Source organism: Glycine soja, chromosome 16 (assembly GCF_004193775.1).
Source record: "Glycine soja cultivar W05 chromosome 16, ASM419377v2, whole genome shotgun sequence".
NCBI classification, from domain to species: Eukaryota; Viridiplantae; Streptophyta; class Magnoliopsida; order Fabales; family Fabaceae; genus Glycine; species Glycine soja.
The window spans coordinates 25,191,416-25,263,504 of record NC_041017.1 but is presented as its reverse complement, the minus strand read 5'-3'; the positions used below and the strand labels follow the sequence as shown (position 1 = coordinate 25,263,504).

General features: G+C 33.0%; 2 protein-coding genes, 1 long non-coding RNA gene and 3 pseudogenes across 3 annotated transcripts; all 6 read right to left on the bottom strand.

The window, feature by feature from the left end:
• Window positions 1-26,975: 26,975 nt before the first annotated feature.
• On the bottom strand, window positions 26,976-27,637 carry LOC114389890 (annotated as a pseudogene).
• Window positions 27,638-36,600: 8,963 nt separating this feature from the next.
• Window positions 36,601-38,303, bottom strand: LOC114389498 (annotated as a pseudogene).
• A 2,252-nt stretch (window positions 38,304-40,555) lies between these two features.
• LOC114389889 lies at window positions 40,556-45,080 on the bottom strand (annotated as a pseudogene).
• Window positions 45,081-51,596: 6,516 nt separating this feature from the next.
• Window positions 51,597-53,901, bottom strand: LOC114390439. The gene is made up of 2 exons (XR_003661906.1): window positions 53,724-53,901; window positions 51,597-53,491 (listed from the first exon to the last, which is right to left on the bottom strand). It is a non-coding gene; the product is annotated as an uncharacterized LOC114390439 (long non-coding RNA).
• Window positions 53,902-56,484: 2,583 nt separating this feature from the next.
• Window positions 56,485-57,085, bottom strand: LOC114389888. Its single transcript, XM_028350600.1, has 2 exons — window positions 56,798-57,085; window positions 56,485-56,718 (listed from the first exon to the last, which is right to left on the bottom strand). The coding sequence occupies exons 1-2, from the start codon at window positions 57,083-57,085 to the stop codon at window positions 56,485-56,487; spliced, it is 522 nt and encodes a 173-aa protein (XP_028206401.1).
• A 298-nt stretch (window positions 57,086-57,383) lies between these two features.
• LOC114389887 lies at window positions 57,384-58,593 on the bottom strand. Its single transcript, XM_028350599.1, has 4 exons — window positions 58,264-58,593; window positions 57,961-58,186; window positions 57,831-57,875; window positions 57,384-57,505 (listed from the first exon to the last, which is right to left on the bottom strand). Exons 1-4 carry the CDS (start codon window positions 58,453-58,455, stop codon window positions 57,384-57,386), a joined length of 585 nt encoding a protein of 194 aa, XP_028206400.1. The 5' UTR covers window positions 58,456-58,593.
• Window positions 58,594-72,089: the final 13,496 nt, after the last annotated feature.

Here is a 72,089-nt window from a genome sequence, read left to right as displayed (position 1 = left end):
TTCGTTGTGGTGTACTTTGATGATATTCTTATCTATATCACTTCACTTGATTTGCATATTGATCATTTAAAATATGTCTTGACTGTGCTTAGAGAAGAAAAATTGTATGCCAATCTTGAAAAATGCATCTTTTGTACTAACCAGGTTGTGTTTCTTGGTTTCTTTGTGAGTTCAAAAGGAGTGCAAGTTGATGAGGAGAAGGTTAGGGCTATTCAAGAATGGCCTACACCTAAGTCCGTGACCAAGGTGAGGAGTTTTCATGGCTTAGCAAGTTTTTATAGACGATTTGTGAAGGATTTTAGCACATTGGAAGCACCTCTTAATGAAGTGCTCAAGAAAAATGTTGGTTTCAAATGGGGAGAGAAACAAGAAGAAGCTTTCAATGTTCTTAAGCAAAAGCTAACTAATGCCCCCATACTTGTGTTGCCAAACTTTCAAAAATCTTTTGAAATTGAGTGTGATGCTTCAAATGTTGGGATTGGGGCTGTGTTGATGCAAAAAGTCCATCCAATTGCTTATTTTAGTGAAAAGTTAAGTGGTCCTACCCTTAACTATTCAACTTATGATAAGGAGTTGTATGCCTTAGTACAGGCTTTGAAAACATGGCAACACTACCTTTATCCCAAGGAATTTGTCATTCATAGTGACCATGAGTCCCTCAAATATATCAAGGGGCAAGGCAAGCTTAACAAAAGGCATGCGAAGTGGGTGGAATTCCTAGAGCAATTCCCTTATGTTATCAAACATAAAAAGGGAAAAGGTAATATTGTAGCCGATGCTCTTTCTCGGCGTCATGCATTACTTTCTATGCTTGAAACAAAATTGATTGGTCTTGAATGTTTGAAAATAATGTATGAAAATGATGAAACTTTTGGAGAAATTTTTAAAAATTGTGAAATTTTTTCAGAAAATGGTTTCTTTAGACATGAAGGCTTTCTTTTCAAAGAAAACAAATTGTGTGTGCCTAAATGTTCTACTAGAAATTTGCTTGTTTGTGAAGCACATGAAGGAGGTTTAATGGGGCATTTTGGGGTCCAAAAGACTCTATAAACATTACAAGAACATTTTTATTGGTCTCATATGAAAAAAGATGTGCAGAAATTTTGTGAACATTGCATTGTATGTAAAAAGGAAAAGTCTAAGGTAAAGCCTCATGGATTGTATACTCCATTGCCAATTCCAAAGTATCCTTGGATTGATTTATCCATGGATTTTGTTTTGGGGCTGCCAAAAACAAGCAATGGTAGAGATTCCATTTTTGTGGTTGTTGATAGGTTTTCTAAAATGGCTCATTTTATTCCATGTAAAAAAGTTGATGATGCTTCCCATGTGGCTGATTTGTTTTTCAAGGAGATTGTGAGACTCCATGGTTTGCCAAGGAGCATTGTTAGTGATAGGGACTCTAAGTTCCTAAGTCATTTTTGGAGGACTTTGTGGAGCAAGTTGGGCACTAAATTGTTATTTTCAACCACTTGTCACCCACAAACCGATGGGCAAACGGAAGTTGTTAATAGGACTTTGGGAACTTTGCTTAGGACAGTTTTGAGGAAGAACTTAAAAACTTGGGAAGCTTGTTTACCCCATGTTGAATTTGCTTACAATAGAGCTGTTCATAGCACCACTTATTGTTCTCCTTTTGAAGTTGTTTATGATTTTAACCCACTAACTTCTCTTGATCTTTTGCCTATGCCTAATGTTTCTGTTTTTAAGCATAAAGAAGGTCAAGCAAAGGCGGACTATGTGAAGAAGCTTCATGAGAGAGTAAAAGATCAAATTGAGAAGAAAAATAAAAGCTATGCTAAACAAGCCAACAAAGGGAGAAAAAAGGTTGTCTTCGAACCCGGAGATTGGGTTTGGGTGCTCATAAGAAAAGAAAGGTTTCCGGAACAAAGGAAATCAAAGCTTCAACCAAGGGGAGATGGACCATTTCAAGTGCTCAAAAGAATCAATGACAATGCTTATAAAGTTGAGCTGCCCGGTGAGTATAATGTTAGTTCCACCTTCAATGTCTCTGATTTATCTCTTTTTGATGCAGATGGAGAATCCGATTTGAGGACAAATCCTTCTCAAGAGGGAGAGAATGATGAGGACATGACCAAGAGCAAGGGCAAGGATCCACTTGAAGGACTTGGAGGGCCTATGACAAGGGCTAGAGCAAGGAAAGCCAAGGAAGTTGTTCAACAAGTGTTGTCCATACTATTTGAATACAAGTCCAAGTTTCAAGGAGAAAAGTCCAAGGTTGTGAGTTGTATCATGGCCCAAATGGAGGAAGACTAAATGGCACCACTTTGTCTCAATTTTAGAGTGTTTAGTTTGTCTAAATAATGTCCCAATCCATGTAAAGTTGGATGACCAAAAATATATTTTGGGTTAATCAACTTAAAGGGCTTTAGTAGGTTTAGTTCAAGTTGTAATAAGGGCCCAATTGGCAACCTAGGCATCAGCCTTTTGGGAGACCAAATGGTGGCTGACTTGTTGGCTGTTGGGGGTGACTTTTGGTTGCCACAATTTCAGTTACACTCAGCCATTAAGTTTTTTTTAATTCCCTAGGTTAATGGCATTAAGTTATTTTAATTCTAGGTTAGTGGGTCATTACTAAAATCTGTTGTAAAGCTTCTATATAAGCTTAACCATTTTATCAATAAAGACAAATTGAGTTTTATTCAGAAAATTAGAGTTTATCTCTTTTATCATAGTAAGAGTGATTCTCCTAAATTCTTGAGTGATTCAAGAACACCCTGGCTGTATCAAAGGACTTTCACAACCTTTGTGTGTTGCCTTCGCCGGAAAGAGTGATTCTTTCCTTCCTTTCATCTTCAACCTTGTTCTTTCAAACCACAATTCCAGAAAATCCACTTCTTCCCAGAATTATCTCGTGGCCATAACTCCCATTTTACGCACTCAAATTAAGTGATTCTTGAGCCTAAATTGAATTTCAAGATGAGACCTTTCACCTCGTTTTGGAATCACCTCATTTGGAGTCCTGTAGCTTGAGTTATTGCCATTTCTATATTTCTGTCCAGCCACCACTTAACCTATGTTTTCTCATTTCATTATTCCATTTTATGCCAAGAACCACCTTATTAAGACCCACGAAATTAACCACCTTATTCGTCATCCTTTCCTTAATCAATTTCCGCATTTTCCATCAAGGTTTAATCCTAGACGATCCTAAGTCAGCCCTTGTGCCCTGAGGGTTCATATCACTTGAGGATTGAGTAACTATTTCATTGCTTTTGTATTGCGAGCCAAGTGCTAAAACACTTATTTTCTTAGGACTGAACGTTGAAGTAGTATCATCCAATGACTGATACTCTACCTATCATCTGGAGCCTTTCTATTCATGTTTATTGCTTGTATCTCATAGAGATATATGAACCTATAGGTTAAGGATGAGAGGTTAACACATAAAATTTATACTTTGTTAACATCAAAACCTAAGGGAATTAGTTGTTTGGTACAGTTCAATGTGACTTGGACATAATCAAACTTAACGAGAGGAGTTTATGATGTATAAAAGTCCTAGAAAAAGGGACCCAATGGCCCTTTTCCTTTTTTTGGTTGTGGCAGAAGGTCTATCAGACCTCATGACACAAGCCTTAGCTAAGGGCATGTATTTGGGGGTCAATGTGGGATGTAACAATGTTGAGATCTCTCTACTACGGTTTACAAATGACACTTTATTTTTTGCAATGCTGAATTTGCAAAACATAATGTGTATCAAGTATGTTGATGTGTTTTGAATTAGCATCTAGGCCTAAAGTCAATTTCCATAAGAACCGGTTTGTAGGGATTAGAGTAGCAGGAAGTGCATTAGGGATATTTGTGTCACTTCTCAATTATAGGACTATGGAGATTCCTTTTACTTATCTAGAAATCCCCATAGGGGCCAACCCATGGAAGGAAGCAACATGGATGCCAATGGTTCTAAAAATGCAAAGCAAACTAAGTGCATGGAAGCATAAACATTTGTACTTGGGTGAACAAATTTTTCTTATCAATTCAATTTTGTTTGCTCATCCTTTAGAGTGCCTAGGTATGTCCTTAAAAAACTTGTTAGGACCCAAAGGGACTTCTTATTGGGGGAGAGGGAAGAGGAAAAAAAGAAATTTTCATGGGCTAGTTGGGAAAGGGTCTGTCAATTGAAGGATTTGGGAGGGTTAGGAATCAAGAATATAAAATTGTTTAAAAAAACCCTTTTGGCCAAATCACTACTGCAAAAATCACATTTTACATCGATTATTTGCTACATATAGCGTCGGTTATTGACCGTCATCGTATCAAACGTCATAGAAAATAACGCATCTATGACGACGGTTTTTAATGACCATCTTAAAATGTGCAAGCATTCTAAGACGGTTGTCTCCACGGCCGTCTTAGAATATAACACATTTTACATCGGTCCCATATATGTGACCATCTTAGAATGTGTTATATTCTAAGACGGTCCTCGCGACAACTGTCTTAGTATGTAATATTTTTTTTTATAAAAAATACATTCTAAGACGGTCATGGAAAAATCCGTCTTAGAATTTATTATTTTTAAAAAAAAATAATATTTTTTGTACTTGGGTAAGCTTTGCAAAGTTGCAAACATTGAATTAATTGCATGGCCTGCAAACATTGAATTAAATTTTAAACTTGATAATTGATATTCACAGGCCCTGCAAACATTAATTACATGGCCTGCAAACATTGAATTAATTCTGCAGCATTGTCTTACACGCTGCCTTGCAACATCCACTCCAGCTACAGAGCCTGAATCACCATAAAGGTCCAAAATCATACAAAGTTTAGCACCTGAAAAAAAAAATGTTTACAAATACCATAATAATCAACATTCAATTGTTTCTCGAGGAAACTGATAATTTACATTCAAAGTTGTTCTTTCAACTAAAAAAACATCCTGCAAAAAATAAAAATAAAAATGAAAAATCATCATTGAAACATAGCCATTTTATACATTTTATTCTTGAAATAAAGCAATCTTAATCTCCCTCATTTGTTTTTCAACAATAAGAAGATAGAAAATACAAGCATAAGTGTCATTCGATCCTAATTTACCTTCTTTATATTATTCCTATCCAATATTAAACTTGTTTCACTCGTACCTACATTCCACTAACCTTTAAATTCTCAACATATATATTAATATATGTATTGTGTTAAGCAAATAATTTCCTCCACAATCAACTTCTTTTTGTATATATAATCCAATCTTTATATGCTAAACTAAGACTCCAGGACATGAATATGGTCTTATGGATTTGAGTCTATTATAATAATCAAGCTTTAAACAATAATGATATCCACGAGAATGTATTTTACACTGGGGCCAAACACTTTACAAAGAAATATTTGTGCATTTTCTAAAAGACACGTATATTATTACCACACCAAGAGCATTCTTCAACTTATATGGATTTTTTTAGTTTAATTAGTATTTTTATTTTGACTTTTGAGTATACACAATTATATTAAATTATTAAAAGAAAATTTTTGTCTATCATGATAATCCTAACTAGTTTAAATTTAATTGATTAGTGGATGATATTTGTGGTAAAAAAAACACATATATATAATTTTCTTTCATAAGTTAAACCTAATAATGGCCATTAATTAAGAATTCAGACGGGTAGGACTGTGTGTCTGTGCATTTTGATTTCTTAAATTAGTAATAATGACCACAACAAAAGATTATAATATGCATGATCACTTTTAGGGAAGCATGACAGAGGTACCTTTAATTCGCCACCACTATAGCATTACTAAAAAAGCTAGCTTTTACGACGTCTTTTCTAAGACGGTTCTAAAGGACCATCTTAGAAAAGAGTGCGGTGACATTTTTGTAATTCAGGGTACAAATATTGCAATTTACGTTGCGGGTTCTAAGGCGGTTACACAAAGTCGTCTTAGAATGTAATAGGTCAAACAATACAAAGATGGGTAGAGCCTAAGACCGTCTTTGTATTTTTAGTAATATTTCGTCCCCCTCTGCGCTCCTTGATTGCTACGCCTTCACATTTTGAACTCGAAACACTCTAGTCCGCAGTGCACTAGGTGAAACCCCAAACACTCTAGCCCACAGTGACGTTAAACCCCAAACACTCTACCCGCAATGCCGTGAAACCCTAAACCCATGAATCTCTGTCTCCCTGAAGAAATGGAGCTTGCACCGTGAAGGCTTTCTTAGGTCGTCATATAGGTAAGTCATTAAACCCGCTTATTGAATGCTTACATATGTGTTCCAGCTGGTGGATTCCAGCTTTTTGAAGTGAATGCGCATTGCTTGTTCAGTAAATGGTTCTCTGAAAGTGGAAACCTCACTTCATAATAGTTATATGTATACTAATGTTTAAACTTATGAGTTATGAATTTCTTAAAATAGTGAAGCTCTTGACTGTCTGTGTCACAAGTTAGGTTTTTGAGAGTGAAGGGTGGAGCTTTGATGTTCATCTCGTTCTCTAAATTCTTATTGGTTGCCTTTCCTTTTATTGGATTTGTAGTGGATCCAACAGGTTATGTGTGAGGGTCTACTAGTGTCAGTGTTGTTGGTGTGTGTTAGAATAAGACCTTTTTTGTTGTGTTGCAACTACAATTCAATAATTCCTTTCTGCGGTCCTCACTTCATGTTGCTTTCACTTTGCCTGTGGTTGCATTCAACTTCTCATTTGTAATGGTGCATTTTCCACCAATAGTTCCATCCCTGTGTTTGAATAATACATGGCTCTGGTTGACTAATTTGGAAGAGTTCAGCTTTAGAGTTTGGTACTTTTGTTTTAAGAAATTTCAACCAGAAATAAATTTATGCTTTGTGTTTTGTTATTGAGTGTGTCCAAAATATGGTTAAATTTAGTATGTGGGGATTTAACCTTCTTTTATCTTTTTTATCTTACGCCGGTGGCTCAAATTTTTCGAACATTAAAGTCCCACCAACCATACCATTATTGGCCAATCACATGATTTTCCAATTTGTGGGCTTTGTAAGCATTGATCTTAATGATACATAAATGGAGATGATTTATTTGATTGATGTATATAACCCCAACCAAGAGAGTGAAATAGACACGTCCTGTCATTGGGTTATACTTATAAATCAATATCTTCACTCAAGTTTCCATACATTAGAGGCAATTTTGGTGTGAAAACATATAGAAGAGCAATTAGATAGTGAAATTGATGTAGCTCCATGTGGAGCTTGTAGGCCTTGGATCTTCTTCATCAATGGATTCCTTTGCTTCTTGGAAGATGAATGGCAGTGGAATGGAGAAGGAAGAGAGAGAAAATGTCATTTCAAGGAGAAGATGAGTCTAGAAGAAGCTCACCACCGTAGGAGACCATGGATAAGAGCTTAGAGGAAGGAGATGAATGAAGGGAGAGGAAGAGAAGAGCATGAAATTTTGTGCTCTAAAAGAGCTATGAAATCTGAAGTATAATTTTCAAATGATCAAAGTTAAAAAAATACACACACATGATCTCTATTTATAGCCTAAGTGTCACACAAAATTGGAGGGAAATTTGAATTTCTATTCAAATTTCACTTGAATTTGAAATTGAATTTGTGGAGCCAAATTTTGGAGCCAAAATTTCACTAATTATGATTAGTGAATTTTAGCTATGGTTTAGCCCACTAATCCAAGATTAAGTCCAAGACTTTCCACTAAGTGTGCTTAGGTGTCATGAGGCATGTAAAGCATGAAGGACATGTACAAAGTGTGACTATATGATGTGACAATGGGGTGTACCAAGCAAATGCTCACCTCCCCCTCTAAAATTTAATTGGATTGGGATTCTCCCAATTCAATTAAATTTATTTCTCAATACACACATCAAATATTCACTTAATTCATGTAAAATTACAAAACTACCCCTAATACAAAAAACTAGTCTAGGTGCCCTAAAATACAAGGGCTAAAAAATCCTACATTTTTAGGGTATCCTACCTACATTATGGAGCCCTAAATACAAGGCCCAAATATAGTGAAACCTTAATCTAATATGTACAAAGATAAGTGGGCTCATACGTAGCCCGAGTCTTCTATCCAATGCCCTTGGGGGGTAGGATTGCATCATTCCCTCCCTTTTGAAAAGGATTTGACCTCAAATCCCGAGGTTCTTCATACTCTGGGCTCCTTCCCTCGACACCTGTAAAAAGAATAAAAACATATGTATTAGTGGTGTTGGGTATGTTAGAGTAGGGTAAGGTCTGAAAACCCTTTTCATGGACATCTTCCCATGAGGGAACATGGTTCCTCACCAACTCAATGAGTGGTGCTACAAGTATAGAAAAATATGGGACAAACCTTTTGTAAGAGTTTTTTAAGTCATGGAAGCCCCAAATTTTTCTTATACTTGGTGGAGTGGGCCACTCAGGAATGACCTTTATTCTCTTAGGATCCGTAGGAACCCCTTGATCACTATTTAAAAAATTAAGGAAAGTAATGCAATAAAACGTACCTTTTTCTGTATTTTCATATTGATTATTCCTACAAAAAATACGATAAACCTAAGGTGTCCCATATGAGCACCTAGGTTTGTATTAAAACCAAAAATAAGAACAAACCTACCTAATGAGTCCCTATGTACATGAATCATGAAGATGTTGGGTGCATGACTGATTTTACAAAAGAGGGTTGCAACACACAACACATTCATCATATCACTAATTTTAGGGATTTGGTGCCTATTAATACCTATTTTGGGCACCAACAAAGAACAAGGATTTTGAGAAATAACCTCAAGCCCAAAAGGTGTAGCAGTGCTAAGAAGTATCTTTTTGTCTAAGAGGGGGAGTTTCTTTAATATTTGTCTTTATTTCAAAATGACGTTCCTTCTTAACTAACCTCTTGGAGGAGACACTTACCTCCTTACACTCCTCCTTAACCATTAAAGGTTGTCCTTCTTGGGGGTAGATTTCTTTACTAGATTTTTCCCCTTTTGCTTCTTCACTTTCACTAGAGGAAGGTGAAGTAGTAGCCTCATCTTGGCCCCTCATAATCATGGTTTTCTTGGTGGGGCATTGAGAAGTAATGTGTCCTCTTCCAAGACATTTAAAGCACTTTATGGAGCTAGTCTTCTCTTGCATACTAGCCTTAAGGGGTTGCTTTTCTATTGCCTTCCCCTTATCATCTTTGGGCTTAGAAGGTGTCACCCCTAAGATGCCTTGACCTTGGTCTTTCTTTGGATAAAAGTGAGAGCCATAAGATTTTGAAGTAGACTTCCTTTTAAGTTGTTGCTCTACCCTTATTTCCCAATCTAAGTTAGCTTCTACATTGTCCTTCCCATGGAAGTATGGGAGGTTAATGTTAGCCTCTTGAGGCTTTCTTTCCTTTTCTCTCCAATAGGAGTGAGGTCTAAGATGTGACCTATGCCTTCCTTCATAATAGTCATGAAGTTCTTCACTTAGGCTCATGCAAGAGTTATGACTACTATAGGAGGCATGTTTTTCTTTTCTTAAATCTTTTAGTATTTTCCTTCTTTCTTCTTCCATTATTTTCTCTTTTTCATCTTGACTTATTTCTTCTACTCTTTTTTTTTCCTTTTTCTTTTCTCTCTTGTTTTTCTTTCCACAACTTAAGGGATCTCAATTCATCTAATATCTTATACAAGGGGTCCTTAGGAGTAGAACACTCACCATTAACACTAGATGAAGAATGAAGACTCATGTTGGTTCCTAAGTTGTGGTTCTTTCTTGTTGGGGTTTGAAAACAAAAGGCAAAAGAAAATATGGTTGAAACTAGCCAAAATAAATACTATAAGAGGTGTGAAAGATAAGATAAAAACTAATTGGTAAAAGACAAGCTATCTAGGCGGTTTGACAATGTAAGGTAAAGGAAATAAGCTATGAAAGTAAGCAAGAAATGTAAACTAGGTGAATCCTAAGAGTGTTTGGATGACCACATTTAAGGTTCCCAACAAAACACTCACAATCCTAAGGGAAAATTGCCTAAAATCATTACACATAAATGGAAGTAGGATGACCTATTAGAGGCTCCCAACTTTCCTCCAATCAAAGGCCTTTTTGTTACAAAATTTGAAAGCAATGAAAGTAAGTAAATTGTCAATTACAAAATTACAAAAAAGTCCCCAATTTTGGTGGTTTTTCTCTCTTTGGTGATTCACTCAATTTGGAGTGCTTCTGTGTCCAATAGCTGTTAAGGTGGTTGGCCCCTTGCTTCTTGACTCAAAATTCTTCAAGGGATGGCACCAATCCTCCTTTCCAATTCCCTATATGGAAACTCACAAACAAAGAAACAAAGAGACAAGCAATAACCAAAGACCCAAAAAAATGAAATGAAAGCTAAACCAATAGATTTTTAACAAGACAAATTTTCAAGGATTTTTTCAACAATTAAAACAACAAGCACACTTCCCTTTCACTTTTTTTTTCCTGGACACTAATTTTTCTTCCAACTTGTGTGATTTTTCGCTTGGTTCTTTTTTCATAATTTTGGTCTAGATGTCTAGCAAATTCAGTAAAAGTTTAGGCTCAAAACACATAGTGACCAATTCCCAGTAATTTTTACAAGTTTGTATGTCCAAGCTGCTAGCACCAGCAATTTCAGACTTCGAATTTTTTTTAGCATGGAATATTGATTGCCTTGGGCTTACTTTCAACCTTTCCTATGTATGTTGAACTCACTAGGATTGTTTACCACCGTTTTAGAAGTTCAATATTCACTTAGAATTAAAATTTCAGCCAGCAATTCATTCACCAAAACTTAAATTCACAATAGACACAATCATAAGGAAACCTAAAAGTTCAAGAAAAGGTTCACAATCAAAGACTCTCTAAGAATTTTGCATGAACATGTTAAGGACTAATTAACATGTAAGATTTGACTCAAATCAAATAATAGGCTAAAATAATTTCATACACTCATGAACAAATGAGTTAGACAAAGAAACAAGAAAAATAAAATTCAGCACAACATAAGAAATCTTATGTGACAAGTTTCATGACTAGACATGACTTCTATGAGAAAACTACAATAGGTGAACAAGTCACTCTAGATTTTTTTGAGGTTTTCTTCTACTTTAATATTTTTGTAAGAATTTTATGGTTTAGGTTTCAGCCACAAAAAATAGCAAAACAAAACTCAAAGGAACCTAAACTCAACACAATTCATGGTTCAAGAACAAGAACAAAAAATTTGAACCATAGAAAATCAAATCTAGCTTCTATAGCAAGTTTAATCGGTGGAAACTCTAAAGAATCATGTTAAAAACATTTAGCACAAGACATGTGAGGAGATACATGGAGAAAAATGAAGAAACAACAATGGAAGAGAAGGTAAAGCAAAAAATTAATGGAGGTTTAAGGAGCACCTAGTTGAAGCTCTTGTGCTCTGAATACCACTTGATGGAAGATGAATGACAGTGGAATGGAGAAGGAAGAGAGAGAGGAGACTAATCTTGTGCTACAACAATTGCAACAAGATCCACTATCCACAATGAGAGAATAAGTTTTATCTAAAATTTTGCATCTTGTAGAGAGAGGAAATTGTAACAAATTAACTACAAATGTCACATTCTAGGAATCAGTCCAAACAATAGTTTACCATAAATTTTCCTAAATTTTTATTTGGGCCCATATATAAATTTTCTATTCATCAAAACTACAAACTGCACATACACATATATAGATGCAACGAAAAATGTTGCTATTCAATTTTGTACTGGTTGTCCAATATTATGAATAGTGACCAGTATCTTCCAAGAGCCTCCTTTAGCACCGTTCTACAACTTTCCTTTAAATAAATTTGCTGTCACGGGTGCCATGACGATCTTATCCTTTCGTGAAAATTTACAAACACCAGGGAGGGAAAAAGGGGACACAGACAAGCACAGAGGGAACCAACTTTGGTGCTACTATGCAGTAACTCGGGGTAGTATAGAGGGAATCTTAATACAATGTCAATTTGATGATGATTTAATAAAATCTTCAAGAGTTTGATGGAACAATAGGAGCAAGCTAACTTGTGACACCTGTTTTGTGTTTGAAGATATCTAGCTTTTTGAGAGTGATATTGTTTCGTACTGGACCAGAAAATGAGATAAAAGTGCAATCTTTATTTCTAAAAACTCAATCTCTGCCCTGGTATCTAGGTGACACAGACCGATACGTTGTACAGAGAATTCTCTTCCTCACCAAGGTATTTGAGAAACCTTTCCTCCCAACTTCCTTCTCAGTTTTCAACTAACTCAAGCTAACTGCCCATTTATCCCCTTTCTTTACTGAATACAAGAAGTTATTCTGTTATTAACAGAACTGAGTTCTAATCCCCTAATGAATACAGGTAGTAGTGGCAGTAGTAGTATTCATAGTTCCCATTACACGATGCTTGTCTTCTCTGTTCACTTCATTTTCACGTACTGCTTCCAAATTTAGGTACATTATTAGAGTAAGGTATATGTTTTGTATGTTGGTAGCAAATAACAATAGTATTAGAAATGAAGATAACAAAGATTTAACTTAGTTGGTTGAATAGTGAGTTGTTGTAAATCTAATATCTGTCTTTGATTCTGAAAGATAAAAAAAAGAACCAAATGAAGCTTCCTTCAAGCGGCTAAGGACTATGGTATCTTATAACCAAGTTCAGCATCCATGTCCCTCTCTCGGAAATCATTTTCTACCTATGGAAAGTCTCTCCTTGCAACCTCAAGGTCAACTTGTGCAACAACCAGTTTAGTCTTCAGCTTCTTCAATTCTATCTCTAAAGAAGCTATATTGACCATTATACTTTTCACATAGTCTACTCATTCAAAATAAGTTTTTGCACTCATTGTTGATTCAACATGGGGCTCTAGCCATGTCAAGTCAAATCCAAAGGGTTGAAGTTCTTCCCATAGAACTTGAAGGTGCCTCATACAATCATCATTACCCATATCCCAAATTGTCTTAGTCTTAAGGAAATGTAGAACTCGGCCCAAGGCAATGAATGCCCACAATATGAACCTGGGACTTCTCCTTCTTTGATTCTCTATTAGTCATGGATGCCAAGGACATACCTCCTCCCATGATGGAATAAAGGATGCTTCTTCTGCCTCTACACTATTGAAATGTATAAGGTCACTTAGAGGAGTTAAGATCAGTTGGTTAGATTCATCAAATAAATAAGGATACATAGGAGCAGCAGTAGGAGCAAATTGAACTTGTTTAGGACTTGGAGTGAAATCTGAGGCTGAGGGTCCTATATCTTGATCTTCTGAGTGTATAAGTTGCAGTTCTATTTCAGTTTCGTTATCATTGGCTGATTTTAATATATGAAAAGTTGAAAAGAGCATAGGCTTTTGTTCTCTTAATTTAGTAATTACAAGTACCTGGGTTATTGTATCATGTATGTGGTATCTCCATTTTCATTTGTAGAAGCAAAGCTTCATGGTGAATCAAAGGTGATTCAAAGGTGTTTTGATGATAACAAAAGATGATGACAAAGGTGATGACAAAAAGCTCAAAGATCAATCAAAGAACAACTCAAGTGAATCTAAGAACATCTCAAGTGAATCAAGAACAAGTCAAGAGTTCAAGATAAGAATCAAGAAGAATTCAAGACTCAAGAAGAAAGTCTAGAGGCAAGAATCAAGATTCAAGGTTCAAGATCTCAAGAATCAAGATCAAGATTCAAGACTCAAGATTCAAGAATAAAGAGAAGACTCAATCAAGATAAGTATTAAAAAGTTTTTCAAAACTTTGAATAGCACATGAGTTTTTGACAAAACCTTTTACCAGAGTTTTTACTCTCTGGTAATCGATTACCATATTGTTGTAATCAATTACCAGTAGCAAAATAAGTTTGAAAAAGTTTTCAAACTGAATTTACAATGTTCCAATTATTTTCAAAAAGTTGTAATCGATTACAATGTTTTGGTAATCGATTACCAGTGCCTTTGAACGTTGAAATTCAAATTCAAATGTGAAGAGTTACATCTTTTCACTTAAACGCCTTGTGTAATCGATTACACTAATTTGGTAATCGATTATCAGTGATTGTTTCTGAATAAATCAAAAGATGTAACTCTTCAAAAAGGTTTTGACTTTTTCAAATTGGTTTTAAGTTTTTCTAAAGGTTATAACTCTTCAAAATGGTTTTCTTGACCATACATGAAGAGTTTATAAAAGCAAGGCATTGTTTTGCATTTCAAGTATCTTGAACACTTTCCAATCAATCTTTTACAAGCCCTAAATCTCTTTGAACTTCTTCTTCTTCTTTGTACCAAAAGCTTTCTGAAGTTTTCTGGTTTTCCAAACCTTGAAAAATTGTGCTATTCATCTTTTCATTCTCTTCTCCCTTTGCCAAAAAGAATTCGCCAAGGAATAACCGCCTAAATTCTTTTTGTGTCTCTCTTCTCCCTTTTTCAAAAGAACAAAGGACTAACCGCCTGAATTCTTTTGTGTCTCCCTTCTCCCTTGTCAAAGAATTCAAAACGACACAGTCTGAGAATTCTTTTGATTCTTTCCTTTCCCTAATACAAAAGTGTTCAAAGGACTAACCGCCTGAGAATTTTTTGTATCCTCATTCACAAAGTATCAAAGGTTTAACAGCCTGAGATCTTTGTCTCAACACATTGGAGGGTACATCCTTTGTGGTACAAGTAGAGGGTACATCTACTTGGGTTTGACTGAGAACAAGAGAGCGTACATCTCTTGTGGATCAGTTCTAGTGGAGGGTACATCCACTAGGTTCAAAGAAAACAAGGGAGGGTACATTCCTTGTGGATCTTTGCTTGTAAAAGGATTTTTACAAGGTTGAAAGAAATCTCAAGGACCGCAGGTCGCTTGGGGACTGGATGTAGGCACGGGTTGTTTCCGAACCAGTATAAAAACTCTTGTGTGTTTGTTTCCTTCTTCCCTACTCTTTTACTTTCCGAGGTGCATTTTAATTTCTGCTTTTACTTTTGATTAAGTTTATCTTCTACTCCTTATTCTCTTAACAACATAAGTAAAAGCCTTAGAAGAGTAAATTTTTAATTAGTAAAGGTTTAGGAATAATTAATTCAACCCCCCTTCTTAATTATTCTAATGCCACTCGATCCAACAAGTGGTATCAGAGCAGGTTTCTTGTAGAAAGTCTAACAACTTCAAGATTAATGGCCTCTTTAGATTCTCTGTCTTTAAAAAGTATTTTCAGGAACAGGTTTCTCAAAGATCATGATGAAGACCAAGTCAACTTGTGTCTCATGACAAAATCTGATGAGAATAACAAAGAAGATTCTATAAGGAAGAAATGATACATTGACAGTGGATGTTCCAAGCATATGACGGGAGATGTATCCAAGTTTACAACCATTTCCCCCAAAAGTGGACATGTTACATACGACGACAACAATATCAGTAAAATATCAAAAGAGGTAACATCTAAGCCATCTCTATGAATTAAGGTATGATTAGTATTTATAGTTAAGTTATTTTTGTGGCAAATAGAAATTAATTGTTAAAATTGTTTGATTGTGTTTACAATGATTAAATAACTATATTTAGTATGTATGATTAATTGAATTTTGTTTGAATTAATTAATGCTTGAATTGCTTATGTTTTGTTTCTAAGATGATTAGATTCTGTTAAAAAATTAAAAAAAATGTTTTGACATGTTAAGATAATTGAATAATTACCATGATATGTGTTGATGATTGTTATTTGATTATGTTAAAATTTATTATGATTAATTAACTATATTTAGTTTAAAGAATTTCTATATACATGATTGATCTTTTGTCTTTGGTAATTGTGTTCAACTTTTTAGAAGTTTGAAAATTAAAATTTGGAAGTTATTAGAAGTTAAAAGTTGAAAATAGAAGTTGGAAGTTGAAAACGGAAGTTACTAGAAATTAAAAGTTGAAAATGGAAGTTGAAAATTAGAAGTGGAAGTTAGAAGTTAATATTTGAAATTTAAAATTTGAAATTTAAAATTGAAATTTAAAAAATTTGAAATTAGAAAATTTTTAAAGTATTATGCATTGTTAGTTGATTGTTAATTAAATTTAATTAATTTGAAATGATTAATGATTGATTGTTCTTGAAAGCTATTATGATTTTTTATATTTAAAATTTATGTTGATTATTTTGATAATATATATTTTAAAAATAATTATGCATGATTTTTTATGTAATATGTGATTAGTCATTTATGAATGGTTATGTATGATTTTATATCTCTTGTATGATTCTTGCATATTTTTTAATATGACATGAGAATTACTTTCTTAAGGTTCATTCATAAAGTTTTTCAAAATCCATTATGTTATATTTATTTATTAATTTTTATATAAGAATTTTCATATATAAAGTATCTTTTTTATTTTGAAAAATGTGTTATCAAGCATGAGCATGATAAAGATATTGAGCATGTAGGTTTCAAAGAAAATAATTATTACATGATTGATTGAGTTCTTTGAACTTTCTAAGTTTTTAAATTATCTATAACAAATCTGAATGTTTGATAATACCGTGATCTATATCCTTCAATCCTTGTATGATTCTTGTTTGATATGTTTGAATTACTTGATTGATTGTTCAAAATATTTTTTATTCTTTTCAAAATTATTATATTTTATTTCAAATAAAATCATTTTGATGTGATGAAACAATCTATGTTAATAAGAACTCATCTTGGTAAGTGTTGATAGTCAATTAGCACTTAGTCTTAGGAAAAAGGTGACTATATTCTTAAAATTTGTAGATACTAAAACCCAACTTGCAGACATCTTCACAAAACCACTAACCAAAGATTCTTTCTACACCATTAGAAGAGAATTAGGACTTCTAGATGCAAGTGACTTAGACAAATGATTTATGTTTTGATGACTTATGACTTATTTGTTATTTATGCACATATGCTTCTATTATAATGTGAGGATGATTTATTATCTTGTTTTATTTTTATAAGTTTTTCTCTCTTGTATGAATACATTTATTGTATGTTTTTATATAATTTGACATGATTAGATTTTTGTCAAAATTATATTAATATGCTAAAATAATTGAGATAAGTAATGAGTTACCATGTATGTGTTCATAACTAATTTTTGTTACTTAGAATTAAGTTTTGATTCTCTGACAATAGATTTAGATTATAATTATATTTTGTTTTTTAAAACCTTGTATTTGGCTATATTTTTATGACATTTGAACACTTAAGTTTTTTTTTAATACTTGCTTAATATGACTGAACATGATGATTATATTGACTTGTTCTTGGTTGTTTATGATTGTGTGTTTTAAACTTAATTACTTTAATAATATATGACTAGTGGTATGTACTTACATTTGATATTGTGTTTTATATTTTTTTAATTATTCATATATGTTTTATTTGAATATTATGAATGACTTTCTGGATTATATGGCATTCTATGAAGTATTATCTTTCTAAGATTGATGAATGGTTAAGTTATCTTGTTTGATTGTTTTCTATTCTTTTGTATGACATTTATGTATGGTTTTTATATTTCTTACCTTTCTATGTTTGATGAATTTATCTTGTTTAATTGTTCTCTATTCTCTTGTATGATTAGTCATTTATATATGTTTTATATTTGTTACGCACTTTGGCTTTTTGTTGATGCCAATGGGGGAGAGAAATAGGGATTAAATCAAGAACTCACATAATTAAATAACTTAATTTCAAGTGAAGCATAAATTCAAAAACAAAGGGGGAGAATTTATGTGAGTGATCGACTAGGAAAAAGTGTGTGTGTGTGTGTGTGTGTGTGTGTGTGTTTTGATTTCAGAAGTTGTCATCATCAAAAAGGGGGAGATTGTAGAAGCAAAGCTTCATGGTGAATCAAAGGTGATTCAAAGGTGTTTTGATGATAACAATGATGATAACAAAAGATGATGACAAAAAGCTCAAAGATCAATCAAAGAACAACTCAAGTGAATCTAAAAACATCTCAAGTGAATCAAGAACAAGTCAAGAGTTCAAGATAAGAATCAAGAAGAATTCAAGACTCAAGAAGAAAGTCTAGAGGCAAGAATCAAGATTCAAGGTTCAAGATCTCAAGAATCAAAATCAAGATTCAAGACTCAAGATTCAAGAATAAAGAGAAGACTCAATCAAGATAAGTATTAAAAAGTTTTTCAAAACTTTGAATAGCACATGAGTTTTTGACAAAACCTTTTACCAGAGTTTTTACTCTCTGGTAATCGATTACCATATTGTTGTAATCGATTACCAGTAGCAAAATAAGTTTGAAAAAGTTTTCAAACTGAATTTACAACGTTCCAATTATTTTCAAAAAGCTGTAATCGATTACAATGTTTTGGTAATCGATTACCAGTGCCTTTGAACGTTGAAATTCAAATTCAAATGTGAAGAGTCGCATCCTTTCACTTAAAAGCCTTGTGTAATCGATTACACTAATTTGGTAATCGATTACCAGTGACTGTTTCTGAATAAATCAAAAGATGTAACTCTTCAAAAAGGTTTTGACTTTTTCAAATTGGTTTTAAGTTTTTCTAAAGGTTATAACTCTTCAAAATGGTTTTCTTGACCAGACATGAAGAGTCTATAAAAGCAAGGCATTGTTTTGCATTTCAAGTATCTTGAACACTTTCCAATCAATCTTTTACAAGCCCTAAATCTCTTTGAACTTCTTCTTCTTCTTTGTACCAAAAGCTTTCTGAAGTTTTCTGGTTTTCCAAACCTTGAAAACTTGTGTTATTCATCTTTTCATTCTCTTCTCCCTTTGCCAAAAAGAATTCGCCAATGACTAACCGCCTGAATTCTTTATGTGTCTCTCTTCTCCTTTTTCCAAAAGAACAAAGAACTAACCGCCTGAATTCTTTTGTGTTTCCCTTCTCCCTTGTCAAATAATTCAAAACGACACAGTCTGAGAATTCTTTTGATTCTTCCCTTTCCCTAATACAAAAGTGTTCAAAGGACTAACCGCCTGAGAATTCTTTTGTATCCCCATTCACAAAGTATCAAAGGTTTAACAGCCTGAGATCTTTGTCTCAACACATTGGAGGGTACATCCTTTGTGGTACAAGTAGAGGGTACACCTACTTGGGTTTGACTGAGAACAAGAGAGGGTACATCTCTTGTGGATTAGTTCTAGTGGAGGGTACATCCACTAGGTTCAAAGAGAACAAGGGAGGGTACATCCCTTGTGGATCTTTGCTTGTAAAAGGATTTTTACAAGGTTGAAAGAAATATCAAGGACCGCAGGTTGCTTGGGGATTGGATGTAGGCACGGGTTGTTGCCGAACCAGTATAAAAACTCTTGTGTGTTTGTTTCCTTCTTCCCTACTCTTTTACTTTCCGCTGTGCATTTTAATTTCTGCTTTTACTTTTGATTAAGTTTCTCTTCTACTCCTTATTCTCTTAACAACATAAGTAAAAGCCTTAGAAGAGTAATTAATTAGTAAAGGTTTAGGAATAATTAATTCAACCCCCCCTTCTTAATTATTCTGAGGCCACTCGATCCAACATCATTGTCAAGTTTATTTCTATAAGTTGCCCTTATATATATGGATATGCTTGTTGTCCTTGTGAAATGCATGCATGGTTAAGACTATTGAGGGGTGTCTTAGGTGTTGTGTGTTGTTGCTTTTGGCTCAGCAAATTATGGTCCAGTATTTCATTATGATCTTTTTACCCTTTTCTACAGAAGAAAGCTACCTGCATTGTTGGTTGGCAATGCATTAGCACCATTGATGTAAGCTCCATTGGAGCTTGTAGGCCTAGGATCTTCTTCATCAATGGATTCCTTTGCTTCTTGGAAGATGAATGGCAGCGGAATGGAGAAGGAAGAGAGAGAGGAGACACCACTTCAAGGAGGAGATGAGTCTAGAAGAAGCTCACCACCATAGGAGGCCATGGATAAGAGCTTGGAGGAAGAAGGAGATGAATGAAGGGAGAGGAAGAGAAGAGCACGAAATTTTATGCTCTAAAAGAGCTCTGAAATCTCAAGTTTAATTTTCAAATGATCAAAGTTTAAAAATGCACACACATGGCCTCTATTTATAGCCTAAGTGTCACATAAAATTGGAGGGAAATTTGAATTTCTATTCAAATTTCACTTGAATTTGAAATTGAATTTGTGGAGCCCAAATTTCACTAATTATGATTAGTGAATTTTAGCTATGGTTCAGCCCTCTAATCCAAGATCAAGTCCAAAATTCTCTACTAAGTGTGCTTAGGTGTCATGAGGCATGTAAAGTATGAAGGACATGCACAAAGTGTGACTATATGATGTGACAATGGGGTGTAGCAAACAAATGCTCACCTCCCCCTCTGAAATTTAATTGGATTAGGCTTCTCCCAATTCAATTAAATTTATTTCCAACCACACACATCAAATATTCACATAATGCATGTGAAATTACAAAACTACCCTTAATACAAAAAACTAGTCTAGGTTCCCTAAAATACAAGGGTTGAAAAATCCTACATTTCTAGGGTACCTTACCTATATTATGGAGCCCTAAATACAAGGTCCAAAAATAATGAAACCTTAATCTAATATGTAAAAAGATAAGCGAGCTCATACTTAGCCCATGGACCCGAAATCTACCTTAAGGCTCATGAGAACCGTAGGGTCTTCTCTTGCATCTCTGGCCCAATCTTCTTGGAGTCTTATCCAATGCCCTTGCGGGGTAGGATTGCATCAACCATTGTGCAGATTGAAGTATTGAGGCAGCAACTTGACCTTGCAAAAGAGTTAAAGAAACCAACATCTGTTGATTGTGTTCGTGCTTTTGGTGATGTTCTTTAACTAATTAAGTTATAATATTGGGTAGGTTTTCCTTCTTTGTTGCTAATGAAATGGCCATTTTCTTTGGTTTTCTAATTTTCTTTGTTATTGTTTGAATTTATTTGATATATATTTAATACGGACCACTACACCTAATGACAAGTATCAATTTGATACAGGACAGTCGTCAACAATGTATAATAGAATAAATTTCCTTTCTACACTCTAGCTATTCAATAGACCTGGAAGTCTCCCTTGTATTGAATTCCCAAAATACAAGCTACTCCTGTCTTGGTACCCCCTTTTGACCAACTTCCCTTTTAGTTACCTAACTTACCTTAGTAAATGTGGTTAATTTCTGTTACATTGAATAACGCCATTAATTTCTGTCTTGATATTATGGGCATATAGATTCCAAGGATATTATTTTAGTGAGTGTTAGGAAAAGCCACTTTGTCTCTAGTTTTTCACATTTTCTTTTATTGGGTTGGGGCAAGTAATTTAGAGGAAAGGATATTCATGAATGCCTCCTCGTGCAACATGAGACAGATATTCTATCACGAATTAACATGATGAATAGCCTTGTACTAGAAGGAGGGAGAACTAGGGCAGAAATATGAAATCAATGGTACGGAAAAATTGTTGCATAGACTTAATGTGTATAAGTTGTGCTTATTAAATTAAAAACTTTTTATAAGGTAAAGACACAAGTTATCCTTTTATATAGGTTTAACTAAACAGTTTTCCGTTTTACTTTTACTTTGATGATATTGCAATTCTATCACAAGTTTTATTTTGAGTATTTTGTGTCCTTATTTTTAAAAATTTTAGGAATTTTGTTCATTTGTTAGTTAAAGTATTGGAGGCTAGCTTGTTTTGCTTTATATAATTTTCATAAGTGATAATTTTTTATAATCAAAATAAAATATTTAATAAATATATTTATCATATTAAGTATTAATTGTTAATATGTTGTCATATAATAAATATAAATATAAAACCCAAACCCCTATGTTGAGAGGCACTCTTTACCACTTAAGCAACACATTCACTCTTGACAATATAAGTGACACTCATGACTCATGCATCTGAATATATATCTTGTTCAAGCTATTTGGAGGCACATAGGAAAAAAAAGACAACTAAGCTAGAATGGTAAATAAAGCGTACATGAATCATTTGTTTATTATGCAGTAAAGGATTAAATAGATCGAACCTTAGGTTTACAAACTTAATATTGGTTTATACTTTTGAATGAATTATACTTATGTTATTTTCAAAGAATGATGAAGTAATTGAATCCATTCATTTGATGAACCTTTCCATAATTGTATTTGGATTCCTTTGATTTTCCAATTACTTAGATACATGTATTTAATTAACGTTGAGACAAGCTAGGAAGGTAAGGGTGGGTTGAAGAGAGGGAAATCATGAAAGGGGTGTGACGATAATGCTGTCAATATGGTTCACTTTTTTGGCAGGAAGCTTGTTTTAATTACTCCTTCCCATGTACGGACACTGGCTATCCAGGAGGGTAAGATCATATATCATATATGCATGTGCATATGTTAGTGTGGTAGTGATAGTAGAGCCCTTCTGACACTAGTACCCTCGGCCTTATCATACAAAAAAAGTTTGGACTGCACAAAAGGCACTTTGTCCCAACACTCTTATATTTGCTACTTATCTTTCTATCTATAATTACATAAGCTTAAATGTATTTTTATTTAAGTTAACCATTTATCATTTTTGTTCGTCACTAAGTTTTTTTTTTATACTTTAATTGCTATAAATAATTTTTTTTTCAATTTTAAGTTCTGTAAGATATTTAATTTATTTTTAGTGTATATTTTTTAATTTTTGTCCTTGTAAGTATTATAATTTGAAAATACAAACTTACATAATTAAAAATGAGTAAAATATTTTATAGAAGTTAAAATTAAAAAAATACAAATATAGAAACATAAAAACTAAAAAAATAAACTTACAAACAATAAAATTAAAAAAATCATTAACTTATTAGGACAAAAACATATTTAAGTCAATTACATATACTAAAAAAAATTGCTTCATTTATTTTATTTCCATCTTGGTCTTTGGTGGAGGGTGGGAGTGGTGTGGAGGTAGGGAGTTCACTTACATCTCTCTGTAATGGATAAAAGGTGGATTCACATATTTATGGCGTATCTAGGATACATATAAGAAGTCACAATCCCACTTATATAGCAGACATTATTCTTCGCTTGTAATTAGTATACATTTAACTATGTTTAGTTAAAGTAAAAAAACGTTTAATTCAAAATGTATATATGCTAGGCAGTTAATTAAAAAATTTCAAGGAGAAATGTTTAATAAAATTAAAGAAGATGCATATATGCTAGGCAGTTAGATGATCACTAGGTTGTAGTCCTTCAAACCCTGCAACAAGTTAATATACCCTTAAATGTGACTACCCTTGTAGCAGAAATTGCTATGTGCTGAAATCCCCTGCAAAACCACCACCGCCTGATGCTACATATGGCAACGATCCTTTTAAAAGAAATTGGCATCTGCTGAAACCACCATGTACTCATGGTTCAGGAAATTGCTGACTAAAAACTGAAAGATGTATACTATGTATATTGTATATCTAGAGTTTCACTCCCATGGAAGAAGCTCTCTCATTACCCAAATCTCTCAAGCAACTATATATATAGTTTTTAAATTTCGGTGCCATGATTTTAATTTTAACACTTACCGTGTTAAAATTTTGGTGGTGTCATCTCTATATTTTGCTTTAGAAGTCCTTGTAGTTTGCCTGAATAAGAGAAACTATGCTTTATTTTCCAGTTTGCAGTCGCAATAATAATCTAGTAATGTTGTCAAACAAAGTTGTGGCCTTTACCCTGGTTCATCCAAATAAATAACAATAAAAACAAATTATTTCCATTTGGTTCCATGTGTTTCAATTTTGTTGAAGTTTGAATTTATTTGAGCTTTAGTTTTTAGGAAAAAAATTATATATTAATATAATCTTCAATCCAAGCATCGGGATTGTGAATCAGTATGGTATTATCTTACCATTAGTCCATATTAGCAGCTGATCCATTGTTGGCATTCCTTGGTTTGTCCATATTAGTCCATATTAGTAGTGGATACAAATATAACTTACAAGTAGCTACTAATACCATGTGTGTGGCCTGGATTTGGTTCTTATTTAGAATCTAATTTGGAACCAAAACCACAGGAAAACAAATTATTATGCCTTCAGTACCTCTGGCATGCATGTTGATAGAGATGTTGGCTGAATTTTTCTGTTTTCATTTTGCACATTAAATTGCTTGTATTTTTAGCAAATTTAAAGTACTACAAGTTGTGACATACATTGTATCTAACAAGAACGTCATGATAATACTAACTTAGCCATTAATTAGAGCATACTACACACTCAGTATAGTTTTGTAACTTAGTCATAAAAAATTTTTGCATCATGATTACGAGGCAACTACTATTACACATAGCAAAGAAAAACACAATTTGGACTATACACAACTGCTTACTTAATGTGTTCTCTTGAAAAGACATATGCATATCTATTTGTGTGTTTGAATTACCTTAGAACCATATGTTGAATGTGTGTTTCAATTATTTTTCGTTGCAAATCTGTAATCCTACTATGGTTTTAAATATTTTTTTATCTTACTTATGATTTTGACAACATTACACATAATGATGTGATTTGAAGTGTGATATGTGGTGTGGCATCCACTCTATCAAAGTGCAACACTATCCCTTAGCCATTATCCCAAACAATATGGTTCTTTAATATGCTTTTTACAACAATATCTATGAAGTCAACCTAGTGGCTTGAGTAGTTGGGACCACCTCATCAAAGTATGTAAGACTAAAATGTTTTGATGAACATACCATAGAACTTGAAGAGCCTGAATGATCTGAAAAATTGAACAAGAATGCAGTACAAAATGTAGTCTGGCCTCTAAATTAAAAATTCAACATTGTTTGAAAATTATAAGTGTTTCCTCAAGGTACATAATTGATACTCATCTGGCTTTGGTACTTTATCCATTATAAAGGGTAGTATGGCTTGATCTAGTTGAAAAATTTTAAACTATAATTCTCCAAAGATGAAAGAACCCTGGATTGGATGCTTGTCTGGGCTCACTGCAAAATTTTAATCAATTGTGTTGTTGTACCCAGTCAGCCTGTTAATCTATCTTCTACTCTGGACAAAAAACAAGAATATATACATACCTATTTTTTTATTGTTAGCAAACCTTTGGTTCTTTAGATTAATATTTCTGCTACAAATGTTACTCTTATTCAACTCCATTTTGGAGTAAAGAATAAAGGTGGATGTTAAAGATAATATCTGTTGCATAGAAGATTTTAGTTAAGACAAATGAGGGAAGGAAAAGCATTTGTCAAAAAGAAGTGTCAATGTGCTCACCAACTAATATCATTTTATACTTCATAAATTGGAGGCATGCGATTAATCTGATTTTCTATTTGGGTCTGTTTCTCATATTATCATATTGCAACTGTTACTCTTGCATTTTAAAAGAAGTTGGTGTTTGTTGGTGGAAATGCAGGACTCATCTTATTAGCTATTTATTGTGTTCTCTTTTCCTTCGTAGGTATGTGTGTGATGTATATGTTATGTGGTCAGATGCATTGAAAATATTGCAATGTCAATTAGGGGAAACAATTCTACAATCTTTATGTGTATGAGCATTTTAATTTGTTAGTAGATTTTCTTCTTCAATTTATAAATTTGTTACAAATGTTTCATTTAAGTAGACAATTAATTGTTGACTATTGTTACTTTTCAGGTTGTATAACGTGGTTGACCTCTAGATTTTGTGAATTTGCCTTGCATATTATCACCCTCTTTCACCTGTGCATTCTTTATATTTACATTGGATTTGGCAGCTCCTACCACAATCAAAGAACGACTTGGCATTCATGCATACCAGATCATTGTCATGGGAGATTTTTGTATCACACGATCGTTGTTGCGGCACTTAGTTACATAGTCATTAGGACGACTTGACAAGCAACAGTCTTAAGTAAGACTTATGTTCAATGAATTGAATTTTTTTGAATTTAATATTGTTAATAGCAAAAATTGTAATGGTCCAATATATATATATATAGTTAAATGATTTTTTCACACTTGTCATATGTACTTAAATGATTTTATAATTATTGAAAATGATGATGATATTTTTGGTTGGCATAATGTGCGTATTATTTAAAGATTGCAAAAAAAAATGACCCAAGAAATGCTAAAAAAAATAAAAATTAGACATATTAAGACGGTTCTAGCAATAACCGTCTTAGTATAGACTACATATTAAGACGGTTATACAAGACCATCTTAGTATATAGTCTTGAAACATGAGCATCTACGACGGTTACGCGGCGAATGTCGTAAAAGTCCACCACATACTAAGACGGTCATCAAAAATCATCGTAGTATGTTGTTTTCAACATGATTATCTACGATGGTTACTCCCGAACCGTTGAAAAAAGACACACATATAAAAATGGTCCCAACATGACTATCGTAGTTTATCAAAGAAAATAATGAGTTTTAAGACGGTTATTTCCAATAACCATCGTAGATATCAAAGGACATACTAAGACGGTTACTACCGAACCGTCGTAGAAAATGCAACTTATAAAAATGGTTCTAACAATCATCGTAAATGTCATTTTACCTTCTACGACGATTTATTTTACGGTGGTTGACAACCGTCGTAAAATACTCTATATAACCCACTTAGAATGAACTTTTTCTAGTAGTGTAGACTTTTTATTTTGCCATGATCTCTTCTACTATCTTCAACATCCTCCTATCCCTTTAAAAGAAAAAAATAATCCAATCGAACAGAAGCAAACATTTTGTTTTATTGTCCTCAATTTTATTAAAACTAATTAAAATATACATAATGTTTTCCCTTATACCATGTTTTACTCTAATTACGTTCAATTTAATTCAGTCGATTCTAACTCATTGCACAGACACTACCAAAGAGTCATTGTAGAGCAAAATATAATAATCCAGAAACACGAAATCAAGATATCTCCTTAAATTAACCTTATTCATAATTCAGAAAAAAAAAAAACTATTCACTTAACAACCGATTTTAACAAAGGATAGAGAAACATGTTTGCGCATAACATTTCACGGATCCAATCACAATTTACATCAAGACATGAAATTCATGAGCTAATAACATACAAAGTTGAAAATACACATAATCGCTATAACTTACTATGAATAGGGGAAGTAATTGTAGATCTTCTTGTTAAGGATGTTGAAAATCACGTTCAAGAAGTACCTGCATCAGAAAAGAAAAAGGACAAAACCATAATTTCAACACCTGGAACGATCACAACCACACATAAAAGTCTATCTATTCCTCATGGAACACAGTTAAGTGGTTAAAAGTTAAGCTTAGGGAACGTATATAAGAGACACAAAACAGAGTCATGTGACGTACCACGTGAAGAAGAAGAGTCCTGTCACCAGAGCCGGATACTTCTTGAAAAACCCAACCGGAGCAACCTTTGCTTCTCTGTGATAATAATAATTATAAAATGAAAAAATTGAATGACATTAGTTAGGATAGTGACGTGGCCAAGTTCGTTGAGTCAAAATGGATGAAACGGACCTCACCTGCCGGAATCATTGCCCTCGACCGACGAGGAGGCGGCGGCGAGGCATGGCTGGAGGAGGACGATCTCCTTCTTCAGCGCCTACGAGCAGAGCTCTGGGCGCAACTGCCTCCCCCAAAACAGGTTCCCGCCGTTCTCCATGGAGCCCACGACCTTCATAGTTACGAGGGAGGGGTCGGCACCGACCTCCCGCGGTGGCTTGCGAAGGTGAGGGAGGGAGGACAAGGTTCCGACACATGACCGCACTCGCGACTCCATGACGAGGAAGGAATAACAAAAGAAGAGAGTGTGTCAGTGTGAGAAAGAGATATGGCTTTCTCGTTTTAGTGGCTCTCGTTACAGTTTTATTCTTTCAGGGTTTGGGAAGAGGAAAGAGGCACATGAAAGAGGAAAGACGGGATGCGTTTTCTTGAGAAGGAGGGGAGAAGGCATTGTTGGGAAGAGGAAAGAGGCATTGGAAAGAGGAGAGTCACTAGAGGAGAGGAAGAGTCAGCAGGATTCAAATTTAAAATTTAAAATTGCACAAGTTTAAAGATGGTTTTTCTTGAAACCGTATTTGAATATTATAAAATAAAGGCGGTTTGGTAAAACCGTCTTTGAAATTTTGTCGATATTTACAAAACTGCCATTATCCCCAAACAAAAGCGGTTTTGTGAGGACCGACTTTAAATGTGTGTCGTGGAATACGTTATTTTTAGTAGTGAATGGAGGTGGAGGACGAGCATGTCAAAAGAGAGCTTATGGTGTAGGATTATTAGGTCAAAGTATGATGAGTGGAGCTAGGGGAGGCAACATAGATTAGTGGGGAAGGAATCTTGGTGGTGGTGGGATCTATGGTTGGTGTGTGGAGGTGAGGAGAATGGTCGTTGGTTTGAGGATAACATGGTATGGAAGGTTGGAAAAGGGAAAAAGATATCATAAATGGCTCAGTGAAGCTTCATTGATGGAGAAATATCCAAGGCTATTTGCAAATTCAGAGCAAAATAAGGCTTTGGTGGAGGAGGTGGGTTTATGGCGGGGAGAGGAATGGACGTGACAGTTTGAGTGGGAGAAGGTGTTGGTAGATAGCTTTAGGAAGGAGGTAGATAGGGTACGTACAATTGATACAAGATGGGGAGGATGTGAAAATCTTGAAAAATTGCATTACAGGGCAATACTCTCTCAAGAATGCTATGATTTTTTGTTGTTATATAATTTTGAACAGGATGAGGAACATGTTTTCAAGCAAATTTGGCATCTACCCGTACCTTGTAACACACAAGCTTTTGTGGAGATTGTTTAAGAAAATTAATTTTCTCTTCAAATTTGACAATAATTGGTTTTTATTTATTTATTTATCATCCAATCATCTATTTATTACTTTATATATTTTGAGTGTTACTAAAGTTCATGTTATTATTTTGATTTGATTGGAAAAATGTTTTTTTAAAGAGATTGGAAAAATGTGAGAAACATATTTTTTAATATATTTTTTATTATTCATTGAAATAAATATAGTAAAAAATATAATTTTAGTTAAGAAAATTTATTTAAGATAATATGTATGATTTTTGTGTCAGTTTTATGAAGATTTGTTTTGGCAGCCTATGTAGAAATTTAATTGCAATTGAGATTATGTTGCAAACTAACAGTGTAAGATTATATCATGAAAGGGAGCAAATGTTCAAAAAATTATGATGATTTTAGTTATAATTACATAGTTGTTAGAATTTTAATTGATTCTAATATGTTAATTAAATTTATTTTATTTTAATTAAGTTTTCGATGCGTAATTTAAAAAAGATAATTGGGAATAGGAAAATTTCATTGAACCCATGTAATTAATTTAAATGTGCCATTGACACATCTTCCATTGTCATTAAAACAAATGAAAATTATATTTTGATACCCAAATGCTAGTTGACACCTAATTAGAGAGTAAAAACTAGAAGAGAGAGATAGAGAGAGAATATGTATGCAGGTGCTATAAGGTGGTAGGAAGAGAGATAAAAAGAAATAAGACATGTTGATGATGTGTTTAAAATAAATGAATGTTTAGATATCATGACTCTAAACCAAAAATGTCAAGATTAATTAAAGTGTTATTAATAAAAAATGATAAAACATTATCTTTGATTTAATTAATTATCGTAAGGATAGGTAAATAAGAGATTTGATAAAAGTAAGAATAAATGAAAAATTAGTTAAATCCAAACTGCTTTAAATATGATGTAGCATATGTGATGGAACAAACAAGGTTCAACAACTCATTAATTTGAAATAATATAATACCTAGATTGACAAATTGAAAAAACTTGAATTTGTCATTCAATAATAATGTCCCATTTGATTACATATAACTTCTCTATATATAAGCATAAATAAATTTACTAGAATCTAAATAAAAGAAAACAAGGAAATATATGTTCCTAATATCACTAATTAATTCTATGGATATGTTAAATATATCGTATCTTTATTACAAATAAAAACATGATATATTTCTATTAATTTTCCTAATAAAGTCTAAATTGATTTCGAGAGGACATCTTTTTTATGCTTCTTGAAGGTTCACATGCTAGTCAAATGATTTTTTAAAGTGATTTGTTCTTTGGACCCTATATGGACCATGAGATAAAGATTTTCATACTAGATCTTGACATCCTCTTTTGCACCATTGATCTCCTTTTAGCTCATGGTGGTGCCACACCCCCACATCAATGTGTGCTTATGTTCTTTATTTCTCTCCCACTCTTTGTCTCTCTCTTTTGTTCTCTTTGTCTTTCTTTATATATCGTTCTTATGACAATTTTTTTTACCTAATCATTGTTTAGATTAAATTAAAATCAAACTCCTTATGAAATCAAGATTTTCTCAAAAAGTCTCGCAATAAAAGATTAATAACACAATAAACCAATGAATTCAAAAACCTTAGAAAACAAAGTTTTATGGCCCACACATATTAATTCAAATATAAAGATTGATTCATAGAACCAAGTGTTAGAAAAAGAAAAAAAATTACACACAAAATTTAAATTGATTCCGTCCTCAAGAAAACCTACATTTGATTGTTCTAAGATCCCTTAGAACATTCCACTATTAGAAAACTAAAGTACAAATTCTATGCACAAGTAATTCCTTAACAATCTACTTTTCTCTTTAACCCTACAAGAGAAATGTTGAATGTTGAAACCCTATCAACTCAAAAACCCTTGGTAACCCTAACCAAGATTGCAACCTACAAAGAAATCAAAATGGGATTGAATACACCTTTAATGTGCAAATCACAACTTTCAAGCTTTATCAATGATCAACCCGTGATGGAGATCCTAAGAGTCTTGCTATGTTGATCATCATCATCACTCTTGGAAAACCCACTCGATAGCTTTCTTCACTACAAGAAAATATATCTTTGTGATGAAAAAAGTTTTCATTAAAAACTTAAAAAATCGTCACTAGAAATATTTTGTGACAATATTTTGATTTGTTATTGGTTGTCACTAATACGCGAGTCCCTGTTATAACAATGATGATATTTTTGGTTGTCACGAAAATACTATTTTATTGTGAAAACAAATATCGTCACTAGTATTTTATTTAATCGTCACCAATGTCGGATAAGAGCTTATAATGACAAAACAATTAATGACCAAATGTTATTAGTGTCAATTTTTTTGTCACAACTAGTTACTAATTGCAAATAGTATGATTTTTATTACTATTTTAAAATAAAATATTATCTTATTATCACTATATTATTTTTTAAATATACCAATAATGCATAGAAAATTATTTTTAAATGCTAAAATAAATATCATTAAAATAAAAGTAAAAAAATCAAATAAATCAAAGTTTACATTAAAGTATAACAAATTCATTAAATGTTGAACGATAAACTATAACAATAATATTCAAAAATACGTAACTCAAATACATTAATAAAATTTTTAAATTCTTATAAAAAATAATAGAACCAATCACAAAACTTATAATATTAAAGTCTTGACATAACAATAAAAAGTAGTATCTTTATAAGTTTCAATTCTAAAATTACATTAAGTAGTATCTTTGTGAGTTCAAACCTGCAAATAAATATTGAAAAGAATAAATCTGATAAAAATGAAATAATTGGTATTTTGGTTTTAGAGAAATGATCACATAATAATTCATAAAAGAAAATATTCAGTGCAAGAGCTTTATATTACTAACCTGAGCACTTGAGTTAATAGGTGATTCAGAGGCCGATAACTTTTCCATTATGTCCACAATTTGGCGTTTCACTTCATTTTCAAGATTTTGCTTCATTTGTGTTCAACAATTGGTACAAGAGCTTTTGAAATTTTCTCTTGATATATGTCATCCACATATTCTCCAAAGTTTCCCATACAATGTTCAAAAAATATGTATAATTTTCATAATGACATTAAAATCTTCACATTACTAGTTGAAGAATGGAAATTAAAAAATTTCACAAAATATAACTAGATATGATATCATAATACAATTAATGTCTATAATTCTAATATTAACATCAAGACTTTAAAATCAAAATTTTCTTTACCATGATTTCTTCTCTTTTTGGAATGCACCAAGTTCCATTAGATCTCATTTGTGTGGCCTTCCAAACCTCCATAGCATCTGACCATTCACCGTATATTAAATTTTCTTTCTATTAAAATTAAATATAGTAAAAAAAACTAACTAAATAATACAAAAACAGTATAATCTAATGCACAATGCATTTATAAATTTCAACAACCTTTCATATCTCATATAAAAATAATCACAAAATATAAAAAATGAGTTGCTTTTATATAACTTATAAGAAAATTAATACGAAATATTAAAAGATGTTACCATTTCAAATGCCTTTTGCACATTTGATTTTTTGCCAATAATTGATTTTATTTCTTGCTTGCTTCGATTAGATTTGTTTGCCTAGCTTCTTTCATACATCAAAGTATATATAAATGATTTTATATTATAAGTATAAACCTATTAAAAAAATTATGTTCAAAATAATAAAAATAACTTTACCTGAATTTTGAACCACTTCACTTGTTTTTAATTAACCAATTCTAATCTTCTGGATATGCATGTTTTGGAGGAAATTGGATGTCAATACCTTTTCTTTTGCCATAAGCTTTTCCTTTTTCTTTTGAAATTTTGCATTTATTGTATGTCCACGTCCCTTCTTTATGACATGTTTACCTAAAATAAATAAGATAAGTTATAATATTTTTAATAATAATTTTTTTTATTGAAGATGATTCTAAAAAAGTACCTACATTAGATTGAACCTGTTCTACATTGGTCAATTTTGAGGCATGAGATGCACATTAGGTAGAGACTTCTTCACTTGTTTCTCAAGAGAGTGGTGTATGGATGGATGATCATAGACTCTTTTAAAATTCAATATCAATGATTTTATCATCTATCAATTACAACGATTAATCATAAAAATAAGAAATAAAATATAAGTCAAACTTGTGTCTAATATAAACTATAAATGTAAACAAAGCCCGAATATTTAATGGAAAAATTATATCTTAATTTTTCCACGCCTAAAAGAATAAAAGAATAGATTAATTCATAAATAACATATATAATTTACAATTGAAACTAACCAATTCTCCAAGTTTAACTTCCTAGCATCAAATGATACACTTATGAAACAAGTAATCACTAACTTTTTTTTAAGAAAAAGTGAATTTTATTGAGAATTTTTTTTAAGCAAGATGTAGATAGATCAAGAAAATGAACCAAATTTCCAAAGAAAGACCTCAATGTTACATAGGTACATTATTTTTAACTAAATTGTTTCTTGCTTTGAAAAGTTACCTAGAACATTAATGCACAATATATATACATCTTACTCCCACTCAGAAACCACCCCACTCATTTATTAACACAATAATGTATATTATCATTATATTGAAAATTTTCAAGAGTTACCTTTCTTTTCCGTGACTTAAGATCATTTGTAGTAACAAACTCATCATATTTGTCGTGCTCGTAATTTTGACTTAAAGAGTTTCATCTAAGTCCCTCTTCATATTCATGTAATATTCATGTGCATAGTCCTCATCATCATCATTGACCTCCTTTTAATCCTTTTGCCTGGCCTCTTGAATTCTATCCTTGAAATAATGGCCAAATTGAACAACCCTAAAGCTTCTATTTGCTTGATTCTATGAATTCTCCGCATTCTAAGTTCCTTACTTGGAATCTTCAACCTTTGACATTATTTTCTCCTTCTCCAGTATGCAGAAGGAATGAAGGAGTAAGCCACATAGGAATTTTTTCCATAAAAAAATATTCTAGTTTAATGCTAATTATATAAGAATAATATATATATATAAAAGAACGAAAACATGGAAAGGAATTACTATTCATAAAACCATATATTAGCATTTGAGAGGAAAATCATATACCTCATCATAGCCAATTTTTTTTTCTAATGGTAATAGGCATCCTAGCTAACCCATGTTACCATAACTTGATTAGTTGATTCATGTAAATTTTGGAAACAATTGATTCAACAGGCCAATAAAAAAAAGCAGATAACATCATTAGTAATAAAAATTATTCATTAAGCAACAATGAGAACGAAATAGAATTGCAGTAGGGATAAGGTAAGCGACGTGAGCTGCATGTGTAGTGTGATCTAATTATGATAATGAATGAATAGAATTGCATAAGAAAAATCAAAAGTGCAAAAAAAAAAAAAAACACGTACCTTATATTTCCTCTCTCCTTCTCTTTCGATTACAAATTGTTGACCTTTTAAACAATTTTTTCTTGGAGAGAAGTAAAAAAAAACTATAAAATTAGAAGTTACATAATCTAAATTTTGACCCACTTTTTTTCCGCCTTATTTTTTCAATTGTCATTCCCCACTTGTGGTCTCCGTTCTTCGGATGTACCAAGAGTAGGCAACAAAACTGTGTTGAATGTGTTGTTGAATGCTCAAAGTGCAATAAGTTAAAAAAAATATCTAAAAGTAACCGTAAATTTAGATAACCTAATTTAAAAAACTACCCCTTGTACTGCTATATTTCAGCAACTTAGAAACTTCCCTTATCCCATCTCCAGCAACGATGTTTCATTCATCCCTTCATGTTCATAATAGATTTTCTCCCAAGCAGCACCAAGGATTGTTGAACAATTAATTATTGTAAGATATTAATATTTTTCATAACCAACAACTGATTTCAAATCCAAAATAAGATAATCAGGGAAAACGCAACTGAAATAAATATTATTTTAAATTTAAATTCAAACTATCTTTTTGTTAAAAGATAACACAAAATCATAAAAAAAAAATAGTAAAAGAGAGAACAAAGTAAAAAAAAAAAAAAAACTACAAATGCAGAAACTGAGTTTCCACCTAATAAGCTTGAAGTGGATCTGATCATTAATAGTTGCTTTGTGTTTTGCTAAAAAACAACTGATACATTCTATTATAAATATTTAATTTAAATTTTACATAAAAATAATTATGACAGTTAAAAACACTTATAAAGAGATGATTAATAAAATTGTAAAAAACTAAAAGAAAATATTTAATACCATACAAGAATAATATATATATATATATATATATATATATATATATATATACTGTGTATATATAATCAACTAATGTAATTAGCTCATTCAAATTTAATAATAATTATAACATTTGAGCTGTGAATTCTTTTGCTTTCTTATTTGATTTATGTATTTTTTATTCTAAATTAAACAAGGCAAAGACTAACTCCTAAATTATAGGTAAAAAAATGATAGAATAAAATATAGATTTATCTATAAGTTTTATGACTTGTAATACAATCTATGCTTGATAGGAAGGTTATTATAATATAGAGTTGACGAATGAGATGAAATTGAATTCATTAAATAAAGATGAAAAATGGGATAGAAAGGTAATTATGCTCTAATTTTCTAGAAAATCCTCCCATCCAAGCCTGTGAAGCTTATTACTCATTTGCAACCAAATTGAAGACCTTCATTTCTAATTGATCCCTCCATATTATACTTAAACCAATATTGACCTAAAGATAAAACAATTAAAATTTACATTTTAGACCCATCAACAAATTTTAATTAATTTTTAAAGTAAAAAATAATACATATATTAACAAAAAAGATCGATCTATAACTCTTATTTATGGTTAAAAAATCAATATCTTTTCAAGTTTTTTTAATTGGTTTTCTGATTTGTGTTTGGTATAGGGCCCATTTTTATAGGCTATTTTTAAGCCAAGGCTTTGTGGCTGGTTTGTCTTGGTTACTTTCTATATACCTTATTGAGGTTAAATGACTATTAACCAGGGATACATGATGGGTTTGTTTTCTGTTGTATGGGTTATGCTAACCTTTGTGCCATCATCAATTTATTTATTTCCTGATAAAAAAGGAAAGAAAGCGAGAGAAGTATAGACCTGTAAATTCTAGTACTCAACTGGACAATAATATTTCAACATGCAGCAAGATGGCAGAGGCAGACATTGCAGTGTTAATTTTTAACTACTATATCAATGTGTTATACCCAACTATAAACCAAACTTAACACACGACTATCCTTCTACCCTTATGGCTTACCTATTTATATAAGCAGAAACAAGCTAATATCTAGACAATCTTGCTCCACGAATCACTATCATGATTTGCTTTTGAATTCCAATTAAGATCCAACCATATATATTTTTCATGAAGGAATATTTATTACAAGATACTGATGATATGTCAAATATAGTTAATAGTTACCTGCACAAAATTTTGATTTAACTATACTTTTTTCTACCGTGATTTAAATATTCTTTTATTACTTAACCAATATCGACCTAAAAATAAAATAATTAAAATTTACATTTTAGACCTATCAACAATTTTAATTAATTTTTAAAGTAAAAAAGAGTACATATGCTAATAAAACAATTCAATATATAACTCTTATTTAAGGATAAAAAAAATCAATATCTTTTTAAGTTTTTCTTATTGTTGTGTCGACCGTGTACTTGACACAATAACAAGGAGAAAGTCAAGGAAGGCCTCCCTTTTATTTGTGACAATTTAGCCTTATACGTTCTCTAGCTTATATATCATTTGGTCTTCAAGACCCGAGAAGACCACATTATTTTCAAAATACACCAGTTTCCATCTTTCAAATTTTGGAAGATCCTATGTTGTACCAAACTAAACCTAAGAACATATATCTATCCGTTTCAATTCAAAATGTGTCAGTATTTGGATGATTTATCAGGATTGAATAGACCAAAATGTCGCTCAGTTTCCGCACCTGGCTTTTGGTTTTCGTCAAACATGGCAAACAAAAATGTTTGTATAGGCCTACCAGGTCTCTTTGGAGTTCCACTCCCACTATTGGCATGGCTTATCAAATTATAGTAATAAGCATGTGCATTTTCAACCAAGGCTCCGTCTCCGCCAGCAGATGGCCACCCACTCTCAGATACAACAATCTCCAAATTAGGTGCACCTATCTTCTCAAGAGCAGCGTATATTGAATCCAACATAGCATCGAAGAGGTTTTGGTACCCAATATCATTGGTTCCTTGCTGAGTAAAAAGAGCATATGGAAGATTAATGTCTTGTTGATCATTAACATATGCGAAGTAAGGGTACACGTTGGCAAGAAGTGGGGCTCCATTCTTCACTAGGAAATTGATAATAGGCCCTATGTATGGGCTTGCATCTGCGGTGAAAACACCGTTGTTGGGTGGGTAGGAATTGGTAAGCAACGTGGCGTCTATTGCTGTTGACACCTTGGTTTGCAAATTGGCTGATGAAATTGCATTCTGGATGTTGATCATGGCAGGTAAAATGTACGGGGCAACATCGTAATTGGGGTGAACTTCATTTCCAACAACAATGTACTTGAAATTGACATCTTGTGAATAGGATGTTACATAACGATGGACCCAATCAGTAGCAACATTGGGATCTGTTAGAGATTGAAGGGTTTCTCCAGCCACGTCCATCGTCAACTCTATGTTTGAACCTCTAAGGGCTTGAAGTGTTTCTTCATCTGGAGAGTATATGCGCATTCTGGATATACCCTTTGATTTATATAAATCCACAACTTCTTGCTTTGATGGTAGATTATTACCATTTACTCCATAGCAAATTCCTACAACTTGTGTTTGTGCAGCTGCGTAACATTTGACTAATAGTTAAGTAACTCTTAGAGGATAAAGACATCATTAATAGAAACAATAAAATAAAATATATAATGTCATGTAAAAAATTGAATGAAATTCATGAACAAATAGTGTTGCAAAATATAAAATTAAAACACATATGAAGATCTGTGCGTTAGACAAATGAGATTGCTAACACTAATTATATTTGGTAAAGAAGTGCAAGTGAATAGTGATAAAGTAAAAAAGAAAAGTTGGATAGTAATATAACATAAAGGAGAGTGGAAAAGTGTGTTGGTTTAGACGGGATATGGAAGGAAGGGTGGCAGCATATCACAATTGGCAACATATACTCACCTTTATGACTTTGAGGCTCAGCAAAGGCTTTGGGAGGAATTAAAGGAAAGAAGACAAAGAAGCTCTTGCGATAGGTGGTGTGTAGGTTCACTAATTGGTTTTTTTTGGTATAGGGCCCATTTTTATAGGCTGTTTTTAAGCCAAGGCTTTGTGGCTTGCTTGGTTACTTTCTATTTACCTTATTGAGGTTAAATGACTCTTAACCAGGGAAACATGCATGATGGGTTTGTTTTCTTTTGTATATGTGTTAAGAAAATCCTTGTGCCATCATCAATATATTAATTTGCTGATAATAAAAGACAAAAGCAAAAGAAGTATGGACCTGTAAATTCTAGTACTCGAATGGAAGATAATATTCCAACAAGCAGCAAGATGGCGGAGACAGACATTGCAATGTTAATTTTTAATGCTAAATCAATGTGTTACATCCAAATATAAACCAAACTTAATACACGATCGATTATACTTTTACCCTTACGGCTTACTTATTTATATAAGCAGAAATAAGTTAACATCTAGACAATTTTGCTCCGGGAATCACCATCATGATTTGTTTTTGAATTCCAATTAAGATCGTCTGCACATCCTGTAATAATATTCTTTGATGGCAGTTTAATATTGGCATGGTCATTTCTGCATACGTTCTTTAAAATTATTTAATACGGTTAATTTTTTTAATTTAAATATACTTTTTTTCTACAATGATTTAAATAATAGTTTATTACTTTTATTAATAATTATTAATTTGCATGCCGTAAAAAATAGTTGTTAATTAAGCATATTAGTAATGTTTTGTTTTTTGCTGGAGAAAAAGGGGCTAGGCCCCAAACGAAAACTTCTATTAGCAATTATTTATATACATGATTTATTATTGTAAGTATTAGTTTTCCTAGTTAGTATATAATTAGGATGATGATTAACTGTCGTAAATACAATAACATAAAGTTAATGATTATAATAATCTTTAAAAAAAATCACTACTAATATGGTAAGTGATTCTAAAAATAGAAACAAAATTAAGATACATGGAATATCCCACAAAACTACCTGAAACTAAAAAAAAAAATTGGTAATTGAATGTTATATTTGGAAAAACTAACCAAAAAGTTAATTAGAATTGAAAGTTGGAAACTGGTAACAAAAAATTAAAAAAATTAACTTAATAAATTATAAATATTTAATAAAGTTAGTTGTCGAAGTAGTGCAAAAGCGTAAAATAATATAAAAAAGACAACAAAAACATCATTTATTTAAAGAGGACAATAAGATAGAAGCTAACATTAAAAAAAATGCTACGTCAAAGGAGTTGGAAGCTTTGTATCTCTAATTTTAATAAACTTGAGAGATGTTTGATGATATCTCTGGATATTAAATGGCTATCTCCTCCTATTGATAAGTTAAAATTGAACTGTGATGCCTCTATTATCCTGGATTTTCTTCTTTGATGATTTTCACATTTTCTGTTAATATGGGTCTTTTTAGTTTTAATGGCTGAATTATGAGCCATGTGTATTGTGATCTCCATAGCTTGGAGTAGGGGCTTCAAATACTTTTTAGTTGAGAGTGATTCAAACTAATGATTTCAGTTCTGAAGCATGCTTCTAACCTCTGCTATAGTATTGCCCATAATATTCATTCATTCTTTGACAGAGGAGGTGTTTTTTAGTGGCACCATGTATTGCGGGAAGCAAATCAAGTGCCAGACAACATTGCAAACCATAAAATGTCTTCAGATGATAATTGGCATGTTTATGATTTTGTTTTACTTCTTGTTGTGGAATATGTAAGTTTGACTGTTTTCCCTCATGATTTTTAATCTAATTTATAGGGGCTAATTGTCCTTATGATTAAAAAAAGTCATTAAGGTGATTAGCAATATTCAATCATTCTTGTTTTCAAAGATGAGTTTTTTTAATAATACCAACTCATTTTATTTCCTTCCAAAGTCTAACCCCTGCCCCACTTCTAATACACCAACAAAATTCCTCCTTGATAACAACTTCAGAACTCTGTATACTCCTCCAATAATATCTCGGATTATAGCCCACCTGAGCTTCTAAAAAGCCTTCATTTGGGTAATACCTCACCTTTAGAACGTGGGAGATAAGCTCATATGGACTGAAAACCAAAATCCACCATTGTTTACCAAACATAGCAACATTGAACCCGTGAATATATTTAAATTTAAGCACGCCAAATTCCTTTATGATAATAAGTTTCTCCCACTGCAACCACCTAATGCTTTTATGATTTCCACTACCAGAGTCCTACCAAAAGGAGTTCATAATCTGCTACACGGAAACAAATAAGAGAAAGACACTCCTACAGTAAGATGGGATGGCTTATATCACTGGTTCCACCATTACTTCTCCTCCTACTTTAGATAGAAACTTACCACTCCACGATTGTATTTTACTCCAAACCTTGTCGATTCTTAGGAATTATCATTACTAGGAATATGATGCGTAAAATACATTTGATTAGCCATAATAAGTCTCTTGGACAATTTAACCTCATCCACTGATAGCTTTTCTAGCTTATATTTCATTTGGTCTTCAAGACCCTAGAAGACCACATTATTCGCAAAATACACGAGTTGTACCAAACAATACCCATCTTTCAAATTTTGGAAGATCTTGTGTTGTACTAAACAAAACCTAAGAGCATATATCTATCGATTTCAATTCAATGTGTGTTCATATTTGGATGATTTATTGGGATTGAATAGACCAAAATGTCGCTCGGTTTCCGCACTTGGCTTTTGGTTTTCATCAAACATGGTGTCAGACCCTAATTTCGTTCGGGGGTGTTGTTCGATATGATATTTGATTCTTGCTAGTCGAATTACGATATTGGGTGCCAATTATAGTGTGAAGCAAGGAATCGCTTAGTGTTTTGATCAAGAAAACAAAAGGATACCAAGGAAGTGAGCAAAAGGGTTTTTTTTTTTATTTTTATTTTTCTAGACCCTAGCTCGCCCAGGCTAGCATCTGGCTCACCTAGGTCATGAAATAGTTTCATGCCTAAGCAACCAACTCACCTGGGCGAGCTCATTCCTTTAGAGCTAAGTAACCAGCTCGCCTGGGCGAGCTCATTCCTTTAGAGCTAAGTAACCAGCTCGCCTGGGCGAGCTCAACCACCCCAAAATGGCTTTTTCCCAATAAATAGCCATGTTGGGGAGTTAAGGGGTTCCAAGGTTCAGGAGTTGAGAGAATTGAGAGAAAAGAAGGAGAAAGAGAGAAAGAAGAAGAAACGAAGTCGATGTGCTATCGAATTGCAACCGTGATCATTTCTTACATCGTTCTTTTGTTTTGTGTTCCTCGTGCAACAGTCGGTTAGTTTTGTTTTTAAGAGTTGAATGTAATCTATGTACCCTTAGGGGTCCCTTCTATTATTATGCGCATATTCATCTTCTTCATTTATCATCGATGATCTCATTTTTTTTTTTTGTAAAGTTTAATCCTAACCGATCACTAGTGGCGTAAAATTGTCTTTAAAGAGATTGAAAGTTAATAAACAAAATCAAAATAAAACTAACTCATAACTAAATTTCTCTCCATCAAAAAATCACTTAAAATCGTTTCAAGGTCCAACGCCTTAACGACCTTTTTGTTTGTAATTAAAATGAATCTTTCAAATGCATAAAACCTATAGAAGCAAAGCTTCCAAACTTATTTTGAAGATGCCAAAGACTCAAGTTAAGAATCAAGATTCAAACAAGTTTCAAGAATCAAAGAGTCATTCAATCAAGAATCAAGATTCAAGTAAAGAAACAAGAGAAGACTCAAGATATGCAAGAACCATTAAGATAAGTATAAAAAGAGTTTTTTTTTTAAATATTGAATAGCACAATTTGTCCAAAGGAATTTTTCAAAGAAAAAAATCTTTTACTAGAGTTTTTACTCTTTGGTAATCGATTACCATAAGGCGGTAATCGATTACTAGAAGTCCAAACAATTTTATAACTGATTTACAAAGTAGTAATCGATTATCATGGACATGTAATCGATTACCAATGTTTTTGAACGTTGAATTTCAAATTTCAAGAGTCACAACTTGTGATAAAACATTTTCAAACTTGTGTAATCGATTACACAACATTTGTAATCGATTATCAGTGTTTCTAAACGTTGGTTTTCAAATCTAAACATGAAGAGTCACAACTATTGATGTGTAATCGATTACACTATAATTGTAATCGATTACCAGTGACTGGTTAAGAGTTATGATTTTTTTAAGTGACTAGTTTTTAATTTGCCAAGAGTCATAACTTTTAAGTGACTAGTTTTCAAAGAGAGTCACAACTTTTAAGTGACTAGTTTTCAAGAGAGTCACAACTTTTAAAAGTGACTAGTTTTGAAGAAATTGCCAAAAGTCATAACTTTTAACATGGTTTCTTCAAGAGCCATCAAATGGCTATAAATATGTGACCATAACACGAATTTCATAAAAAGATACTGATTACTGAATCATTCTCAACATCTTTCTAAAAGTTTTTGTTCAATACTTGCTTTATCAAGAAAAGTTCATTGGGCAAAAACTTGTGTTATTCTATTTTCCTCTCCTCCTCCATTCTTACAAAAAGATTTTCAAGAGATCGACTCTTAGTGACTGTTTTCAAGAGAAGGTCTTCTTGGTTAAACACTGGACTCAAAAGGCTAACCGCTTTTGGGTTCATTGCAAGAAGCGGATTTGCTTCTTGGTTGATCACTGGATCCAAAAGACTAACCGCTTTTGGGTTTCATTGCAAGAAGTGGGTACAACTTCTTGATTATTATCACTGGACTCAAAAGACTAACCGTTTTTGGGTTCATTACAAGAAGTGGGTACAACTTCTTGGTTGTTATCACTGAACTCAAAAGACTAACCGCTTTTGAGTTCATTGCGAGAAGTGGGTATAACTTCTTTGTTGTAATCACTAAACACAAAGGAGGGGAATCCTTTGTGGTTCATTGCTTGTAAAGGATTTTACAAGGATAATGGAAATCTCAAGCGGGTTGCTTGGAGACTGGATGTAGGCACGGATTGTGATCGAATCAAGATAAATTCGGTTTTGCATTCTCTTTTCCCTTATCTCTTTTACTTTTTGTTGTCTTTACATTTCCGCAAGTTATTTTCCTTCATTTATTATTTCAGTAACTTGCTAACAAAGAAATAATTGAATCTAGGGAATAATTATGAAAGGGAAATTTTCAATTAAGAATAGTCAACGAAATCTTAATTCAACCTTCCTTCTTAATATTTCTGAGGCCATTAGTCCAACAAAACCAACTCAACACACAAACTTTTTCACTTTAAAAAATTACGTAGGTATGAATTCCTCATTACACCTGAGGATACGTAGGAGCAAGGGCAGTCCCCTTGTCCACTCCAAAAAATATAAAATATAAAAAGAAAAAAATAAATAATTTTGAAGTCATGTTGTGCACACTCGATTAAAGGTTATCGTCCCTTGTGACGGACGCGTGGGGTGCTAATACCTTCATTATGTGTAAACAACTTTCAAACCTTTCTTTTCAAAATTCACAGCCCTTTTTTTATTTTTAACATTTTTCTTAAATAAATATTGATGACGACTCCTACGCGTTTTCTTTTTTAGAAGATGCGTCGTAGGGTAGGTTTTGACACATGGCATACAAAAATGTTTGTATAGACCTACTAGGTCTCTTTGGAGTTCCACTCCCACTATTGGCATGGTTTATCAAATTAAAGTAATAAGCATGTGCATTTTCAACCAAGGCTCCATCTCCGCCTGGAAATGGCCACCCACTCTCAGATACAACAATCTCCAAATTAGGCGCGTCCATCTTCTCAAGAGCAGCGTATGTTGAATCCAACATAGCATTGAAGAGGTTTTGGTACCCAAAATTATTGGTTCCTTGCTAAGTAAAAAGGGCATATATAGGCAATACTAATGCCTTGTTGATCATTAACATAAGTGAAGTAAGGGTACACATTGGGAAGAAGTGGGACTTCGTTATTCACTATGAAAATTATAATGGTCCCTATGTATGGGCTTGCATCTACGGTGAAAACACCATGATTGGGTGGGTAGGAATCAGTAACCAATGTGGCGTCTATTGCTGTGGATACCTTGGTTTGCAAATTGGCTGATGAAATTGGATTCTGCATGTTGGTCATGGCACGTAAAATGTACGGGGCAACATCGTAATTGGGGTGAACTTCATTTCCAACAACAATGTACTTGAATTGACATCTTGTGAATAGGATGTTACATAACGATGGACCCAATCAGTAGCAACATTGGGATCTGTTAGTGATTGAAGGGTTTCTCCAGCCACATCCATCATCAACTCTATGTTAGAACCCCTAAGGGCTTGAAGTGTTGCTTCATCTTGAGAGTATATGCACATTCTGGGTATGCCCTTTGATTTATATAAATCCACAACTTCTTGCTTTGATGGTAAATTATTACCATTTACCCCATAGCAAGCTCCTATAACTTGTGTTTGTGCAGCTGCATAACATTATACTAATAGTAGTTAAGTAACTCTTAGATGATAAAGACATCATTAATAGAAACAATAAAATAAAATATATAATGTCATGTGAAAAATCGAATGAAATTCAAGAGCAAACAGTGTGCAAAATGTAAAATTAAAACACGTGTGAAGATGCATTAAAAAATGAACGTTCTAACACTAATTATATTTATTAAAAAAAGTTCAAGTGAATAGTAATGAAGTAAAAAAGAAAAGTTGGATAGTAATATAACATAAAGGAGGGGGGGAGTGTGTTGGTTTTGAGGGGATATAGAAGGAAGAGGGGCAGCCTGTCACAATTGTCAACATATACTCACCTTGTGACTTTGGGGCCAAGCGAAGGCTTCGGGAGGAATTAGATGAGAGAAGACAAAGAAGTTATTGCGATAGGTGGTGTGTAGGTTTACTAATTGGTTTCTTGGTATATGACCCGTTTTTATAGGCTATTTTTAAGCCAAGGCTTCGTAGCTTGTGGTCTTGGTTACTTTCTATTTACCTTATTGAGGTTAGATGGCTATTAACCGGGGATGCATGATGTGTTTATTTTCTTTTCTATATGGGTTATGGTACCCCTTGTGCCATCGTCAATATATTTATTTGATGATAGTAACAAAGAAAGCGAGAGAAGTATAAGCCTGTAAATTCTAGTACTCGAATGGACGATAATATTCCAACAAGCAGCAAAACGACAGAGACAGACATTGCAATGCTAATTTTTAACAACTATATCAATGTGTTATACCCAAACATAAACCAGACTTAAAACAAGACTATCCTTCTACCCTTACTGCTTACCTATTTATATAAGCTGAAAGAAGCTAATATCTAGACAATATGGCTCTGTGAATCGCTATATCATCATTTGCTTTTGAATTTCAATTAAGGTCCAACCATATATATTTTTCGTGAAGGAATATATATTACAGGATCCTGATACATCAAATATAGTTAACAATTTATATGCACATCCAGTAATAATATTCTTTGATGGCAATTTAATATTGGCATGGTCATTTCTGCATACGTTTTTAAAAAATATTTAATATGCACTACTACATTTTTTGCCTAATGCTACACATGCAATGTGTTGTCTATTTAAAAAAACCATTTTATTTTTCTTAGAGAATGATTTTTAGACTATGGTAAACTAAGGCGTTGTCTTAGCTTTTGGGACGGTTTTTTCAACAAAGACAACACTGTTGAAAAAAACATAGTCTTTGGTATGATAATGAGAACAATTGTTTGAGTGACCTGCAACAATATTTTTACAGCGTTGCAATGAAAGGCAACAACAAAAACCATTGCAGGCAAAGGAAACCATAAAAAATCATAGCAATGAATGATATAAAGAATGGTTTTTTTAATGTTCTACAACAACGGTTTTACACCATACCGCCAAACAACACACCTATAATTGTTTGTTATTATCAATTATAGATGTAGAAAATATTTTTCTTTTGTTTGGGAATAAACAATATGTTTTCTTTTTAAGGCAACAATTTTAATTCTAGATGTATAAAATAATTTTGTAAGATAGTTCGGGAACAATTTTAAGAGAAAAATAGTTTAATTAAGTATAAAAATTATCTTTTTTTGCCTATTAAAAATTATTTTTATCGATGACAATGAACTAAAAAATTATACTTTTGGATACATGAAGTAAATTAAAGAAAAAAAGGTAGTATGTCATCACATCATTAACTTGTTCACTAAAACAAAAATTGTAATCATGAACTATGTACAAGTCATAAATAAAGATGACTATTTAGGTGATAAAGTATTTTCTAGAAAATAATATCAATCATCATTCATCATTATCTAGCTTCTAAAATAATATTGTAATCTTAAAAAACTAAAATTCTACATGTCACTCATGAACCATCTTGATCTAGGTCTTCATCTTCTACTTCCAAGTCTTGATCTTCTTCATCCATACCATCTTTACCTATCTATAAATTAAATTTAAAAAAATCATAATTAATAAGAAATTTGACTAATTAAAGCAAAAAAATTATAATAGAAAATGAAGAACCCAACTAAAACAATATTTGCAGCCAAGAATCCTCATAATTATTACTATAGCCAATATTAAAAATAATCAAAATATATATAGAAACTTTTCACCAAAGACTTAACTAAAAATCACAAAAAAAAAATCAAAATCATCAACCAAATTCTAGTGACTTATCACCAAAAACTTAAGAAAGTAGTGATGTGATAGAAAGGTAACATTGTCTATTTATCATCAAAATATACTACCACAAAATTTGAATTGATCAAAATAATAGAATTATCACAAAATAGAATTTAAAGTAAAGAAGGCTATTAACAACTATCTTACACTCTTTAATTTGCTAGCAAAGATATAAATCAAGGCATCACATATTATTAGTATTATATATGAAGGAAATGAAACTATAAACAAGGCATCACATTTGTTTTTAAAAGGAAATAATTGCAAAACCAAATTTATTACCTCAATCTAGGCTAAAAGGATTAAGCTTCAATCTTACCTTATTATTAATTGGAGCATGTGTTGATGTTGAAGAGCCCACATGCTCTAGGTACTTGCACTGCCCAAGGCTAAGGGAATTCGAGGGGAGTAAACACTGGAAAGATTTACACCAATGAGCTATGAGTAACCAGATAAGGGAATTTAATACCACACTTTAACTCAAAACCTTAAGACTCAGATTTATAGGTCTTCTCCTCACTTATATGGTGCTCAACTTTTCCACTTCTATTCAATGTGGGACTTCAGCTCACACTTGTACTCCAATAATTTCTTAATAGTGTTTTTCCTCTGCTGCTACCATTTCTCTGTTGCATTATATTTTTCTTCTATCTCTTGGATTTTATCATTTAATTCATTCACCTCTTCAGCATGTCTTTTTTCAATTTTTGAAATTTCTTTATTTCTTTTGGAGAGAGTAGGCGTTGTAGTTTTTCCATGGCAGCGCATTCTCCCTGGTTTTTCTTTGCCAAACATAGTCTCAAAAGCTTTAGAAAAAGACTAGCTAGAATTTTCAATCAACTCTTGAAGTCCCCCCTAGTATATTTAAAAATAAAATATTAATTAAAATTTAGATATTTATATGCAAATTGATAAAGTCATATAAGAAAACTTACAATTGCATGGTTTGTTTTTTGTGTCCAAATCCTTTACATTCTTACTTTGTCAAGTTTCAATAAACATTTCAAGCTTGAATTGGGGGTTCACTATCCTTCTTACTTGCACGCTATACCAGGGAAATATAGTTACAAGTACAATAATGAAATGATACAATTTAAATATTGACTTACAATATTACAAAAGGCAATACCAATCGATCCCTTATATGAGCAAAGCTTATAGGCCCCACTCGATGTCTCCATTTCTGTTGAGCTATAGTTGTGGCATTTTTATGATTGATTTCCTAAATTCATCAATAAAGAATTTATTAACAGTGAGTATCAACTAGTGTAATAAACAACAAGTATGTCATACTTGAATGGCTTTAAGTTTCCAATATTCCATCAATTCCTTAATGTGCTTCCAGTATTTCTCAAGGACCATTTTTCAATCGCTCACGTAAGGTTTTATACTTTCTAAAATGCTCCCTTTTAGTCAAGCATTTATATCACTGCCAAGCATCACTTATAATAGCAAACACAACCTTCTGTCCTTTCTCTGGGATAGTTTATTTTTGCTTCAATGAAAATAAAAATATTTAGAAAGATCCAATTCATTTTAAGTATGCTAAGAGGCATGTTCAAATGGATAAAGTTAGTACATTGACACAAATCCCATATAGGGTCTTTGTCTAGAGGCTTCCAATTAGTGTAATTGAGTGAACAAAATTCTGAACTTCTTGCTATAGTTCCAAAAAAGCTACTGAATTCAAAAAGTGTCTTTTCATCTGGCCCAATAGGTTGCCCTTCTTCATTCAAGGTGATTTCTTTTCTACAAGTTGTAGTGCATTGATAAGTGCCAAATTTAAGTAGTTTTTGGGATTAAATTGTTAGCACTTATCCTTTGATTGTAATAGTTTTCTTCCAAAATTAACCTTAAATCTAGTTGATTCATGCATAATTTTGTAGGTTTTTTATGATTATTTGATGGATCCAGAAACAAAGCTTTAAGGAAGGGTAAAATGGTCATTTTATGAAGGTTTCTGACCATAAATTCACCTAGGCTAGCATCTAGCTCGCCTGGGCTAAAGAGAAAACTTCAGCCATAAGCAAACCATTTGCCCAAGCGAGCTCCATATTTTCTATATTTCAATTATTTCTGTAAATTCGTTATTTTTACTTTTCTTTTACTTTAAGTTATCTTTAGTTAATCAAACCAAAATCAATGACATTCAATTAAATTTGTACATAACTATTAAACTAATAACATTTATCCGAATGAATTAAGTAAACTCAAGTCCCTATGGAGACAAACTCCTTTATAAATGTGAAACCTACAACGACAATTGGTACGATTGCCAAATGTCCTAACAAGTTTTTGGCGTCGTTGTCGGGGACTCGAGTCATCCACTTAGTTCTTTCAGATTAAAACTTTCAATTTGATAGGCTAAATTCCTTTGTAAATTTCTTTTGATTTTATATAAATTCCCTCTTTTATTTTTTCATACCTATGTACTTATTTATTTCATTTTAATCTTGTATAAATTTTCTCTTACTTTTATTTTCACTAACCTCGGTGTTTACGGGTTGTTGTAGTGTGTTCTTTTTTCCTTTATGCAAGGCAAATTTCTTATAGATAAATCGTCATTTGATCTAGAAATTACCAAGACTAAAAGGAAGAATAGAAAGAAAAAGAAACAAACAACCACTATAACATCAGGTAAGGCTTCTTCTTATTATTATCTTTCAACTGATAAGCCACTTGTAGAAAATAACATGGCTGAAAGAGAAGGAAGTAGACCACCAAGGAGGACTCTAGGTGACTATTCTTATCAACAAGGCCCAAAACATTACAATAGCATAGTGATTCCTCCTTTCAGCAATAAGGTCGTGGAATTAAAATCAGCACTGCTTAGTCTAATTAGCTCACATCCATTTGCTATAATGGATCATGAGGATCCATATACACATTTGTCTACCTTCATGGAACTATGCAGTACTATAAGAGCTTCTGACGAATATGTTGAAGCAATCTACCTCAGAGCTTTTCCATTTTCACTAGCAGGTAAGGCAAAAACATGGCTCTAATCACATCCAAATAAAAGCCTCAACACGTGGGAAGAGGTGGAGGAGAAATTCATAGCGAGGTTCTTTCCTCCTTGAAGATTTATCAATGCAAAATCCGCCATCACGACTTTCTCCCAAGGATCTGACGAACCTTTCTGTGAGACATGGGAAAGATTCAAAGCTTTGTTGTGGAGGTGCCCAAACCATAACTTTGATGATGCTTCATAGTTGCATATCTTTTATAGTGGTTTGAAACCTCAAACCAAGATGATCCTTGATGCCTCAACTAGAGGCACTATGATGTCCAAAAGCCCAGAGGAAGCTATTGTAATCATTGACTCCATAGCAGCTAGTGATTATCAAAGTCATCATGATAGAGCTATGACTCAAAGAAAATGTATAATGGAGTTGGACACTCAGAGTGCAATTCTAGCTCAAAACAAACTCTTCACACAAAAAATTGAGGCCTTAACAAAGAGGATAGGCCAACTTCCTCAGCAATATCACCAAGGTGGACCACAGAAGACACATCAAGCTTACCAAGTTCAAAAAATTTTGAGATGTCATTGTTGTGGTGGTAACCATCAGAATGGCCACTGTGATGGATAATAGGAAGAGGAGGCCCATTCATTATCTACAAAACCAAGCTAGACCTCAACAAAACTTTCAAGCAAGCTACCATGACTATAGAGGTGGCTCAAGTTCAAATCAGTCTTATGGCTGGAGACCACACAATTCTGGTCCCGCTAACACTTCTTTTGTAGGTCCTTCTAACAACTCTTATGGGGGTTTATCAAATAGAGGTCCACAACAACAACAAGCTCAGCCAAATAGAATGTCAAAGATGGAAGATATTTTAACACAGTTTATGTAGGTATCCATTGCAAACCAGAAGAACACTAATGCATCTATTAAAAATATAGAAGTTCAAGTTGGACAACTGGCTAAACAACTATTTGAACATTAAAGTGGATCTTTCACATCAACCTCCCAGGTCAACCCAAAGGAACATTGTAATTTAATTACAAGGCGGGGGACTGTGGTTGGTTTGAAGAGGAAAAGTGAAGCCGAGACACTACATAATCGTGACCATGGATCACTTCCTTCGTCATTTCTCTTGTTAGTTTTGTGCTTTGCACAATGATTAGTTAGTTTTTATTAAGGATTTGATGTAATATTTGTACCTTTATGTATCTTTTTTTTATATTATATATGTATTAATTTTTTTTACTTATTGTTGGTAATTTCATTCTACTCTTAATGCTTGATTTTATTTGATCACTAGTGTCATGAAATTGAATTTTAAGTGAGACTGAAAAATAATCTTAGAATTTGAACCGAATGATTTTACTCTTTACGTTACGTTGTTAGGAATATAGCATAACGTTTTGATTGCAAAAAAAGACGAGAATATAATTATAATGCTGGAATATTTATTGCATATGCGAGGGATCAATATTTAGTAAATATTCTTAAGTTCAAAGTATAAGGAATCGACTTGGGATAACTATGTGTGCATCAATAATGTTAGAAAATGATTTGTACATGTTGATCTTATTAGGATACTAAAGATATGAACAATGAAATTCAATCCTATGTTTTCTTGAATTAATTTAAATCGTTTCCGCAATTTTCGTATTTCCGACGCACTAAATTTTGTATCTTCCATATTTTCATTATTTCTGTAAATTTGTTATTTTTACTTTTCTTTTACTTTAAATTGTCTTTAGTTAATCAAACCAAAACCAATGATATTCGATTAAATTTGTACATAACTATTAAATTGATAACCTTTATCCAAATGAATTAAGTAAACTCAAGTCTATGTAAAGACGAACTCTTTTATAAACGTGAAACCAAGAACGACAATTGATACGCTTGCCCAAAGTCCTAACATGCATGAACTTTCAGACATAACATTTTTCCCCGTTTCCTCATTAATGTTGCCCCTAATTAACAATTTTATGAACAAGCAATATACACTTTCAAACTTTTAAAGCTTTAGATAGATAAGCAAAGATATCCAAAGCATCAATAAGTAAAAAAATCAAAATTAATAATTAATAATGATGTTACCTTCAAAATTATTTACATCAGTATCCTCAGTTACTTCATTATCATAGTTTATACCTCAATTCCTTGCTCCAATCTTGTTGGTCATTCTTATTAATGTACTCATTAAGTGGCATAGCTGGACATTTGAGACAGTCTTTTTCTTCTTAGTAGCAGCTTGTTCCATTGATCCTTCAACTTGATTTTTTGTTGTACACCTAATTAACCACCTTTTAACACTTTTACTCTGACAAAATCCTTTCGTTTGCTCATCTATTTTCTTAAAAGTGTGTTCCTATGCTAATCCCTGATCTTGATTTCCCACAATAGACCTTACTTGCCTCTTAACAAAATTCTGCTCAATAATTTTCTTAGAGGCTTGTTCTTCTTCTAATACTTGATCATGATGAGTCATTCTTAAGTCCTTCTGTATAGGAATTAAAGTAGATTTAATTGGCTAGGCTGCAACACCATTGTTCAAGGATTGCTTCCTTTGTTCTTGCTTTTTGTGTACTATTTGAGTGGACTTTGTTACCTGCATTGCAGCTCCAGATGTCAATGGTTGTTTCCTTTAATCTAACTTCTGAATGCTTCCTTCCATTCTCCAAGTATAAACTTTAGGAAATTTTTCTAACTTTATATTGGGCATGCGACCAAACAAGGAGAAAGCAACACTATGGTCAAGAAAGTTTTCCTTGTTTTGGTCCTTTCAATTTTCTGTCGCTTTGAAAGCATACACTGAAGTTGATGCTCAAAATGAGCACAATAATGATCGAACTATCACCAACAAAGAATTTTACAGGAAAGCCAAAAGTTCATAACCAACTGGATTAAATAAGGAAGAAGATGGAGGTGGTGTTATATCAACAAAGTTACACCTAAGACACAAGCCAATGAATCACTGGAATGGGCCTAAAACTCATGTACTGGACTCAACAATCAGGGATTTGGTCAGAAGTCAAACTCTTCATAGAAAAGTCATAGAGAAAAAGAACACAAACAACATGTCAAGGAAGTAAGAAGTGAAGGAAAGTATCACCATCGAGTAGCAGAACAACCTAGCTAATGCTTTTGTAGCATCATTGGAATCTTCTAAAGATGAGTTTTTGGGTAATATCATCACAAACTTGGAGTTTGGACCCTATCTTGGCACAGGAGAGTATTTCATAGACATGTTTGTTGGAACACCTCTTAAACATGTTTGGTTGATACTTGACACTGGCAGTGACCTCAGTTGGATGGGTTCAAACACAATAGAACATTTTGCATTAGAAACATGAAAGCTCGGTGATTCTAAGTTTGGATACTTACACTATTCTTAAATTTATGGTAATCAAAGTACATAATTGACTTTATCTATAATTATATTAATTTGAGCTTATTCCCTTTTACACTACAAACTAATGACCATCGCCGCCCTTCTAGACCCAGTGAACTTCACGGCCATAAACCCACACCAATCCTCAATCCCAATTTTAAAAATTAACAAATTAAAATCAAATTAAGGTCTAAGCTAAAAATAAACTAAAGGTAAAAGGAACTAGAGAAGACCTATGATAAGAGAATTCATAGAACCTAATGCCCAGCATTTACAGAGATAGTTATAAGGATAATTACAAATAAAAGATGAAATTACAGAGCATTACCGTTTGGGACACAATAGATGAGAGACAATTGAAAACGTGACGGTAACGGCGTTTCCTTCTCGAGATTCTACGTGCTAGCACGTAGTTAGGGTGAAGGTTCTCGCTAGATTATAAGAACCGAATTACAAATGGAAAACAAAAGTTTGCAGCATTACCGCTTGGGATGAGAGACGAATTGAGAACGTGAGGGCAATGAGTGTCGGGAGCGGCGATTCCTTCTCTATAATCTATGAGACGCTGCATTAGACAAAATGTTGTAGTGAAGGAACTTCAAATGATTCATGAAAACATAAATCATGCAACCTCAATGTGCCCATAAATCAATAGCGAGCGAATAATTAAATAAATCTATCAATGAAGTGTATTGTGTTCATTATATTTACGGAGAGAGTTACAAGAATATTACCATTTGGGACCAATAAAAAATTCAGGGGTTTCGAATGACTTTTGGATTTTAAGAACTAATTACCGCGGGTTTAGGACACACCGAGGTGAGCCAACGAGCACTGAGAGCGCGGTGTTTCCTTCTTCGTAATTGTGAGTCAACAACGTTCCTTCGCGCGCGCGTGTGTGTGAGGCTTTTTGATTGATAGCAATGAGTATATTGAGTAGGGAGGAAAACCAACAGACATTGGGTACAAAAGAGTCGCGTGGAGAGAAAAAACAAAAAAGTAAACTTAAGCCCGTGCTTTGGATTTCTTTTTTTTTTTCTAATAGGATGGTTTTCACTTCTGAGTTTATATAAAAACATTTTTATAATTGTTTCTATTAGCTAGGAGCAGCTTTAATTTTTATATTCTGGAGCAACGATTAATAATTGTTGTATAAAAATTTAAAACTAATTAATTGTTGCCTACTAAATTAAGAGAACGGTTTTAAAGATTTTGATATAAAATTATAAAATTTGTTGAACTACGTACGCCAACGACATAAAAAACTGTTCTCTTTTATAATTCAATACAACTGTTTTTTTTTTTTTTTCTAGAGCTGGAGTAGGCGTTGCATTAGATCCAAAATGTTGATGTGTCGGTTATAAAATTTTGATTGAAATATACTTTTTTCTACAGTGATTAAAATATTCTTTTATTATTGTTATTAATAACTGTTAATGCATGCTGTAAAAAAACAATTATTAATTAAGCATATAGTGATGTCTTTTTTGGCTGGAGAAAAGGGCTAGGCCCCCAAACGAAAACTTCTATTGATTATAATTTATATGCATGATTTACCATAAGTATTAGTTTTCCTAGTTAGTATTTAATTAGGATAATGATTTACTGTCCTAAATACAATAACATAAAGTTAATGATTATAATAATCTTAAAAAAATCACTAATAATATGTAAGTAATTCTAAAAATAAAACATATTAAGATCCATGTAATATCCAACAAAATTACCTTAAAAAAAGCTAGTTGAAAATTAAAAAATTAATTCAAAATTAAAGATTATGTTTGGAAAATCTAACTAAAAAAATAACTAATAATTGAAAGTTAGAAGTCATTAGTTGTAAGCTAAAAAATTAACTTATTAAATTATAAATATATATATTTAATAAAATTAGTTGCTGAAATAGTTTAAAAATATAAAATAACATAAAAATAATAAATTCATAATTTATTTAGAAATAGCAATAAAAAAATTTGATAAATATATTAACAATACAAAATGAAAGAAAATATAAAAAATAAAACAATAGAAGTTACCATTAAAATAAATGCTACTTCAAAGGAATTGGAAGCTTTGTATTTCTAATTTTAATAAACCTGAGAGTTGTTTGATGATATCTCAGGATATTAAATGGTTATCTCCTCTTATTGATAAGTTGAAATTGAACTGTGATGCCTCTATTATCTTGGACTTTCGTGATTGATGATTTTCACTTTTGCCGCTAATATAGGTCTTTTTAGTTTTAATCCTTCTTAGTTGAGAGTGATTGCTGCTCGTGATTTAAGTTTTAAAGCATGGATGTAATTATTGGAGGATGTATTTTTTTAGTGAGACCATGCATTGCGAAAAGCAAATCCAGTGGCAGACAAGATGGCAAACCATGAAATGTCTTTAGATGATAATTGGCATGTTTATGATTTTGTTACAGCTGTTGTTATGGCAGATGTAAGTTCCATTCTTTTTTCTTAAAATGTGTTTGGATGAGAAAATTTAAAATTCTAAAGAATTTAAAATTTTGAGAATTTTAAATGTTTTAATTTAGATTTCTTCATTTTTAAAATTTTGTGTTTGAATAAAAAATTAGATTTCTTCATTTTTAAAATTTTGTGTTTGGATAAAGAAATTAAATTTCTTCATTTTCAAAATTTTGTGTTTGGATAATGAAATTGAATTTCTTCATTTTTAAAATTTCTTATTTTGATAAAATAATCAAATGCATTCTCTTTTAAAATTTTATATTTTAATAAAACAAGTTTTTAATAAAATAATTATTTTTTTCATTAATAAATTCTATGTACTATTTGTCGAGTGTGATATTCCAATAAATATGTACTATTTTAATCTATTTCAATTAAAAATATATATTTTAACTATTTAAATTATTATTTCATTTACGACACACTACACCACTCACAACATAAACAATATTTAGTACCATTTCACCTTAGAATGTTATTTAGAAGTCTATAGATGAAACTTGTTTTTTTGCCGAAGTCATTGGTTAGTAATGCAATTACACAAAAAAAAAACTTGAACTAAAATAAAATTTAGTCACAAAATAACTTCCAAAATAATTCTGAATTTTCTAATTGCATTTGCTTCAACACAAGAATTCCTTCACATATTTTCTGCAAAAGAAGACATAATGTTAAGTGTCACTAAACAAATCATATTTGTTAAAACATAATTTGTTATATAAAATGAAAGATATAAATGTAAAACATAAGTATACAACATCAACATACTTGTCATGGTATCAAACGTACCTGTAATTTGACATCAAGGCATAAAAGATAAGATATAATCCTCTTTCTCATCCAATGGAAGAGCTTTTATAATCGCAAACTTAATGAGATTTTCTGTCAACCAATCAATTGCTCTATGTCTAAGTGCACCATTAAAATTAGGTACATTATCTAGCTCACTCACCACTTCATGTATCACTTCTTGAGCTTCTTTTATCTCCATCTTTTTTTTTGTTCTCCATCTTCTTCTTAGTCACTTCAACAAATTCTTTCAATGACTCGGCTACTTCTTTCATTGAGGAAATCATCCCTTCTTTCACTCCACTCTTACTTGGGCGAATGTTTTTCTTGTGGCAGAACTTGATCCCTCTAAGTCAAAACTCACACTATGAATTGATTCCTCTTCATTTGTTTCTTTGCTCATGATATCATCTGCATCTAATGCATTTTCTGCTCCGAGTCCAGTAGCTCTATCCTTTGCACATAGGTCAACAATATCATCCCAATTAGGAATGACTTTGAATCGAAATCGTTTGGCCTCTTCATGTGACTTGAAAAAAAATAGAAACATGCTAATAACAACACACATAATAACTACTATTGAATAAAATTAAAAGATAATTGGCTACCTTAACATATTCATTCCATGCAATTTCATTTTCAACGGTAATCATGTACTTTGTGCTATCCCAGTCAAATCCACTTTGACTAAGAATGTCACTCACAATTCCATACCATGTTCTCCAAAGCTTAAAACGATTCTTAACATTATCTGCCATGAGGTGAACTCCAAAATGCTTGGACAAAATTTGAGTTGCAGTACTGTATGCTACTGTTTTCCAATTTCCATCACCTTTATTGCCCAAATTTCTTTGATCTCTAAGCACATCAACTAGCACACCATTTCCAAGTTCCATGCGAAGTAACTTCTTGTGTCCTCACTAGACATCTTTCTTTTTCCACTTGACTTGTTCTTCACATTGCTTGATTCCATTTCTCTAGACAAAAAAAAATAATCTCACATATATAATTACATATATATAAAGGTGAGACATGTCAAATTAGCATTCTACGAAAGTATAAAATTAACTACACATAAAAAGAAAACAAAATCCAAAGTATTATGAAATACAAAAATCCAAAGTATCACACATACATGAGTATATAGTCAATTACACATAAGAAACAAAATCCAAATCAACTAAAAACATCTCCCTAATCAAAGTTTCTTCTTATTTGATAGGTGGCAAACATATTTATTGCTAAAGTATCACGGAATCTTGTCCATTCCTCAGTTGCTTGGATAGTTGTGACTTCATCTCCAATATTATTTGTGACTCTTTCCATTTGTTGATTGATTAACTCATTGTCAACAACACATAAAAGTTCCAAGTCTTGGGCTTCCAAAACTGGATCACTATGTTGTTCATCTCTTATGAAATTATGTAGCATGAAACAAGCATTAATAATTTTTATTTGTGTTTTTATATAAAAAAAAAGGAGTTCTTAATATACTTCATCTTTTCTTCAATACCCCAAATGACCTTTCAATAAGATTCCTTGCACTTGCATGATGAAGATTAAATAACTCCTTGTAGTTTTGAGGAGTGTTTCCGATCCACTCATTAAGATGATATCTAGTCCCTCGATAAGGTGCTAAAAATCCAGGGCCATTTGTATACCCCGCATCCACAAGAAAATATTTACCTACAATGGTTAAAAAATATTATATATAGAAATATGCATATTTCTTTTATATGTTAAATAAAGTTTCATCATTTCATGATATTACCATTTGGTATATGGAGACAATTTTGACGATGCAAAGCATCTCGCAATACTTGAGAATCTCCTGCTGACCCTTCCCACCCGGGCAACACATATATAAACCTTAAATCTGGACCACAAACTCCTAAAACATTTGTAGAGATATCACATTTTCTATTACGATATCTAGGTCTATCTTCTGTAGAAACTGTTACTAGAATATGTATCCCATCAAGTGCTCCAATCGAATTCTACAAACATTTCAAAATAAAAAATAAGTCACAATCACTTAAAGTACCTTATAATTACTAACAAATGACAAACTTACCTTAAACCATCTCCATTTGTTTTCCACCGAGCCCTCTAGATTATACTCATGGAACTTCAAATATTCTTTGCTTACTTTCATTATAGCATGCAGGACATTCTTGAATTGCCTACTAATTGTTTCCATGGATCTACAATAACTAAAGTGCACAACTCTATACTTTAGGTTGTGAGCAAGGATATGCAAAAACATTGCCACAACTTCATCTATAGGAACATTTTTTGTTTTTACCAATTGCCCTTTCTCTTGTAAAATTCTACAAAGCTTAAAAAATGCCTTTTTACTGACCCTTAATTGTTCAATGCAATCAGTTTCTGTTCCCCTGTATAGACGATTGAGGAAACTTTGCCTTTCTAATTCCAAATTTCGGGCAGGTTCCTTAAAAAAGTACTTGTCATGATACCAAGTCAGTGCACCCAAAAGCATAGTGACAACACTAACAATAATGAAAAATACTTGTTCAAGTTCTTCTTCCTCCTCTTCATCTCTTCTACGTTTTCTTGAAGCAGCCAAAGCATCAACTATACTACTTTTCATTTCTTGACTATCCACACTATATAACTAAAAGAAAAGTAATATAATAACAAAGGATGTTATTAACTTTAATAAACTATTCACAAAAGCTCTATGACAAAGAAAGAAAAAAAGAAAAAAACAAATAGTATATATAATGCATAAAATTATGGGTAAAGTTTTCTTTCCCTTACCTATGAGGCACAATAGAATTTGTATTGAAATCCTAGTGCAACAACAAGTTTATTATACATTAAAAAATCCTAGTGCTGACAATTTTATTATACATTAACTTTTTTTTATACTTCTTTTAGTTAATAAAAAATTCTTAGGTAACTAATCATAATTTTGTTTCGAAAATGAATGAGATATCTACCATGTCTCATAGTCCTATGGTTATATTGATTTTTTTTTATTATTTGCAATTAGACTTTAATTAAGGTTATAACTGTAGGAAATGCAATTTCTACCGGGAAGTCAAGATTTTTACAATTGTAATTGCAACTACTTTTATCCAAATTTCATGCAAAATCAAGGATTAAAATAAAATTCAATTTCAATCACAACTGTAATTTAAAACCTTGAATTTAATATAATTTTGCTTTCTCATCATCATGAGCTTGTGATTGTTAAAAGTGTCTGACTATAGGGAAATTATTAAGTGGTGAGGGGTCAAGGTATCAACTAGTTTTCATATGACATATAATTAAGTATTGTTAACTTTTTTATAAATTAAAAAATTTTGAATATGTATCACGAAGAAATTGACTAAGACCATAGACACATAATGGTCTAAAACTTCCTAATAATTTTTCCTAGCTATGTAGATCAAAATTTAGGTTGCTTAGAACCTTTAATCAATCATCTTCATATGTCATTTGGACATAAGATTCACATAATATATTTACTCAGTTATTATTTTGTGTAATTGGGTATGCATAGGTGGTGGTCCAACGAAACTATTGTTGTGGTTACAGGTGTGTTGCAACCTACCCTTTTGCGGGCGAGCGAGGCGAGGCTCACGGGTGCGTCTTCCATAGGAGGAAAATGCGCGGAGTCGCCACCAACGTTTATTGAAAGGAAAACGTTAGAAAAACCAAAGGAAACCGGTCATGAAGAATATTCCAGATTCGGGAGTTATCTTTACGTTTGAGGAAGGTATTAGCACCTCTCACGTTTGTCTCAAAGGACAACAGCCTTAGATTAGAATTGTGTGAAATTATGTATCTAAACTTTTATTTCCTTTTTTATTTTTGAGGTCGACAAAAGCGGGGCTCTTGCTCCTACGTACCCTCTATCGAAGAGGAAATCATACCTACGTAGTTCTTTCAAAAGGGGCGAATCAAGTGATTCTTTTTACTTGGAAGGTGGTCATTTAAGGCGTTGGACCTTAAAATGATCCATTTTACTTGATAAGAAAGCTAAGGCATTGGTCCTCTAACCATCTCACGAGGTCGACAAAAGCGGGGCTTTTGCTCCTATGTATCCTCCATCGAAGAGAAAATCAGACCTACGTAGTTCTCGCGAATGCGGTAAAGTTACATCTTGATTTTATGCTTTTGAATGGTCCATGTTAACTGATAAAAGCAAAGAGGACCGTTTAAGGCGTTGGACCCTAAAACGGTATTTTGCTGATTTTTGTGGAGAAAGCTTGATTTGTGAGTTGATTTTAGCCTTATTTTCACTTTGGTTATTAGTCAATTGATCCAAGGAAACTTCCAAAGAAAAACGTCCGATTGATTTTCTTTTATTATTTTATTCAAAGATATTTTGATTATTTTATTATTATTTTGCTTTTTTTGGTTTAACTGAGATTACAGCGTGAATGATCGGTTAGATTTTGTTTTAAAAGTGATTAAACGAGATTACAACGCAAATGATCGGTTGAAATTCATTTTATCATTTTTTAGGTGAGAAAACGGCTTAAATAAACGGTTAAAGCACGTTAAAAACGGAAGAAAAGAAACCGAAATTGAACGAAATAAAGATGAAAGCAAAAAAAAAAATGAAATAAAAGTCTCGGATTTGGAAACTTACCCGTTGAAGAACGAAGAACGGATGAAGAACGGTGAAGAATGGAGGAAAACCTTCACGGATTTGCTTACGGAAACATCTTGGAAGTGTTACGTCGGCTTGAATTTTCTTCATGGAAACAATTTTTTCACCCAAAACAGCTGAAATGCATAGCCAGGGGGATCACGGACCCTTAGAACAACCCCCTTTTGCCTTTTTATAAGAAAAAGGGGGAGGAGCTTGCCGCCCAACTCGCCCAGGCGAGCTGGGTTGCTTCCTCCAGAAAAATCCAACTTCGAAAAACAGACTGGAAGGCCCAAATCAAAATTTGAAAATTGCTATTTGCACCCCCCATTTTGATAAGTTCATCCCCTTTTTTCGTAATTTATGGAAAAGTTACGGAAGCCTATAGGACTAGATTTTCTTCTTTTTTCTCTTCCTTCTCACCCATATGAAGTGAAATATGCTTATTTAGGATTATGGGAATTTTACGGAAGTATTACGGGTGTCCTAGAAGCCCATTTTTTAACAAAACGGGGGAGGTGGTTGCCACCTAGCTCGCCCAGGTGAGCTAGGTTGCTTCCACCTTAAGCAAGAAATTGCCCACCCAGATTTGAAAATTACTATTTGCACCCCCCCCCCATTTTACTAAATACACCTCCCTTTGCCCCCTTTTTTGCTAATTCTTTTTCCGTAGCTTTACGAAACCTCACGAATTACGTAACGATACTTATTTTCTTTCCATAATGTCACGAAACTTTACAGATTACGCAACCATCCCTTCTTCGGCTTCTGGAATGTTACAGAACTTTACGGATTGCGCAATAATATTTCCTTTCGACTCCCGACATGTCACAAAACTTCACGGATTGCTTAACGATGGGTGTCAAGTTCCTCGAAGCAGTCAAGCAAAGGTTGCATGCCATCAAACAATGGTCCCCAGATGAAATTAGGGTATGACAAGGTGGAAATAGAGGAATTGGGTTTGAGATATGTAGGCAACTTGCTGGTCATGGAGTGACTGTTGTACTGACTTCAAGAGATGAAAGTGTTGGTGTTGAATCAGCTAAGGTTTTGCAAGAAGGTGGCCTCACGGAGGTGGCTTGTCGTCAACTTGACATATTGGATCCTTCATCCATCAACCAATTTGCTGACTGGTTGAAAGAAAATTATGGTGGTTTAGACATTCTGGTCAGTTTCTAAAATGTAATTACTTCCTTACAATCTTACTACACTTGAATTAGTGGCCTATCCTATAGTTTTGTCCATTTTTTTTATTACCGCTATGGACTAGCTTATTTTCTCAACATCCACTGCAAAAGTTGACAAGTATTTTTAAGATATTGATTAAAGAATTTAAAAAAAAATATTGAATTTTGATCAAACAAAACAAAGTTCCAAGTCAATTGGCCATTTCTAAAAGCAAAGTTCCAAGTACTTATGCAGAACAAATTCCACAAGAATACCAACTAAAGCTTAAAATGCAACCCTTCAATAGTAAGAGGATAGAGACATAGAGGATTTTGAGAAATTACACAAGACGCAACTTGCCTTTATTGCATATATTGTATAACTTATTAAATATTATTCTATTACCAGCAAGAGCTTTTACAAAGAGTATGGGCAATCTTCTAACACTTTTTCCCAACTAGACTTTGAACCCTCTCTTCCTACACAATAAGCCCTTTACCCTTCTTCCATCAACATTAATTTAACATTAACATGGAATAAAGCGAACACCACTTATTACAAATAATAAATATATTCTTAATCATAGATTTAAATAAATAAAAAATTCCCCTAAACTGCTTACTATCTTTCACTGTTTCTTCAACTAACAGATCCCATAAGTTGCATCTCTCTCAAAAAACCAGATGATTTATTGCCCCTAAACTACCCAAACACATTCTTGAATCTCATCTTTATACCATAAAAAAAACTAAAAAAACTAACTTCCCTATCATAAACCTACTAATTTCACTAGCTTTCTTTATAACTAAATTGTCGAGACTCGATCACTTCCACTGAATCTCAAGGCCTGGAACCAGCCACCAACAAAACTTACAATTAACAACCACACACAATTTATTAAGGACACGCATCATAACTACAAATATAACTATGCCACGCACCATCAACCTTTAACCTTCTAGAAATCAAAGGATCCAAGAATCCTAGAAACCGGAAGGAAAGTGCCTGCTTATTGGGATAAAAGGGATCTACAAATGCAAATTGGTTGTTGTATAAATTCTTATGAAAAGATTGCAGCAAGTGATTCCAGCATCAATAGTTTCTTACTTTCTTCTATGTCCCTCCCTTTTCTACACCGAGCTAAGCAAATCAATGATTTTTTTTTACAACACCGAAATTCAAAATTTAGGAAGTGAGAAAAGAATAAACTTTCTCATATGAATAGAGAGGAACTCATTTTACAAAAAGAAAAGGGGAAGAAGCTTGAGCATACATGAAAATAAATAAATATGATAGAAGAAAGCTAAGACAGGTTGATGAGGCAGTCGACAACAATGTTTAGAAAGAGATATGAGAAAGACATTGTGATAGGTATTAATTATCAATGGGATCTGCAAATAAGAGAAGGAAACAAAGAGAACATATAATAACATAAAAAAGTTAAATCTTAAATGTCTCAATGTCATGTTTTAACAGCAACTAAATTCTTAAATTGATAATATTTTCTCACTCTAAAGAAGAACAAGACAAAAACAACAGGAAGATTCAGCTTCAATTCAATTACTAAGTTTTAGACATAGGTATCTCCCTCAGATTTCTACATTAACAAGTGGGTGTTATAGATGCAGTCCATCCAAATCCACTAAATCCTTAAATCCACAAGCACTCACTCAATCTTAATTGATGACCCAATGGAATTACCAACGAGCACTCAAGTTTCAAGCGCGGATTGCTTTTGCACGGCTTCAGGCAACTAATCCACACTTAAACCAAATTATGTCACGAAGGCAATTGGCAGAATCAAACCGAATATTAACATAAACAATTAGTAAATAACATTTAGACAGATCATTCATATGGATTACAGAATCTGCGCATGAACAAGGCACAATAAGAATTAGAAATTCCAACACAAACTACATAGCATATGAAAATAGACAAGAAATAAATGAACACCGTGATTTCTAGATCTACGCCTTATTACGCTTAGATTGAACAATAAAGATAGAGATAGAAATAATAATCGTAGGAATAATGAAAAATGAACCATCTATTTGAAAAGTGCATTGGTGGAGGCGAGAACTGACCTTGCTTGTGACCGGCACTTTTTTCAAAATAATGCAAAGGGAGAAACTGTTGCAAGAGAGAGAAAGAAGAGTGAGAAACTTTGCAAGAATGAAGGAGGTTTCCGATGCAGTCAAACTTTCCGTTGCAATCAAGAATGAAGGAGGTTTCCGATGCAGTCAAGAGCGAGAGAAGAGGCGAGAACTGACCTTGCTTGTGACCAGCACAAATTTTCCGATGCAGTCACCGGAAACCACCGCCGGCAGCTGAACAAGTGCGGAGGTTTTCGGGAGAAGCTATTGCAAGAGAGAGAATAGTGAGAGAATGAAGGAGGTTTTTGGGAGAAGCTGTGTATCCTACAGAGCAGAAAAGAATTTGAAATTCTTTCATAAAATGAAAGAATTTGAAATGCTAATATTTAAGTTAACTAAAATCCCTTATCAAAATACTCAAATTTTAATTTCTTTTCAAATTTTTATCCAAACATCTTATTTAATTGAAAAGTAATTAAAATCCTTTAAAAAATTGAATTACCATATTAAATTTCTCCATCCAAACACACTCTTATGGTTTTTAATCTAATTTCTAGGGGCTAATTGACCCTATTATTAAAAAAAAGTAATTAAGGTGATTAGCAATATTCAATCATTCTTATTTTTAAAGATGAGTTTTTTTAATAATACCAGCTCATTTTATTTCATTCAAAACTTTTTCCAAGATACAATTCGGTAACCGCAAAGAAATCTAAAAATCAACATGTAACGAAGACACCTTGTAAGTCTATGAGCAACTAGCACTATTAGAAAATACACTTTCAACATCGGTTATTTCTGCCATTCTACATCGGTTTTAAAACTGATGTTGAATGTATTATTGTTAACATCGATTTTGAAAAACCGATGTTAATATAAAAATGTTAACATCGGTTATTTATAAATAACCAATGTTATATATCACTAACTACAGCAAAATAAGTGTATAGATGATGGACGTTGACATCAGTTTTCTAGAAAAACTAATATTAATATACTTGTTAACATCGGTTTTCTAGAAAAATCGAACATCGGTTTTTCTAGAAAACCGATGTCAACGTCCATGATCTATACACTTATTTTGCTGTAGTTAGTTATATATAACATCGGTTATTTATAAATAACCGATGTTAACGTTTGTATGTTAACATCGGTTATGTATAAATAATCGATGTTATTAGAAATAACCAACATCGGTTTTTTGAAAAACCGATGTTAAGGTGCATGTTGACATCAGTTTTTCTAAATAACCGATGTTGTTTACTATATTAACATCAGTTTTTATTAATAATTGATGTTGTTTTCAATTTTTTTTATATAAACTTTTTGTTTTTACAATAAACCCAAAATTGTATCTGTAAAATGCAATTTTAGACCCAATTTACAACAAATAAACATTTTATTCTGCTTTCAGGCAGTTTTAATCACAATAAACATTGAATAATTGATTTATTATTAACAACTATCAACAAATGAATTCAATGTTCAAATTACATTGGAAATGGCAAAAATGTTAAACCAAAGTAAACTTAGCTAAACTTAATGTCCCTAAATCCTAGCTCTGAGCTCTAACTCAGAGATAATAATGTGCCCACTGGATCCGCAGCGCCTTTAATCTCTCTGGCTCCAATGGTCTAGGATCGTTAAAATACTGCATCATGAAATAAATGATAATAAGTTAATAATGTAATACAAATTATAAAAAAATCGAATTTGTTTGAAATAAACATACCGCTTCCCAGTTATTCCTGAAACTTCCTAAAATGATGGTGGACATCCAGTGCATGATATAATAGCCGCACTCAGTACTTCCTTTTTGTCTATTACACTAAATACATAATGAAATTTGGATATTAATTAAACAATTAATGCACAAATACATAAGAAGTATATATAAGTGGAAGCTTTATGTATATGATGTACCTTGGCGACAATCCACCTAGCAGGAGCCTTTGATTTAGGTTGTGGAGCATCATCAAGACCTTTTAAAGCACTGTTCTAGACGAGTAACAATTAAAAAATGGTGTTGTTGAGGTATTTGAATGCAAATGCATTGAAAAGAACACTGACTTGATAATTATCCCCTTAAGGTAGTTGTCTGGCCTGTTATGCAATAAACAAAACCAGACAACTAGGTGTTCCTTGGGCACGATGACCACCATCTGCCAGTGTCCACTGTAGTGGGGATGAATATGGGTTAGTATATTAGTAAACATTAATTAAATTAAGTTATTTTGTGTGACTTACCCACTCAGGTAGGCTCCAAGGTAGACATCGCGTTTTGAACTCTGCATCCAACTCTTTATGTAACTTTCAGTCTCAAACTGCGATTGCCTAGACCTCTGAATGGACTGTGGCTTGAGGAATCCATAGATATCAGAATTTCCCGCTCACATACTTGTTTCAGTCAGATGCCTGTTTATGTTAAGTCAAAGTTAAATATTTATGAATTGAAAGCAATAACTTAGGTAATTAAAAGTAATCTCAAATGACTTACAAAATCCACAACTGTAACATTGATATGCTAAGACATTGACCACCGTGTGCGATTTTGGAGAGGTCTTCGTGCTTTATGTAGAGCAGGAAGTCTGGATTAAAGACCCCGAACATGGTGGCATCCCATGTAACCTAGTAAGGCCTCAAGAAAAGCTATGGGATGGTCAATGTCATTAGATAAAGCGGATCATCGACCTCCGAATACGGCTTTTGAGGTGGTTTTGCTGGAGACACAACTAGTTGTTCATGAAACAAAGTTAAATGGCCTAATTTGAGGCACACTGAATGAATTAATTCAAAAAGAAGAAACACATAGTAAGAGTAAAGTACCTGCTATGATAAAAACTTGACCAGATGTGTCGGCCAACCAAGGAAGGTGTGAATTGTCTGCCCCACTAAGGAAACCTCCTCACTGGGTATAGGAACTGGAGCATCTGGATCTTTAACCTCCTCCACACCCACCCTTACATGGCCTGGCAACAAAAGAGTGTTATGAACAACAGTTAATCCCTCATAAACTCTCCCCAAGGCAACCGGGCGGGCAGGATTTGCTTCAATGTACAAGCTGCACCTATCTGAGTCACCCGTCTCAGGATCATTTCCTAAGGGATCAACACAACTCTCCTTTGTGCTTACTCGAGGACCTGAGGGACCAACCAGATGCTCCGGAGGCAATGCAAGTCCTGAGATTACATCTAGGACTGAAACTGAGATTGCATTTGGCTGAACGATGCCAAGAGTTGCCGAGTCACTTTTTTGTGATCGACTCCTCTAGCTGGTCCCTGATTTGCTGGGTCAGCTGTTGCAATTCTTCAGGAGGCAGCAAGGAAGAGCTGTGGGACGTCCGTGGAGCCGATCCGAAGTATTGCTTGATGGTGACACCGACTCCAGCAGCATGGACACATCCATAGTGCTCTGGACATCCAATAACAACAGTGAGAACATCCTAACATCCATGGGGGACGAAGGATCCCTGTGTCGTCTGCTCCTCAAAGGAATCCTGCATAGAAAACACATAGTTGTACATGGAATTCAAAAAATATTAAAACATAATTCTAATGGTTAGTTGAAAATGACTTACGATCTTCTCAGTGATTTCCTTTGTGGCCTCAGTCATCATCTCCCCTGTTTTCTTGGTGCGGGCCATCTTCCACTTCACATGGCGTCTGATGGGGGATGGAGGGTCGATGACGGGATCAATGCTTCCTGACTGTTCAACTTCCTCCAGCTTTTTCTTGGCCTTGTTAGCCAGGAGCTTCTGCTCCAAATATTCATAACCCCCACGAGACAAAACGTGGGGGACAGTGTTCTGTTTTTGGATGGCCTGTGCCTTTTTCTGCACATCCTGCAAAAATAAAACAATAATCTTTCAAATTGCTAGAATGAATTATAACAAGTTAATGTTTTTTGAAAAACAACTTAAATTTCAAGGTACATACCTCCCAAGAAGGGTCTCTACGAGTCTTGCAAAAATGGGTCCATTTTTCCTTGCTTATGTCGTATTTCTCACAGACAGTGTCGTCCACACCGTCCTAATCCGTTGCAAGGGCCCATTTCCTCGTGAGGTCTGATTTAAACTGCCTCCATCTCTCACTAACAGTCTGAAGTAACTTCTTTTTCGTCCTACTGTCAAAAGCCTCTGGGATTTCAAATTCCGCCTGACAATAACAAATAAGGTTTATTTGTTATAATAATGTATTTTTTGGCTATTAATTAAAGAACATCAAATAAGAAAAGAAAAATACCTGAATATCGTCCCAAATCAAGTCCTTCTGAGAAATAGGGACCTCCTTCCAGTTCTCGTACGTGACGTCCACCTTATCACGCGCCACAATCCCCAAATACGTCCCAAATCAAGGCCTTGCCGGTAGTAGGATCAACATGGACCACTGGTCTCTCAGCACCAGGTGGTCTAGTAGACATGGATCATAGACATGAGGCTTTGCGTGTCTGCTTCACGGCAGACGGCGAAGCTAATGCATCGGAAAGAGGAGGAGAAGGAGGAGGAGGAGGCGAGGCTGGTGGAGAAGCCATGATCCTTTATCTGATAGGGAATCTGTTCCTGTTGAAAATAAAATTTATGAAGAGATTGCACAAACTTCAAATATGGCAAATTTAGAAACATAAAATTGAAGTTGGCCTACCAAATGATGAGATCAAAGATGATGTAGCTAGTGAATTATAAATCAAGGGCAACAAAGAGAGCACTCAAACACAGAAGGAAAAATTATCAAATGAAGTAGTGCCACGATAAGGGCAACGAAGAGAGCACTGAAACACACAAGGAAAAAATATCAAATGAAGAAGTTAGTTCCACAAATGAGGGTAATGCAGAGAATAGCATCAAAAGCAACTATAATGAAGTTAGTAAATTTGAAGATAAGGACAAAGAACAAAAGAATTCAAAAATGAAAACCAAGGGTGGTTCAAAGAATAATGTCAAGAACAAAGATGTTGAAGATGGTGACTTAAAAAAGAGCATACAAACTTCAGACGTATAAAATTTATCAGATAAAGCTGGATGATAAAGGGTATAGTGTGGATAGTAATATCACTGAACAGGCAAATATAGTGAAGACTTTTATTCAGACTTCAAATAGTGCTCTTGTGCTGAATCTCTACTTGCAGAAAAGGATTTCAATTTTGTTGTAACTAACAACATGTGCTGATTTTTCTTTTTGTTTAAGCTCTAATATCATTTATTGGCTGCTCTTATATTTTCCTTTCTCATGGTTACTTATCCTTTCTTTGTAGTTTTTTTTTTTCACTCCTAGCTATGCACTTTATGAAGCTGAATCTTTTCACATTTGAGTCGCTTTCACACGCAGTGTTATTATTTTCCCATTGGTTAAATTTATATAATGTCCCACTGTAGAAAAGCATCTATTAATAGTTAACCTATTTAGAAGGAGGAACCCTAGATTCACCACATTGCATAGATAATATATCATATAATGGTGCTTTGGTCAAAGCGATAATATCAACATATAAATATATTTTTTTTATTGACAAATTTACAATTTAGCTAGTTTTCAAATTGTACTTGAACTGATTGTTAGTTTATTACAATTTAGCTAACTTAGCTTCCTGCTCATCTCTCATTCATACACTTCCATGAACTGTTCTTCAGAATTGTATTGCCATGTTGAAGTTAAAAGGGTAACCAATGATTTTTCTACTAAGATTTTATGTATTTTAGGTTTGTGTGAGGGTGGGTTAACACAGGAGCTGGATGAATGCCTTGTGTGTATATAGTTGTAATATGTTTAGAAGTTTCAAAAAGAAGGGCATTTTACTCCTAAAAATATATTATTGATGCCTGCTATTTAGGCATTTTTACTCATGATCCAAGCATCCTTACTAATTCTTATTGTTTATCTATTGTTGCTTCTTATATTTTCTAAATTAGAGAAACAAATAAAAAAATTGCGACTCAAAATTTGAAATCAAGGACACTCCTTGAGGAATGGTCATATTGAACATTTTGGAACATGGATGGCCTAAATAATTCAATATTGCCTGCCTCCAACTTGGAATTCAAGTGAATTGCATATCCTCTTTTGAGGATAAGAGTGAGGTGCTTTTAAATTGTGGTTCCATAAGAATCAGTGGAACCTCAAAATGGCTCAATATTGGTGTTTGGAGATGATGTCAAGAGCCATACATGTCTTGGATAATCTTTGTTAGCAATTGAGGTTTTTGTTTATCTGTTTCTATGTATATATAAACATTTCATTTTGCTTTAGGCGGCCTTATTAGTTTTTCTCATTAATTGGTTTTGAGGACATGTGTATCAGACTTTCAAGTCTGATCTTTTGCCTTTCTCATGCTAAAATCCAGGGTCCTATCATTTTTAATGAATTCACTCTTGTTATAAAAATAAATTAATCAATTAGGTTGGATGTTATAGTACTAGAGCATTAATTATTCCAGAATTTAGTTTGTTACCAAGCAAACAAATAGCAGTAAACATTTCTTTTTGTACAACAGAAAATGTGATAGAAATGCTACCAAAGTACTCCAAATTGTTTGAATTATTTTCAATAAACATCTTATTTTGAAGGATTTTTTTTTAGAATTTTTAATCTCATAAGATACAAGTCAGTTTGGTTCATGCAGTTTGGTTTTGGAGCAGTTCAATTTTTTAAAACTGAGTTAGATTTTTTAATCTCATAAGATAATTAATTCTTGTTTTTATTCATGATTAAGATATACAACAACTGTTTCAGATTTAATATGTGTGAAAGAGGAGCTGTAAGCATTGCACAAAGAACCTATTTCCTTAGTGACTGATAGATTCTACTTTGATTTAAGGGTTGGCCAAGTTGTTGTTGCTGGAAATGCTTTGCTGCTGAATAAGTGTGATGACCATGGAAGCAGGGGAAGAAGAGAAGGCAATATTGATAGATTGAGCTTATGATTGTTGTGTGGAAGGGAAGTTCCATGATTTGGTGGAGAACGATAAGGAAGCCTTGTCTGACATTGGCAGGTTAGAAAAGAGGATAAAGATAGCAATTTGGTGCATTCAAGAGCATCTTGAAATGAGGCCAACTATGGGGAAGGTCAAACAAATGATGGACGGTTTGGTTGAAGTCCCTAACCCACCATCACCTAATCCTGATGTTTGATTAATCTCTTGACTTAATTCCCATCCTCCCTAAAATTTTAGGGAGAAGTGATTATGCATCGTTCCTGTTCATGTCATTTTTACTCTATGCATTGTTATTTCCTATTATGAGTTATTTTTTGTGTACTTTTTTTATTTTCTGCAGATATAATAGCTATCTATATATCCTTGTACTCTAATTAAGTTATTGTTCTATGTAGTTCAAGATGTTTTCTTATTTGGAATCATTTTATGTAGGAATGATGGGTGGTGAGCTTCCAATGAAGGAAGCCAAGATGGCAATTGCGGCATTGGATTCTGATGGAGATGGGTTGCTAAGTTTGGAGGATTTCATTGCTCTCATGGAAGCTAGGGGAGAGGAGCAGAAGTTGAATGACTTGAAGGTAGCTTTTGACATGTATGACACTGAAAGCTGTGGGTTTATAACCCCTAAGAGCTTGAAAAGGATGCTTAAGAAGATGGGTGGGTCCAAATCCATTGATGAGTGCAAATCTATGATCAAACAGTTTGATTTGAATGGGGATGGTGTCCTAAGCTTTGAAGAACTCAGAATTATGATGTAGTGAGGCATGTATATATAAATGTTGATTTTGTATAGTGTGTATTTGAAATTTGATTAATTTGTTTGCATATCCTATGTATAACACTATAAAATGGGATAAATACATTGGTCTTCAGATTTCACCTCAATAAACAAAGTTGATGCTTCACGTGGTTGCAACTTTTGAACCACCTCTGCAACTACTTCCTACAAGAAACAACACAGATTAATAAACATTACAAAAAACAATTGTATGACTTATGTAAATGAATCTATCAAAATCAAATATATAAATAGAAAATTACATTAGACGATGTTAATTAATTCTCCTTCATCATGATCATTACGA

Excerpts from the sequence above, each read along its gene's own strand:
- LOC114389887 (XM_028350599.1), bottom strand. The coding sequence starts at position 58,455 with ATGTTTTTGCATATCCTTGCTCACAACCTAAAGTATAGAGTTGTGCAC. Across the intron at positions 58,187-58,263 it reads ACAAATGGAGATGGTTTAAG|AATTCGATTGGAGCACTTGA; the intron begins GTAAGTTTGTCA and ends AAATGTTTGTAG. Across the intron at positions 57,876-57,960 it reads TTGTCTCCATATACCAAATG|GTAAATATTTTCTTGTGGAT; the intron begins GTAATATCATGA and ends TAACCATTGTAG.
- LOC114389888 (XM_028350600.1), bottom strand. The coding sequence starts at position 57,085 with ATGGAACTTGGAAATGGTGTGCTAGTTGATGTGCTTAGAGATCAAAGA. Across the intron at positions 56,719-56,797 it reads CATGGAATGAATATGTTAAG|TCACATGAAGAGGCCAAACG; the intron begins GTAGCCAATTAT and ends TTTTTTTTCAAG.